General features: G+C 36.5%; 4 protein-coding genes across 9 annotated transcripts; all 4 read right to left on the bottom strand.

Moving 5' to 3' along the window:
• Positions 1–15,870: 15,870 nt before the first annotated feature.
• On the bottom strand, positions 15,871–36,267 carry LOC113049775 (ubiquitin carboxyl-terminal hydrolase 31-like). 2 transcript variants are annotated; one of them, XM_026212404.1, is made up of 17 exons: positions 34,090–36,267; positions 32,857–32,994; positions 30,998–31,092; positions 30,820–30,912; positions 28,211–28,346; positions 27,808–27,955; positions 25,333–25,507; positions 25,068–25,179; positions 24,860–24,954; positions 24,422–24,499; positions 22,992–23,121; positions 22,235–22,354; positions 21,397–21,622; positions 21,126–21,284; positions 20,420–20,572; positions 20,203–20,241; positions 15,871–20,116 (listed from the first exon to the last, which is right to left on the bottom strand). In XM_026212404.1, the coding sequence occupies exons 1-17, from the start codon at positions 34,615–34,617 to the stop codon at positions 18,639–18,641; spliced, it is 3,903 nt and encodes a 1,300-aa protein (XP_026068189.1). In that variant the 5' UTR covers positions 34,618–36,267; the 3' UTR covers positions 15,871–18,638. The 2 variants fall into 2 exon arrangements, with proteins under 2 accessions (XP_026068189.1, XP_026068198.1); XM_026212413.1 differs by lacking the exon at positions 20,203–20,241 and having other exon boundaries at positions 34,090–36,263.
• Positions 36,268–38,212: 1,945 nt separating this feature from the next.
• LOC113049767 (BTB/POZ domain-containing protein KCTD5-like) lies at positions 38,213–50,088 on the bottom strand. The gene is made up of 6 exons (XM_026212392.1): positions 49,744–50,088; positions 47,846–47,954; positions 47,564–47,655; positions 46,667–46,762; positions 42,019–42,144; positions 38,213–40,498 (listed from the first exon to the last, which is right to left on the bottom strand). Exons 1-6 carry the CDS (start codon positions 49,963–49,965, stop codon positions 40,469–40,471), a joined length of 675 nt encoding a protein of 224 aa, XP_026068177.1. The 5' UTR covers positions 49,966–50,088; the 3' UTR covers positions 38,213–40,468.
• Positions 50,089–52,820: 2,732 nt separating this feature from the next.
• LOC113049744 (3-phosphoinositide-dependent protein kinase 1-like) lies at positions 52,821–64,108 on the bottom strand. Of its 4 annotated transcripts, none has more exons than XM_026212378.1 (15): positions 63,985–64,086; positions 59,348–59,388; positions 58,012–58,236; positions 57,798–57,840; positions 57,570–57,702; positions 57,305–57,449; positions 57,116–57,213; positions 56,756–56,831; positions 56,597–56,665; positions 56,060–56,156; positions 55,799–55,972; positions 54,866–55,062; positions 54,504–54,561; positions 54,153–54,305; positions 52,821–53,291 (listed from the first exon to the last, which is right to left on the bottom strand). In XM_026212378.1, the coding sequence occupies exons 4-15, from the start codon at positions 57,801–57,803 to the stop codon at positions 53,199–53,201; spliced, it is 1,299 nt and encodes a 432-aa protein (XP_026068163.1). In that variant the 5' UTR covers positions 57,804–57,840; positions 58,012–58,236; positions 59,348–59,388; positions 63,985–64,086; the 3' UTR covers positions 52,821–53,198. The 4 variants fall into 4 exon arrangements, with proteins under 4 accessions (XP_026068163.1, XP_026068155.1, XP_026068148.1 ...); XM_026212370.1 differs by having other exon boundaries at positions 57,570–57,707; positions 63,985–64,085; XM_026212363.1 differs by lacking the exon at positions 59,348–59,388 and having other exon boundaries at positions 57,570–57,707; positions 63,985–64,108.
• Positions 64,109–66,527: 2,419 nt separating this feature from the next.
• il21r.2 (interleukin 21 receptor, tandem duplicate 2) lies at positions 66,528–71,690 on the bottom strand. Of its 2 annotated transcripts, none has more exons than XM_026212337.1 (9): positions 71,622–71,690; positions 71,154–71,304; positions 70,956–71,064; positions 70,658–70,815; positions 70,413–70,564; positions 70,063–70,229; positions 69,845–69,932; positions 69,617–69,701; positions 66,528–67,419 (listed from the first exon to the last, which is right to left on the bottom strand). In XM_026212337.1, exons 5-9 carry the CDS (start codon positions 70,526–70,528, stop codon positions 66,940–66,942), a joined length of 936 nt encoding a protein of 311 aa, XP_026068122.1. In that variant the 5' UTR covers positions 70,529–70,564; positions 70,658–70,815; positions 70,956–71,064; positions 71,154–71,304; positions 71,622–71,690; the 3' UTR covers positions 66,528–66,939. The 2 variants fall into 2 exon arrangements, with proteins under 2 accessions (XP_026068122.1, XP_026068129.1); XM_026212344.1 differs by having other exon boundaries at positions 70,956–71,046.
• Between the last annotated feature and the right edge of the window lie 399 nt (positions 71,691–72,089).

Genomic DNA, 72,089 nt, shown 5'->3' with positions numbered 1-72,089 from the left:
TGTAAGTCAAAGCATCAGTAAAGTGCACATTAATAATTAACACTGTGACTGGAACGATGTTAGGCGTGTTGTTAAAGCTTTGAGCTGGTGCTGATAGAATCACAGGTTCAGTGCCAGGTATGGATCAGTGTGAACTCCAAAGTTACTGAGGGAATTTCACCTTCATTGTGTTCGGCACTCAACCCCAGATTGCTCCAGAGGGACTGTTCCTGCAATTAGTGTACAGCAATTTACTTTGGATGAAAGCATCTGTTACATGACAAGTAATGGAATGAGATACAAATGCCCTGTTCAAACAGGAGAAATATGGCATAACAACTGAATTAAATCATGTTTCAAAACGTTCAGGTGTAGCAAAGACGCCTGTGGCATCTGTTGTTGTGGAACGTGGCATTGAAGTTTCTTTGAGACAGACAGTCTGAGTGAAGCATTTAGTTAACACTATGGCATGTAAGTGTTAGTGATCTGAATTAAAAGTTCATTTAAGCTCATTTAATGATTATTACTGAGGTATAGTCAGTTATAACTAAGATAGGAACACATAGAAACCCAAGCTCATTGTCATTGTGTGTATGTGTGTGTGTGTGTGTATGGACAACCCTGTCCTGTGTAAGGATTCAAAATAAACATCAATATATACTTTATGACAACAATTCAAAGTACAGCATGAGACTATGAAACTAACAGACTATGGAAACTATCACAGCATTCACAAAATGATTTTGTCCAAAATCTCGAGCCATTTTCCTTGAACCTGAAGGAATAATCCAGGGGATAACTTATGTTTTACACATTGTCTAATCAATGAATTCATTCATTTTGTTAAATAAAGATTGGAAATGTACAAATAAAGTATATGCAAAGCAACATTCTATTATTCGACTATTTTAGCATAAGGATGTCACTTAATAAACATGCTAAATATAATAAGGTGTAATTAAGTTTTATGTGCAATAATGACAACTCAAATAATTTATGAAACTGCTTCAGATTTCTATTTATAAAGTATCCAGTATACTGGCATGTCTATTATAAGAATTATTTAAGTAGAAATTTCTTAATTATTTAAGAAAATGTGGAAGAACATTGTTTTCTGTGCCAGCCAAAGCACGAAAGCAAATTGAATAAGCTAATGAAGTGCTAGTACTTAATGGAAAAGATACTAGTATCTTAATAATTACTACTAGTGTCATGAAAATAGATACTAGGGTTTATAGATTAAACGTTAAAACAGCCTGCCATTATCTTTCACCAACTCTAAGAAGCCAAGCCACTGTTGATTCAGGTTTTATTATGTCACTTTCACTTTTTTTTTTTTTAAACAACCAACGATTTGTCAGAAACATGCCTAAATGGCCAGAGCTACTGCTCCCTGTTTACAGATACAATGAGAAATGCACGGGCAAATGACATATATACACAATTTCTGCAAAATCTGTCCTGACAGCTCCAAAATATAAACACTGTGTATATATATATATATATATATATATATATATATATATATATATATATATATATATATATATATATATATATATATATATATATATATATATATATATATATATATAGGTAAACCGTTTGGAAGACGTACGCGCTTATTATAATTTTGTAAACAATATTTATTGATTTTTAATGTGGAATATTCCTTATACCTTTCAGCCTGCTTGGATTCATTCATTTATATTTATTTGGACTTGTTAGTGGGTTTACATAAGTTCATGTAGCGCAAAAGAACAACTTGCCAAAGTGTTAAGGTTATGTAAAATATAAATATATGGACATTAGCAAGGATAGATTTTACGACATGAAAGCATATCCATGTCATTTAAAAGCAATGCACTTGTAAGGGTGAGACATTAATAAAAATATTGAATTGCTTTTGAAGAGACAGTGCTAATATGGAATTATTTATGGTCTTTGTAAGTTCCTGTTCTGGTACTGAAGAATTTAGCAGCTGCATCCTAATAGAAGTAATGAAAAATCCCTCTTGCTGACAAATCTATTAAAGCACCAATTTACTTTCCAGAGCTGCTGTAGGTGATATTTATAATGCAAATGTGTGAGGGGGAGACAGAGCTGACGACCAAGTCATTAACAGTAAATGTATTTGCATTTGCATTTTGAGTGTCTCAGTTTAAAGATGATTTTTATACCCCTTGAGCTTTTACTTCCTTTATATTCCCCCACAGGCTCGGTGGCAAGAAGCCCTTTAATGACAACCTACCATAATGTAGGTTTGCTTCGTGAGTGACAATGAGTTTTAAAGGCAGTTTTCTCACTTAGCCAAGCTGTTGAATGGCAGCTGTATTCAAGGACATTCATTTGCATATTATCACTTCATGTGTAAAAAAAAAAGATATTTAAATAGACATTTATACAGTTTCCACATCAATTCGTCAATTAACAGCAAGTGGGTGAATGAAATACATATTACAACTATGTATTGTACAATTTCAGTACAAGGAAATTCTTTGCAATTGGTATCTTTCAACATATTTCAGAAAATGAAATTAGAGTCATGAACTCAGGCTGAGCAATAAGGAGTGAAAAATACCCAATTCAACATCACCTTAATCTCCATGACAGGGTTAATTAAGAAACAGAGAACAAAGACTCGCATTCCCCATGAGCTATTCCAGCTAAGCTTGGAGAAATATTAGAAGAGCCTGAACTTATTCGGCCATAAATAAATAATGTTGAGGGCTGCTTATGAGGGCATCTGGCTCCCCAGCCCCATATTAGCACTCAAGGGGCTATGGATCCGGATAAAGCTCTGTTCTGCCTCCATGACTGCATGAAAATGAAACTGTCCATTTAGGGAGGAATTGAGAAGATGGGGGATGGTTATGTGTAATAATGTTTGTTTCCTGTAACAGTACATTTTATTTGTAAAGTTATTATGTGACTGAACAAAAGAAAGTCAATAAAAAGGAGAAATGGCCCTAATGCAGGGTCCAAGATGAACATTTTTGCTAATCCTGCCAATGGTGAACTGAGAAATTTTTATGTACACCTTAAAAATTTATTTTAGAAAATGTTCATTAAAAAAAAAATATATATATATATATATATATATATATATATATATATATATATATATATATATATATATATATATATATATATATATATATATATATATATATATATATATATAGTTCAGATGCAAAAGCTCACAAGGGCCATTAACTTTTTCTTCTAAAATTAGCATTTTTATCAGGCTCTTATGTTTAGGTTCAGTGATTTTACTTTAATGGCAATGCATGGGTCATTTTCTGTGCCATTACAGTGAAATAAATGAACATAGGAGCTTGACAAAAATGCTTGACAAAAATGCTAACAATTTAATCTTGAAACTTGAAAGTCTGTGAACACCTTGCAGAATTTGTGAAAATGTAATTTTAACAAAATAAGAGATCATACAAAATGCACATTATTTTTTATTTAGTACTGTCCTGAGTAAGATAATTAACATAAAAGCTGCTTACATTTAGTCCACAAGACTAAAAGAGTCTTTTTTTTTTCTTAATAAATGTGGTTGCCTGGATGATCCACGACCAGAAGGAAACACGATGCATTAAGAGACGGGGTGAAAACTTTTGAACAGGATGATGATGTCGAATACTTTCTTATTTTGAGTTTTCACCCCCCTCCTTCTGGAGAAGCAGTGAATGTTTGAGCCATTTTTAATAGTCAACTGTCCTCAGTGTGAAAAGATGGATCTCAGAATCACACAGTCACTGCTGGAAAGAGTTCAAACATGCAAAGATGCTGGAAAGCTGAAGAAGTTTTTCTGAAGAACAGAGCTCAGTTTAACTTTTCAGAACAAGGGACTCCATCACAAAACAAAAAACAGTTGTGGATCATCCAGGTAACCACACACAGTATTAAGAACCAACGGTACTCTAATAAACTTTTGAATTGGGTTATTTTAATAATTTATAAATAATGTATTTTTTATTTTATTTTATTTTTTGTCTTGTGGTTTAAATGTAAACATTTTTTGCGTAAAATATCTTACTCAGGACAATACTAAAAAAAATAACATGCATTTTGTATGATCGCTCTTATTTTTTTAAATGACATTTTCACAGGCTCACAAACTTTCAAGTGCCACTGTACAGTATGTGTGTGTGTGTGTGTTTGCATGTATTGTAAATACCATGGCAACCAGTCTGATTAACATACAGTTGTTTATTTCTATACCTAATACTGTATCTATCAATAAAGGAAAATGTATCATTAATAAATGTAACTTTTGAATATTGGTGCCAGTATAATGTTTAATATTTTTGCAATAATATTTTTGTAAACAAAACAAATATGCACTTATTCAGTCTTATTCACGAATGTGTGGATATTTGAAAATAAAAATATTATATTATTTAGTTCAAACTGATTGTTTTTTTCACCTCTTTCCATTTCCTTATTCCCATAAATATATTTGAAAAAAGAATATATAAACAGTACAGACCAAAAGTTTAGAAACATTATTATTTTTAATGTATTTGAAAGAAGTTTCTTCTGCTCATCAAGCCTGCATTTATTTGATCAAAAATACAGAAAAGACAGTAATATTGTGAAATATTATTACAACATAAAATAATAGTTTTCTATTTGAATATACTTTAAAAAAAAAAATAATAATTATACCTGTGATGCAAAGCTGAATTTTCAGCATCATTCCTCCAGCCTTCATTGTCACATGTAGCATCCAGTCTATCACATGATCATTTAGAAATCATTCTAATATTCTGATTTATTATGAGTGTTGGAAACAGTTCTGCTGTCTAATATATTTGATGAATAAAAGGTTAAAAAGAACTGCATTTATTCAAAATAAAAATAAACAAAATTCTAATAATATATATTCTAATAATATATTTACTATCACTTTTTATCAATTTAACACATCCTTGCTGAATAAAAGTGTTGATTTTATTTTATTTTTTTTAAATTACTGACCCCAAATTACTGACCAGTGTATATTGTTATTACAAAATATTTATATTTTAAAAACATAGCTTCTTTTTTTTTTTTTTACTTTTTATTCATCAAAGTATCCTAAAAAAGTATCACATTTTGAAAAAATATTTAGCAGCAGAACTGTTTCCAACGTTGATAATGAATCATCATATTAGAATGATTTCTAAAGGATCATGTGATAATGATCCTAAAAATTCAGCTTTGCATCACAGAAATAAATGATAATTTAAAGTATAATAAATTTAAAAACAATTATTTTAAATTGTAATAATATATCACAATATTACATTTTTTTTCTGTATTTTTGATCAAATAAATGCAGGCTTGATGAGCAGAAGAAACTTCTTTCAAAAACATTAAAAATAGTAATGTTTCCAAACTTTTGGTCTGTACTTTATATTTAAAAAAAAAGTATTCAAAGTCACCAACGGCATCTTATATTAATAAAATAGAGAGAGAAGGAGCGAGAGAGAGAAGAAGGAGAAGAAGAAGAAGAAGAAAATTGCCCTTTTGGACATCTAAACATTTATTTGCTCATCGAAGCAAATTTTCTCTCACATTTGGCACTTGGCAAGTGTTCATTTTGGCACCCTCTTCAGCCTCTTCCTTTCCTATGATATTAAATCTTTACAGAGTTCCAGGTGCACCATTGCATGACCATGGAGATGTTACCCTGTTATGAGCAGAGCAAAGACTTATATATTAGATGCCAATAATATTAGGCTATATGACAAAACAACAGCAACAACATTTTTAGGAAATGGTGGAATGCATAAAGAGAAAAATATGTTTACCCCAGCTATCAGCCTTTGTTTGGAATTATATTAATCAAGTTGTGAAAGTACGAGAGCTGTAATATGACATAAGTGACAGGTACAGAGGCTTCATTAAATCTGAGTGAAAGCTTCAGAAGCAGCAGTCAAAACATTGGGTAACTTCTGTCGTGATGAATGAATGTGCATCGGTTCTCTGCAGGGATATATCAGTAGGACATGTGAACTGCTGTAATTATGCATGGCCGATCAAAAGCAAGTCCATCCCTTTCTCGCACAAACCAACCACAAACATACATGCTGGCATGATTGTTGCATAAGTCTCTGAAGATGAGATTTGATCCTAAGTAACCATGTTAGGCTGTTCTACATGTATTGGGCTTCCAAGCATACAAATGAAGGCCAGTGGAAACGCTGTTTGATTGTTGATCATTCCCTTATTTGTGAACAAAAGCAAAAACACTCAGAGAGTAACAGACATCAAGGCTGTGCACCATTCAGAACCCAATTGAGAATGTCTGGAAAGTCTGATTAAATTCCTGAATTCAGTTAGCAAACAGAATGCCATTTTGCATTGGAGCTCAAAGGACAGTCAAATCCTGTTGTCATTTACTTACCCTCATTTTGTTCTCAACCATATGAATTTCTCTTTTCTGTGGAACACAAAAGACAATCTGAAGACTCTGCTGGTTGGTGTTTTTCCCCCCATGCAGATACAATGAATGAGAACTGAAGCTTTCAAGTGTCAACAAGGACAAAAATGTAGCATTAAATCGTGTTACGATCAGACTGGAATTTAAGCTGCTTGTGCTGTTAACCATTGCTGAAGCCATTAGAAACCAAGTTGATCCTGGAGATCCACATCAATCTGATGCATGACCAAATAATCCAAACTCATTTTGTGAACTGGGGCAAATGATTTGTGTAAAAAAAACAATTTGGAACAATGAGACTAAATAATTTCAAGCAAAATCAAAAAATCTGGGGGTGATATTTGATTCAAACTTAACTTTTGATCCTCCTGTTCAGAACATGGTTAAAATATCATTTTTTCACCTTAGAAACATTGCAAGACTACGTCCCATGTTGTCTTTTTCAGTGGCTGAAAAACTGATCAATATGTTTGTCTTTTCTCGAATAGACTACTGAAATGCTTTGCTCGCGGGGGTCTCGAAATCAGGCAGATTGCAGTATGTTCAAAACGCAGCTGCCAGAGTCCTGACAAGTTCTGGGACAAGTGAGCACATCTCTCCAGTCTTGGAGTCCTTGCACTGGCTTCCGGTCAGGTTTCGCATTGATTTTAAAATTCTTATGCTTACCTACAAGGCCCTGCATGGTTTAGCTCCAGAATATCTGACTGAACTTTTAACTGTCTGCACCCCAATGCGTAATCTTCGTTCATCAGATTCTGGGTTTTTAAATATTCCTGTAACTCGTTTACGCTCTATGGGTGACCGGGCCTTCTCTTCTGTGGCACCTAAACTCTGGAACTCTTTTCCTACTGAAATCAGACAGGCTGAATCCCTTAGTATTTTTAAATGTTCTCTTAAAATGTATTTTTTCCGGTTAGCATATATGTGATATGTTTCTTTGTTGGTCAATCTCAATGTATGTTTATTTGTTTTTATTTGTTTTTATTTATTTTTTTATTATATTTTTTTTTTGTATGCCTTGGTAAAGCGCTTTGAGATGTAACTTTTAAAGGCGCTATAGAAAATAAAGTTTATTATTATTATTATTATGACAGAAATTACATTTTTGGGTGTTTTTTTTTTTTTTTTTTTTTTTTTTTTCTAAGAAATTCCTTTAACTGTTTGAGATGGTCACCATTCAAAATTTTGGGGTATTGCAATTTAAATGGTTTTCTATATATATAATTATATATATATAATTTTGATATGTTGATTTACTGCTCAAAAACATTTCTTATTATCAGTATTGGAAACGGTTGTGCTGCTTAATATTTCTGTGAAAACGGTCACATTCACTGAAGAAAAACAAAAGACATGTAAATGTGAAATTTCGACATTTTTCGTAAAGATTATTTTATTGAAGAAACAGCATCTTGCTGTTAAACATACTTTAATAATCTTTGTTTTATGTTCAACTTTGAAAAATAATTTTTAAAGTGTTGTTTTTAGGATTCTGTGGTGAATAGAAAGTTCAGAAGAACAGCATTTATTTGAAATAGGAATCTTTTCTCTCATTATAAAAGTCTTTACTATCACTGTCACAGCACACTAAGTTTGCAAATTAACTAATTCTTCTTGTGAATCTGGTTTAAAATCCTGTGGGTTGTAGGCAGCATTCATTCTTAAAATATTAATTTTGCCCACATGAAACAGTCTGGCAAGTACTAAGAAAGACTGAGAATAACAGCAAATCATTTTAAATGAAAAACCTCAGGATGCTAGATGAAGTGAAAAAGATTGAGCATCAATATCTTGGAGCAACTCATCCAGCATGAGATGTGATAGAATCGTGGCATCTGAGTTCTGCTTAATGGCTGAGTACATGAACCCCAAAGATCTATATTAAAATCAAGCTTGGGCTTAGATTGCTGTTATGGGGATCTTGATCAAACACTGTGCTTTTGTTTCCATGCTAGATAAACTCTATGTTTCAACAGATATCATCAGACAGGAAAGAAAAGGAAATTATAGCAAGTCAACTCAACAACAAGAACAATGGCCCCCAAAATATTTCCCTCCTGCATGCTTACATTGTGATTTCTGATCATGTCGTCTTCCCCAGAGTGTGTGTGTGTGTGGGGGGGGGTTTAGAGGATAAATGTCCTGAAACACTCCTTGATGATCAGGGTGTGAAGCAAGATCATCAAGACCACAGAGAGTCTAGTGTCCAGAAATCACTGCAGGGGTCTCGGTTTACTGCTCGTGTTGTTCTGCGGTGGTCTGGGAGGATGTCCGGCATCAATCTAAAAGCTGTCGGCCCAGCTGACCTCATCGCACCACAGGAGAGAGAGATCCCGGACCTCTTTATCTGTGGTCATGCTCTGGGTGTTTTGTTCCTGATGTATATCTTACTCTACTAAGTTAATGACAGAATCACCTGAGGAAACAGAAAGTGACACACAGGAAAGTAATAGTGGAGGAATGTGTCCAGGCATAGACTGAGATGGAGTGAAACAGTTAAACGTTTAATTCCAACAGTAAACATATCAAAATCCACACTATTTACTCTTTCCTAGCCATTGACGGGTTATCTCGTCATTTAGAAGACAACGCTTCCCCGCCATTGACAAGTTTTTACGGCTTTTCGTGTTTTCACTGTTATACACTCGGGGGGAATTGCATATTCAAATATTCATACAGCAAAATATACTGGAGTCCATCAAATTTGAGTACAAAAATCATCAAAATCGCTTGCAGTGTCTGGCAACTTTTTTCAAAAATGCTGGCAGGGAAAGAGTTAAAGGTACAATTCGTAAGATATTTGCAGTAAATTATCCAAAAACCACTAGGCTAGTGTTATACATGTTGTCCAGCTGGTTACTAAGTATATCTCTAATGTTTTCAACTACTTGTAAATCATGAGAAATGTGACAGGAAATTCCCATTCTAAACAGTGAAACGGGGCAGTGTCTAGCGTCCAGCAAACCACCAGCTTGCTTCAGTAAGTTCCTTGTTTACTTCTTCTTGCACGTTTTATGATGGATTGTGTTACTTATTTATGGAACATAGTTACTGTTTACCATCTGCCGCTGGTTCTGTGGACAAGGACAGCTCCCGTAAACGTAAGCGTATGGGCCAACCAAAGACCCAAGAAGAGTTTGCGACAAGAGGAGAAAAAGAGCAAGGATCAATATCGGTGTTGCATTTTCTAGATGGAAAGAGCTTTGCGACAAACGTCAACTTGAAAGAGATGCCGATCTCACTTGTGTTTTACTCGACAGGTGGGTTGCTTGATTCGTATCTTTACAGAAAACGTATGCTATTATAACGATCAACAAGATTAGTATTATGGGGCATACACGCCAAATGCGGGGCATCGCGTCTTTGCATTGACTTTGTATGTAACGTTAATCTACTCGCGCAAATCGTTGAAATCGCATTTGCTATGTATTTAGTTGTAAACCTTCCATTACTCGGGTCTAATTCAGTATAATAAAATTATGACATCAAACACAACATTTACAAAACTTTACCTCATCCGTCCATGATATATCTTTGCGTTTGATCACGGTTGGGTAGAAGACAACAAATCCCATGATTCCATGCTCTTTCTTAGCGTCATCAAACCACGCGATTGTTATTGTTTAGGTAGTGCGCCCTCTAGTGGCAGGTCCTACAACCTGTACCTTTAACTTCTTTAAAACACCTTCCTGGTCTTATCATGCACAAGTGATTAGTGAATGTCGATAAAAAAAATTATAAATAATAAATGTCTGCCTTTGCAATTGTTCGCCAAAATGTAACAACTTGGGCCAGCACTGAAACCATATTCCTAATGGCTGGTGTTGCCATGCAGTTCAGTACTGTTAACAAACAGTCAATTCTTCTCAGAGGTTGTCAACCTTTTTGACCTCAAGGGCCTTCATTGTCAAATATGATATGTAAAAGCCCCTTAAGATATTTCATACCTAAAATTACAGGAAAACATAACTATTTTAAGATGTTATATATATAATATTATATTCATAATACACTTTTCAGTACTACAAATTTTCATGACTTTTCAGGTCTAGAAATTACACTTTTACAATTGCCTGCTATATATCCAGGCTTATGAGCCATGGGAACCCCGGTTTATAAATACAAATGGCAATTGCTGCGGGAACTAATTACAAAAAGATGTATGCTTTCAGTTTATATCTTGAATTTTGTGTTGTTTTATATTTTTTTAATGCTTCTGTATTTTATGACATAATTTTACTCATTTTAAGCCATCTTGTGGCACTTGGAAGTGTGCTGAGGCCCCCTAGTGGATCCAGGCCCTCTAAATCAGAACCATTGCTTTAAGGGGATAGTCCACTCAAAAAATGCTTTATAACAATAATTTCAGCAATAATAACAGACACAAACTGAAACAGAAGCATTTCCATTGGTACTAAGTCCAGCTACTTTTGCAAAAAAAAAAAAAAAAAAAAAAAAAATTCCCTTTGTGCAATTGACTGCAAACTCGCTTTCATGTTTGACTTCATTTTTATGGGCAACATCCACTTTTACAATCATTAACCAATGGTTGAAATAGTCAAAAATCAAATAAAGTCGAAAATCTGTTCTAAGATTCATGTTAACTTCAATGACAGGTGAAACAATATAGTATTGGAGATGCAAAATGAGAGACGCAAATGTTTTGCACAAAGCATGCCAAGTAAACTTTTCACAGGCACACAATACAGTCTAAACCAAGATCTCAAATGTACACCTTTAAATAACCTTTAGAAAACAACCAGCCTCCTAGTTATTGGGGCTCATCTCCGCAAAGCTGTAAATACACAGTTGCTTGGGATCTTTTTGATAATCTGCAGCTGTAAACAGAATCTCGCTGGTGACCTTTAGCAGGGTTTGTTGCGAGCATGTTAAACCCCAAGGTCCTCTTCCTCTCACTCTGATGCTCCTATGCTTGGCTCTGAATAGTTGCCCTCTCTAGCCTTGGAGGAATCAATTACTATTGATTTTCTTACTAAGTTCTGTTCACTCTCTAGGGCAGAGTCAGAGAAAGGGGACAAAGGGGATGAAAACCACTGGTGAATTACTAAAGTAACCAGCTTCACTTTGGGAGAGAGAAATTATTGAGTGCCAACAAGAAGAACACAGTAGGACGGACGAGGTGAATGGACGTAAATGATGCCATCTGCACCACTTAAAACTTTGTCGTGTTGGAGTGGAGCTTAACCATAGGTTCCTCTGTGCATATGTCTACCTCTTTATTGAATCACAATGGAAAGAGATCCAGACAATGTCTGATTTCTTGTACGATTGAGAAACCAAAGGGAACAGCAGCAGTGTGTGAGCATACTAAAAAGAGCTGTAGTTCTCAACTCACAACAACACGATCTAGTTGAAGGGATAGTCCACCCCAAAAATACAAATTCGGACATTTATGGTGTTCCAAACTTGTGTGTATTTCGGTCTCTGAACACAAAACAGAAATTTAGCAGAATGTTCACACTGCTGTTTTCGGTGTAATGAAAGTTTGCCCCAATTTACAGTTTGGATAAGTCAGGGCTAGTCTGCAGATTTTAATCGAAAGATTTCATAGAAAATTGCATGGTTCATGATGGTCATAGACACCAATTTTAAGCATGATTCCATCCAGTTTGCGTGAATTGTTGTTATCGGAAGAACTTTAAAGTCTAATAGTTTGTGTCCCATAGTCGTTTATTACATGATGGACCAGTTTACTTGCATACTGGCCTCCCAACTGAGCCTGGTTTCTCCCAAGGTTTTTTTTCCTTCTCCATTCTGTCAGCAATGGAGTTTTGGTCCCTTGCCGCTGTCACCTTTGGCTTGCTTAGTTAGGGACACTTAATTTACAGCGATATCGTTGACTTGATTGTAAATGATTGCACAGACACTATTTAAACTGAACTGAGCTGCATGATGACATCACTGAATTCAGTGATGAACTCCCTTTAACTATCATTTTGCATTATTGACACACTGTTTTCCTAATTAATGTTGTTCAGTTGATTTGACACGATCTGTTTGGTTTAATGCGCTGTATAAATAAAGGTGACTTTACTTGGTCTTTTTTTAGAGGATAAAAAAAATAAATAAATAGTGATTGTAATTGTATTTATTGTTTGGTTCTTTGTTTGGAGGTAGGGTGTCTCACTTTTGGTTTTGTGCACCATTAGTAGCAACAGACTGGCTGTATCCAAATATGCATCCTTTTCTACTATAGTAGGTAAAAAACAACATGTGAACAGAATAGTGTGACCAAATTCATTGTGTTCATTAAACAGTACCTTGATGACCTTCCACTTCTGTTGAGATTCTGAAGTGCATAACTGATGGCCACTTCAATATCTCATGAGGCTATGGGAGAGGATTTATGAATGGCACAACTGACATGGGTGGGCCATGTGACAATGTTTATAAAACACCCTTTCATACTAAATAGAATATATGTTTTTTAAATGTTGCAAAGTAATCACTTTTTAAAATGTACCACCAATTCCGACAGTATGCTATTTCAAAAGCAGCCATTGTGGCCATTGTGGCTGCTTAAGATGCAATACCAACACCTACTAAGAAGAGTTAAGGGCTGTGAATTATTTAAGATATTGTATGTGTGGTATTAACATATCATCTATGTATTTTTTTAATATCTAAATTATCATCAAAACTGGTATTTTGCGACATCTCTAGTGCATCCCAGTCAGTTTCACTGGATAGAACTTGGCAACCCGTCTAGACTGTCTCATTCTAGTATTTAATGCGGAACCGGACTCTAGCCTTGTAGCCTCAGATTGACTGACATCAAAAGAATGGCTTGGAAGATATTGTATAAATTGTACAATCCACTTTTATAATACCATTACATATCTTTTGGAGCACAACAGCATACTTCTCTTTCTCAACAGAAGAAAAAAAAAACAGTAAAAAGAACTTCATACAAGTTTGGAACGAGTATATAATGACAATTTTCATGTTTTCAGTGAATGGTGCTTTATCCATGGATTTCCAGATAATTTAACAGCTATTATTGTTGGTCATATTAAAACTATTCTGAGCTTTCCCTGCCCCTCTAATGAGACCAATGCATTCTCTCTCTTAGCGCAGCTGTGGTTAGAGGTCAGCGTGCACACAAAGGGGTCTCTGTTGATCGGTTTTCAACACATTTATCATCCCTGTGCCCTTGACTAAAAAGTGCGGCATAAAATGAAAAATTTGCATCTCAAAGGTAAATAAGCATAATTTGATGGTCTGTGATGTGAAAGTGCAGATGGGAACATTTAGGAGCTTTTAAAAGGTTTGTTCCCTACAAATATATCATGATATCCCGATCATATTAAATGTGCAATTAAACCACCAGTCAGGTAAGTGCATACTCACCTCACAAAAGTAAGGGAAGGAACTAATGCACAAGGCTTACGAGGCAGATTTAAGGCGTCCTGTTTCAGGGCTTGTGGGAAGGCTGCGGACTGATGTCACAGACATTGGATCGCCGCAGGGGAGCAGAGAAAGTGACAGATGATATCACCTCAAGGGATAAGCTCTAATGGCCTGTGAATGACTCACAATCCCCACTACTAACTGTCATAATTAGCAAACACAATCAGGCTGAATTATGATGAACAGTCTTCATCTGGCCTGTAAAGACTTAAGAGAGCTGATCAGCAGAGGAGCAGTAGATTCCCTCACTTCCCAGTGAGTGTGGAGGTGAGACAGCTGTGGAGAGTTTGAGACTGTGATCATAAACAGCTGGGTGGGATACACAGCGGTGCAGTGGACAGAAATGTTGGGAGATGCCTACCTGGTACAAGGAGTGAAGGTTCAGCCAGTTAGCTTTGTTGGAAGCTGCACATAACTACATCTGGGGGCAAAAAGTAACTTTATCCATTGATAAAAATTAAAATCATTTGGTAAAGCAACTGGTAAAGTTTTTACCTTGAGGTAGGCTATCAGTTCTGAAGTTACACTGATTTCTAACAAGGTAAATGGCATCAGTTTCTTTCCCACACTCCACCCTAAACATCTGTTCTGGGAGGATGCGAGTTTGGTGAGTGGGTTCGAAATCCCACCAAAAGGGCGAACTGCTTTACAGCAATGACAAATGCACATGCAGCAGTCCACTGAAATTCTCAAACTCAAACAATTAACAGAAACGCTATTAACTTAATGGCAAAACATAAAAATGCCACAAAGAAAGAAATATTCTCAATGAGGTTCCTCCAATCATGTAAATCATCTATGGATTAAACGGTGCAAAGAGCACTTGAGGTGAGCCTCTTCCTAGACTGTGTAAATGAATATTGCAGATGATAAATATTCAGATATGCGTTTGCACTCAACACTCACGGCACTTGCCAGTTCTCAAAAATAGCTGCTAATGATAACAAACACTCAGAAGAACTGGGCTGTTCACGAACACAAATGGCTGTCAGAATCTGTAAAGAAGAGGGGAAAAAAGGAGCAGGATGCTGATGACGCTGTATTAAAAAAAAGCAAACAAAAAAAGACGGGAAAAGAGAGCAGGGCGTTTGAAATGCAGCACATGGTAATGTATTAAGTCTGCCGGTGTTTCTGAACACCTTGCCGACGCAGTTTGCTTAAAGACAGCTTTCACCTCTGCGGAGCAATGTGAAAACTCAGTGAAGTTAAGCTAAAAGCAAACAATAAATATTGTAGTTGTCCCTGGAGGCTTGGGATGCTGAGGGAGGGAGAAGTCCAAAAAATGTTTGTTCGGATTGAAGTCTAGATATATAGATATATTGAGGCCTCAGAAATGAAATAATAGCCTTGCTTTCTCTGCAGTGCAAAAATATTTTGGCCACCATTCAAGCAATCACACAGAACAGAGGCTTTTCTCAGACGGAGAGTTTACAAATGTGAAAATGCACAAACCATGTGAAAAATGTAAAACACTGGTGCTTTCGCAATAATTTAATGTGAATATCACACATTTAGTGCATTTGGATTAGCTTTTGTCTGGTCTGTTTACATTCACTTAAAGGAATAATTCACCTAAAAATGTTAATTCTGTCATTATTCACCCTCATGTCAACTTATATGACTTTCTTTTATGTTCCACAGAAGAAAGAAAATATTTTGAAGAATTTTGGTAAATTGGTTCCTATCAATAAAAATACAATGGAAGTCGACAGGAGGCAAAATTGTTTGGTTCCCATCATTTTTTTAAATATCTTCTTTTGTGTTCTACAGAAAATTCAAAAGGTTTGAAATGACATTGGGGCCAGAAAGTTGATTATATATACCTAAAGACTTCCAAAACGGTCAAGAATTGCCCGCTTTGAACTACTCTGAAATCTTCTGTATCGCTGCTTATTATTAAAAGCATGGTGGAAAGCCCCATCTTGTGGTCAGCATTGGATATTACAGTGCTTGAGGCAAAGAAACATTCAAACCCAAGCCAAGGAAATAAAATAAATCAAAACATTACTTTGAGAACAAAATTGAGGTTAGACCTCTAATTCAGGTCTATTTTTTAATCATAATTCAACCGCCAACTTACATTAGGGAGACAATGGTATGAATACAAATGACTTTTCAAAGAAATGCATTCTTTAAAATAATAATAATAATAATAAAAAACATTCAAAATAAAAGTGCATACACATAAAACACACAAATAAATTAACAAAAAGCATTTGACGCAGTCTCATGCAACCAAACATTTATATGGTTTTCGCTTTTTCTAACTAAATATTATTTTCCTCTTTTGGTTGACCTTGACCTGATGGTCATATAATAAAATGACAGCCCAGTTCTAAACCCACCAAAGCAGGTACTAGTTCGTGAACAATACATGAAAACATCTCTGGGTCGAGAGAAATCATTACAGTCCAGTGTGTAAACCATGAGCACCCATATTATACCATGAGACTGATACAGCTTCAATAACATGATAAAATCATCTGTCCTATCCAAACACTTGATAAGACCATGTCATATTAGCATTTGAGCCGCTGAAAGCATCCCATTTGCAACATTTCCATTCATGGTCCAAGAAATTCACATCCTAAAACATGGAATGACGTGAAAGCATGACAGAGTGAATGTAGTGTTTAGTATTCGGCATTGCAAGCGATACAGGAATCGTGTGCACTGATTGAATGCTGACGGTAAAGTTACATAGCTAAATTCCCTACATACTACATGTGAAAGCATAACCAGGCCACATCACGCCAGCGAAATGTGTAAAAGCAAAACAGGCTATGACTACAAAAATATAAAAACTAAATTTATCACATGGAAACAGGGAGGTCTTACCCTAAAGAACAGCTTATGAATTAAAGTAATAGTTTTAATAAAAAGATAGTGTATAAAAGGAAAATAGCATGAAAATACAATGCCAATTGCTAATTTTGGAATACATATGATTAAAGCTAATAATTTATGCTTTTATATCACAATATAAAAAAAAAAAATGTAAAGTTAGAAAAGTGTGCAAAAAAAGCAATAAATTCATGCTCTGTTTTCCTAAAAATAATAATTATAATCACCATCATCATCAGACATTAATAACCAGACTCATCTTGTTTAGCAAGTTACTTGCATAGTTAAGTGCATGCATTAATATTATCATGCAATACTGCTTTTTCTACTTTTTTTGTTTTTTCAGTGCACACACAATATTAGCCTGTTGCGTAAAGGCAGAGTGCTACACATTAGGTTCATTGCTAAAGTATCTATTTTAAGATAAAGTGAAAGAGGTTTTCTCAGGCCGAAAAGCAGCATGAAAATGAGATTGGTTCAACAGTGGCGTCAGCGGCGCTTGGATTAATGTTTTAATCACAGGGCAGCAAGATGAACAGCGTAATGACACGGTTATGCAAATATACCAATAATGACTTGCTTAACCCTACATTTCTCCTGTCGTCCATAATATTTTGTATCAGGCCAAATGAACTTGTCTAAGCTAAATCGAGAATGAATGAAAATATATTTAGGTGAACTCCATGGTGTTGACAAGCACGTAAAAGGCCTTTCTGCAGAACAAAAAAATAAAATAAAAATAAAATATAGATATATTTTTAAATGAATCCATTATTGTGGTGAGCCATTACAGTCCTGAAAATAATTTCAATTTACACTGATGAAGTGTTTTTTTTTTTTTCACCACTATTGCATATGCACAGTATTGACATTTAAAATAATTCGTTTCAGCAACACTAAGTTCAACATGTTACCCAAATACAGAAGGCCATATCCGTTCTCCTAAAGTGTTGAAAACTATTGCACTGGTTGTCCACAGATAAATATGGGAGATAAAAACGCACAAGGGTTCATCCCCAGCTCGGAGCAAGCCAAACGAAAACCGTTCATATATGTTGGCATTGGATTTGGCGGGCATGAAATGGTTCAAGTATGATTATGTGGCTATCAAACTGTCATTATAAAAACAAAAATATACAAAACAAATTTGTGCAGGGCTTACACTGCCTCCATTAATATCCAGATCATACAGCGTTTTGCTGGAATAAATTAAATAGAGTGAGTTTAAAGATTGTCCTCCACTAATTCACCATTTGAAAGATCACATTCATACAGCAACAATTCATCTATCAGCTATCGGCCTGCAGTTGGCATTGTTGCGCATATTTCTAAGGGCAGTTATGCTACTGGGACACTTGTAACTGTTCACGAGTAGAAAACAAAAAAAAGTTGGGGTAAGAGAGCAGGCTTTGAGAAGTAGCAAAGAGATTGTTCTCTGCTGAACCCCATTAAGTCTACAGTCGCAAATTCGGTCAGGTTTCATGATGTAACTCTATCTCATACTGTATCAGTGCCAGGGGAACACTGGACTGTAAATAGCACCAAGTGTAGATATGGAGTGAATTGGTACAGTACTCCAAGGAATATCGCAAAAATCTAATTTCATCCTAAGTGACTTGTCCAAATAAAAAGGAACGTTTTCCAAGTTAAAAAGTATTGTACATATCCATACCATCTAAGCATTATTCCAGGGAGAAAAAATATATACAAAGTGCTAAGTTAAAACATTCCTATTTAGAGTCGTGAACAGTAGTAGATTCATATACCATACCTTGCCAGAGGCAACGATTTGGCTCCATGGCAGGATAGAAAGGCGCTTTCTGATAATTTACATATTTTCTTTGAGAAAAGTAAAATACAGGTATATACTATATACTTTATATTTTTCTTAGGCACGTCAAAAAATAGCTGCATTACAGAAAATAATGGAAACGCTTTTTAAATTTCATTGAGGCGTCTGTGTTGGCCGTGCAGAGGATTGCATGCTGGAAGAAAGCTTTTTAGAGGATGAGATCCTTTCAAGATGTCTCTTCCCATTGATGGGAGACTGAAGGCTAGCCTCGGGATTGGAAGACTTGGACTTGCCTACTGGTAAGAGAGAGTGTTTGTTAGGGGTGGAGGTCTTCAAGGACTCTTTCTCATCGGTGGCAGTCCTGCAGGAGCGTGGCTCCGGAGAGACCTGCTGGGAAGAGTTTCCCGAGCCTTCGCCCTCGTCAGCATCGAGTCTGCACTGGCTGCTGGACTTGGCAGTCCTCTCGACAGCCTTCTTGGCGAGAATCGTGGTCTTGCCCAGATCGGCCGACCGACGAGTCTCTTTCTGCCGAAGTGCGCTCTTGAAAAACGAGAGTCCCTTGTCCTCGGATTTGCTGCTGCGGCGGAGGTCTCTTGAGGAGACGCTTGGGGAACGCAAGCTGGTGATTGAGGAACTACTGCTAGAGCTTCTCACTGGCCGCCTTGCCTCGGCAGTTTTAGGTTGGGATGTTCGCGGAGGAATGGCACTGACTTTAGACCTCTCTGCCAGGGGACTGGCGTGGGCTAAGTCCTTACTGGAGCCTCTTTCCACCAGCTTCTTCTTGCCAGACACAGAGTTCCTCTCAGCCACCGAGGAGCTCTTTTTTGTTGTGGGCGAGGGAGAGGCAGAGGACTGGGGTGTGGAAGTAAGGGATGGTTTCCCCTTTGTGCCTCCACACACTGGAGACTCCTGTGCCTGCAAAGACTCTTTCCTTTTGGAGGGCGTTCCTGAAGGTGTACCCTTGGTACTTTTGGGAGAATTGCTCTTCTCTTTTAGATTGGTCGCTTTGGTGCCCTTCGCTTGAGGACTGGAAGACACTTGGGAGGATGGAGACTTGGTTACAGAACAGGTGCTCTGGCGCTTTTTCGAGGGCTTCTCTTGGTCTCCCTTGGTCTTGGTGGAGCTCTTCTTGCTGGCGGATCCTTCAGTTTTCTTCTCTGACACGGAGCTCTTATGCTTCTGCTCTTTGGAGAGTGCTCCAAGAGCATTCTGGTCCACAGCATTAATTTGGTTGTTGTTGTCGATGGGCTCACCTTTAGAGCTCTTCCGGTCAGACTGTGTCGGAGCTCTGCAATAGGCCTCGTCTAGGATCCATTTCCCACTACCGTTACCCTCCATCATGGCCAGCGGGGCCTTACTGCTGGGCTGACGCTCATGTCTGCTGTAGCTGCCGAAGCAAGACATGGACACTTTGTCATCACAAGCTTCTCCTATCCTCTCGAGGGGAGGGGAGGAGCGTGAGTCCAAAGAGAATCGCGAGGGCGAGTTGGATCTCATTTGTAGTTTCTGTGACAGGGACCAGGAAGGTTTCATCCCATTTTCACTGAAAGCCAGAGGGCTGGTAACCGAAGATCTGGAGGACAAGCTCTGCCGCTGGATGCTCCTCACGAAGGGCCGCGTTGAAAATCCTCCTTAATACAAAGAACAGAGAGAATTAAACTAATGTGCTGATACTTGTCTGAATGAAAAGAGCATTGGCATGCAGTTTTTTCTTAACTGAGCAAGCCGGGAGATCCTGTGTTAGTAAGCGCTAAAGCTACAAGAGAGAGAAGACATAATAAAGAAAGGCAAGTGTAAAACACTGGCACAACACACAGAATAAGAGGACACAAGGAAGATGAGGGCAAAATATGGTACTACTTAGCTTCTAAAGATTTACATATTAGACACAAGAATGATGAACATCCATGTTAGAGGCATACTAAGCACCTCACCATCATCTTCACTGCGATCACCGGGAAACTCCACTGACTCTGCCAAAGAGATCAGGGATGTGCGTCTTGAGGAGGCTCCGGAGGCCAGGCTGGGCGGCCTGCTGCCCTGAAGCCGGTTAACCCAGTGTTCACATAAAGATGAGCTGGTCGAGCCTGAGACAATTACACAAAACTAAAATAAGGATCTTCATTTATAGGATGTTCTGCACTGTTGCACTGTAATTTTCTGTCCACTTAGTATTAAATGCGCTTTTTTGATACAGTATTCCTCATATTCTGATTGGTTAATTTATAGACTTGATCACCAGGGTTGTTCAATACGAAGATGTTGATATAGATGTGGACTTAGCTGGTTTGGGGGGGAGGGGTTAATTTCATTTTTGGGTTGATTATTTGTAATGTGCTCATAACTTATTAAGATGCCCTTTTTCCTAGCTTGATGTCCATAAATGACCTGGAGGCCCTTCGATGCAAGATATGTCTAGACAGTCTATCAAACTCATTTAATTCTTTTTTTTTGTACTCTCCAGAACGGAAATGGGCTCTACTAAAGTCTCGTCAAAGAGTGTCACACTAATATGAAGCAGCTTCACTGGGCTGGGTCAATTGGTTCACATGCCAGCACCTTCACAAGACTTCAAAAAGAACAAGACAAATGAGTCCACAAACTGTGTCAACCCAAAACTCAATGAGGAACAAGAGTCACCTGCAACAGAGCTGTTTGCCGACCACGAGGGAATAGTTGTCCTCCTTTGATAGAACAGAATGTATGCAGTTTGCTGACAGACATCCTCGTCAGCTACAGGCAGAACCTCACTGTCATCAAAGCAATACCACTGCCCATCAATGGAGTTCTTACAGTACGCTGTTAGGAGTTAAAACACAGGGACTGAAAGGACTGAAATATCAAATCCACCAATCAAGAAGGTAATAACATTTTGAACTAAATCCAAGCTCTTAGTGCTCTAAGGTGTTACCCGTGTAATGCCCTCTGTGCATGTTGCCATGATGGTTACACACAGCATAGAGGTCATAAAGGTAGTCGTCTGGGTTACGACCAAGTCCGTAAGGTCGTCTCCATGGTGACCAGTGGGAGGGTAAGCTCCAGCTGCTCTGGCTTCTCTTCACCACATGAGGAGCCATATCCATGCCAATCAAAGGAAATCGCACCATGTTTTGCATCTTAACCCGCCTGTCTCCTTCCTTGAAGACACAAGGTGCACACATTTACACACATTAAACACTTTTATCCAAAAAAAACATTTACACACATTAAACACTTTTATCCAAAAAAAACATTTACACACATTAAACACTTTTATCCAAAAAAACAGTGAATACACAGTGTGGCGAGTGGGGCGGGGCCAAGAGGCGTGGGAACGAGGAGTGAGGCCAGGTGTAGTGATTGAAGATGAGCTGCACCTGCGCCCCACCGCCGGTATCGAGTCCCACGTAGGAGATGGAAGGATATAAAACTGGAGCGACTATAGTGAAGGACGAGAGAGGACCAGGCCTGGGACATTATTTTATGTGTTTGCTTTTTATATATGCGCACCAGTCGTCCGCGAGGGGCTGGTGCGCTGTTTTGTATTTATTTTGAATATTAAAATGTTTTGATTGTGCGCCGGTTCCCGCCTCCTTCATCCCGGTGTTCAATATCGTTACACACAGCTCTCCAGGTAGACCTTCAAAACAGTTAAAGGATCCACCCTGGAGTGGGCGCCAACCATTCACCACAGGCCAATCTAACGCATATTTGCACTACTTGCTAAGAGCACCATTTGCGCAGTTGATGTGATTTGATTAGAACAGCACCTGTCTAAACCTCTTGAGGTGCAGTATGAGAACATCCGGCAGGGTCCACAGGCTGAGTTTGATCCGCCCCTGTTGCAGTTGCCTGCAATGTGGGCAGCGCCAGGCATCATCTGGGGCCAACTGGAAGGCATACAGGAAGCAGACATAAACAACATCAGTCAGAGAGGTTTTGCATTTACAAATCTGTCTGTTTCGTAGTTTTCCTTAAAGTACAGCCAGTTCCAAACCCTTCCTTTGCTGGCCGAGGTCGGCTCTGGCTAACCACAGTGTATATTTATACGATGTGTGGACCTATTCCAGAGTTAAAGATGTGTTCGCAGAAAAACTGGCAATTTTAAAACAGCACTGACAGCAGAAATAACCTTGGCATATGTGCCCACAAAGGCAGCTCTGGAAAAGTGGAAATTAAATAAATTAAAGGAGTGTGAGGGTTCTTTTAAAGGGATAGCTCACCCAACCAATCAAAGTTCTGTCATCATTTACTCACTCATGTCATTCAAAACCTGTATGAATTTCTTTTTTCCATGAACACAGGAGGATGAATGTCTGAGCCGTTAATTTCCATACAATGAAAGTGGATGGGGGCTGTCAAGCTCCAAAGATGGCAGAAAAACATAAACATATTTGATGGGGTTCAATAAAAGTCAGTCCGTCAGTCATACAGTTTTGGAAAGACATGAAAGTGAGTACATGACAGTTTTCTCTTTTGGGTAAATGGATCCTTTACATGGATAAAACTATTCTGCCAGACTTTTACCTGCTCCTCTTTGGTGTAGAGCTGGAAGCACTGAGCGAGGGTGCAGGCCTGCGGCTGATGGTGCTGCTCTCTGTGCAGATACACACTCTCAGCATCAGGGATGTACTCTTCCTCAGTGTGTCCAAACAAGCTGTGGAAATCAGAACATACACTGGAAACAACTCTCTAACCAGACCAATCAAGCATGTCTGCTAACCCCCAATTTTTTTATTTAATTTTTTTTATCTGCAAGATATTCTCTCTAACAGTCTGCCAGAGAATATTTAATACATGCACACATGTGGTCAAGACACTCCTTTGATGCTTGTGTCGTACTTTAATATAAAATAATTTAAGTTACCCTTCTTTTCTAGCTTCACTGAAATTTATGTATTGAATTTTATTGAAATTTATACATTCACCTACAGACTTATTTTATAATATTATTATATTATATATACAAAGCTTATTTCATTAAACAAACAAACAAGTAAACCAGGTAGCAATATAAAAGCCTTATTTATTTATTTTTTTTTAATGCAGGGGTAAAAGCCTTTTTTATTTTTAATGCAGGGGTTCCCAAACCTTTCTCTCAGCTAAACCCATTTGACCTAAAATCAAAATACCCCCTGAGGTTTTAGTATAATATTTCCATAATTTAACAATACACTTGCATGTTCACAGTTAATGGGCAAATGTCAAGAAAAAAAAACTTTCTAAATAAGCATTAAAAAAAAAAAAAAAACGTTTTATTTTATAATTTTAATTATTTAAAAAATGATCATTTTAATTTTTTATTTAATCATTTAATTGAATTATCTTGTTATTAGCGTTTCAACTACTCATTTACTCCCTGCAGTTCCCTCGCAAACCCCCAGGGGTTTTCAATTCAAATATATCCAAGATGCGTCTGTGCATAAAGTGTGTTTTTTTGTTTATCGTTTTTGTCCATGCACACAAAAATAACTTTCCACGCACACTCCAGTGAGATAGCTCAGCCTATTTCACCATAGACCCTATTTTTTATTTTATTACCAAACATCTACCTTCATATATTGACATCTGTTGCACTATTTGTACAAATTCTTAACTGTTTGATCTGATGACCTGCACATTGTATTCTTGTCTTATTTTTTATTGTGTACATCTATGTCTTGTAATTACATGTGTAATTTTATATTCTCTGTTCTTTTATCTTGGCCAGGTCACCGTTGCAAATGATAAACTGTTCTCAACGTGCTCACCTGGTTAAATAAAGGTTAAATAAAAATAAATAAATAAATAAAATTCCCAATTTGGAAGACTCTGATCTAATGCAATGATGTTCAGCGATTTTTAAGTGTGTTTTAATTGTCTAAATGTTATTTTGGGGCCACTACCAAAACCAAAACAAATCAAAATCAAAACAAAAATTATAGACAAGTTATTAATTGTGGCTTAGTTTTACTTACTATTCCTTTGTTTCTTTGTCCCACTCCACTACGATCTTAACATGAGGAGGTCCTCCTGGCCCACATGATTTATATGCTCTAAAAAGGAAAAATTAAGGAAAGACAAGTTTGCCAAGAAAATAACTTTTACTATTGGCTGAGCTTAACAGATAAAAATTAAGAAGCAAGCGTGTTGTATTTTGTTTGATTACATTTGTTAAATTCAATCATCAAAATCAGATAAACTTTTCATCTACACTCATTAATACATATAGCATAATATAAAAGACTTTGGAGGTCTGTGTAGTTAATAATCGTGCTGAATATTTGCTTGCCTGTGGAAGAACGGTCTATGTGCACTAACAGTAAAACAATATACATGTCTAAATCAGCCAGTAGGACACCTGAAATGTTAGTTCACACAATATGCTCTGAACACAGTGGTCATGCATTACAAACCTTTCCACAGTGGGGTGACATAGTGGCTGCTCCTCCTGTGGCAACAGATATGTGATTCCAACCACTCCAACCACACGCAAGCTAAAGGGTCCAACCTAAAATAACCAATCCTCTTTATTACAAGTGCAAGAAAAGAAGTCATAATCGTACTGACATAAAAAAAAAAAGAAAAAAAAAAAGATGCATTTCAAATAGAGGTTTCACTGACCTGAATGTAAACTCCTGGCCTTAGTAGGTGACGCATTTTCTCCAGAATTTCTTTCTGTAACACATCCCATGTCACAGTGCGCTCCAGATATAGTACAAATGGAAGACCGAACCTGCAAAAAAACAAAAAGTACTGGATTGATTTTCCACTTTCTGCTACATTACTGTCTTCCATATTGTGTACAACGAGATAACATTTTCTCCATGCAAGACATTGAGTCAAATATAATTCTTGTGTTAGCATGTCGGAAAGACAATCATTTTACCTCCGTCCCTGATGGCCAGTGCAGGCTCTGTTACAAATCAGCAGAATCATTTTCTCACATCCAGTGTTTTTGTTAGGAGATACTGGATTCATTGCTCCTTGCATGAAAGACGGCGTCCGGTTTGTCTCCACTCCGTATTTCACATTGTTCTGATTCAGATTAGCAAGGAGGCTTCCTGGAAATGGTTTAAAATGTTACTTGCATCACTAAAAACAACAAAAATTAACAAATAGTATCAAGATTCATTTCAAACTCTCCAATTCTCTCTACTTTTATTATGATCCTAATCTAAGATAGGTTTAATTTCTATAGGTGCATCTCAAATTAGAATGTCGTAGAAAAAAAGTTCATTTCAGTAATTCAACACAAATGGTGAAACTCATGTATTAAATCAATTCAATGCACACAGACGGAAGTAGTTTAAGTCTTCGGTTCTTTTAATTGTGATGATTTTGGCTCACATTTAACTAAAACCCACCAATTCACAATCGTAATCTCAAATCATAATCTCAACAAATTAGAATATGGTGACATGCCAATCAGCTGAGCCTTCAAAATGGTCTCTCAGTTTGGTTCACTAGGCTACAGAATCATGTGGAAGACTGCTGATCTGACAGTTGTCCGGAAGACAATCATTGACACCCTTCATAAGGAGGGTAAGCCACAAACTTTCCATTGCCAAAGAAGCTTGCTGTTCACAGAGTGCTGTATCCAAGCATGTTAACAGAAAGTTGAGTGGAAGGAAAAAGTGTGGGGAAAAAAGATGCTCAACCAACCCGAGAGAACCGCAGCCTTGTGTGAATTGTCAAACAAAAACAATTCAAGAATTTGAGTGAACTTCACAAGGAATGGACTGAGGCTGGGATCAAGGCATCAAGAGCCACCACACACAGAATTGTCATGGATTTTGCTGAACCACAAACAATATCAGAGGCGTCTTACCTGGGCTACGGAGAAAAAGAACTGGACTGTTCCCTAGTGGTCCAAAGTCCTCTTTTTAGACGAGAGCAAGTTCTGCATTTCATTTGGAAACCAATGTTCTAGAGTTTGAAGGAAGGGTGGAGAAGCTCATAGCCCAAGTTGCTCTAAGTCCAGTGTTAAGTTTCCACAGTCTGTGATGATTTGGGGTGCAATGTCATCTGCTGGTGTTGGACCATTGTGTTTTTGTGAAAACCAAAAGTCACTGCAAACATTTACCAATAAATTTCGGAGCATTTCATGCTTCCTTCTGCCGACCATCTTTTGAAATTGCTGCTTTCATTTTCAGAAGATGCAGATTTTCATTCTGCCCACACTGCCAAAAGCACCGAAAGTTGGTTAAATGACCACGGTGTTGGTGTGCTTGACTGGCAAGCAAACGCACCAGACCTGAACCCCACAGAGAATCTATGTGGTATTGTCAAGAGGAAAATGAGAAACAAGAGACCAAAAAATGCAGATGAGCTGAAGGCTACAGTCAAAGAAACCTGGGCTTCCATACCACCTCAGCAGTGCCACAAACTGATCACCTCCATGCCACACCGAATTGAGGCAGTGATTAAAGCGCAAAAGGAACCCCTACCAAGTATTGAGTACATGTACAGTAAATGAACATACTTTCCAGAAGGACAACAATCCATAATTTTTTTTTTTGGTTTTATGAAGTATTCTAATTTGCTCAGATTGAATTGGTGGGTTTTTGTTAAATGTGAGCCAAAATTAACTATTAATTAACTAATAATTAAATCATCACAATTAAAAGAACCAAAGACTTAAACTACTTCAGTCTGTGTGCATTGAATTTATTTAAATACACAAGTTTCACAATTTTAGTTGAATAACTGAAATAAATCTTGATGCACCTGTATGTTTTCAAAGACAAATGACTATCTTTAGCTATTTTTCGATAAATGATTGCTTTAAATTAATATTACTTGATAAACATTCAGTTTTTCTCAAGCCCAAAGTATACTTCGGTTTTTACATGTACGCCAGGGTTTTGCATACAGTTGCATAAATACTATCGTCAGCACAGCCTGATTTTTCTAACTGCACATACTGCACATATTTTTCTAACTGCACATACAGGCGACTTGAGGTTTTTTTTTAATTAGTTGCTCCGAAAGGGGGCAACACTGGCCCGGCCCATGGTTTAACAGTCGAAAAAGAAACTGAACTGAAACAAAAACAAACTACTGGAGATGTAACAACAACAGACGCCTACATTGATGAGCAAGTAAAGAGATACCTGTAACAAGTTTGAACAAGTACAAATATATTTTTATTGGTCAAATTTCAGAGTGAAATGGCACAGACCAAACACTCAACAAAAATCGAACTTTCTAGTGCAGACGTGTCAATTCGACCATCTGTGTTTGCATGTAATCAAATGGAGAATACTATGAAAGCAGAAGTATTTGGCTGTGCGCTAAGCATTCACATCAAAACTGATGTATACTTTGAGCTATAACAAAAGTGCAATGCATGAAAGAGTACCTCTTTTAGAGCGAATGTTTTCTAATCTAAAAGTCTCAGGAGTTTCAAAAGCAAAGACTGAGTCACTTTCTTGAATGATATCAAGATCGTCGTCATCGTCACAAAAGGAGCGGTGGAAACCGTCGTAATACATTTCAGTCAGGACAAACTGCACAGACATAAGAGAGACGGATGGTCAGAAGTGGTAAAACAAGGCAAACAAACATGAAACGGCTTTGGTTGATGACATCATGCGGGAAGACGAACATACAAACAGCAATCAACCCTTAGTGTCCACACTTCAGTATTAACAGAGAATCAATGATGTATTCAGGAAAACAGAGAAAGATCTTTATACAAAGATTGGAAATTGATGAAAACAACATCTCAGTACTGTGCAAGAAAAACCCTGTGGAATCTGCACCTGGTCTGGTGGGATCTTGGTCTCACGTGATACAGCCTCTCTCAGTCTGGACACAGTGCTGTTGAGTGGTACGGCCACACCGATCCTCATGCAGTGAGAGTACTTGCCTTGATAAACCACGGTCACATACAGAGGCCTGTGGGATGGCAAGTGATACAACTATTTAATCCAAAGCAACTTCAGAGAGAGTCGCCCTGGAGCAAACAAGTGCTAATAATGAAAGTTAATGCATCACCACATGCAAACCTATAGACTTGTAATTGCTAACCTAGATTATCTGAAAGTTAACTTTAAGAGTCCCCCAAAATGAAAATTCTGTCATCATTTGCACATCCTCATGTTGTTCCAAACCCATTGGAGTTTTGTTCATCGTCAAAACAAATGAAGACCATTTTTGTCCCTCTACTACTGAAAGTTAATTCCATCATAACATGACATAGCAAAAGTAATCCATATGAATTAGATGGTTCAATCACATTCAATTGTGCTAGCTTGACACACTATAACTTTTGAGCTCTTGTTTACCACATATGATGTGCTCTTAAGTATATACATTGATCAATGTTTATATGTCAATAAAAGCCTAAATGAAATCAGTTTATTGTATAAAGTGGTTGTGTCTTTTCAGAAATGCATTTATTTATTCATTTATTGTTTTGTCTTTATGGTCTCATTAAGGCTTGAACATTTTGGTAGAACAGATATTCAATGAAGGTTGCAATAAAAATATCTTCATTTGTGTTCCACAGATGAAAGTCATATGCGTTTGGAATGACATGAGGGTGAGTACACGATGCCGATTTTAATTTTTGGTTGAACTATCCCTTTAAAAACTAACGCTTATAGAACTACATTCATGCGCAAAAACATCTTCTATAATAAATAAAATGTAAATAAAATGGTGTAAATAAAATAAATCAACTACAAAAAAAATTGAAATTCGAGCTGATACAAATGTAACACATTACTTAAAGTCCTTGTATTACATTCAGAAGCCTATAAGCAATAAAAGCATTTTGAATTGCTTTAATGATGCTTGATCACATCTCTAAAGGCATTAGGAAGCAAACTCATCTCTAAAGAGGAAAAGCTGTGTGCATTGGCCCCAGAAGGCGAAGCCAACTAAATCAACTCCTCCTCATCAATATCTGCCCATGTGAAGTGGCATATCAGGGAAGTGTAGGGAATAAATGGCCTATGAAATAATACACAGAGATAACAGCACTTGCTAAGCATGGATAAACAAAATTAAGGAGGGGGCAAATGAAATCTACTCCCACAGACTGTGATGACCAGGGCAACTATCGCTTAAGTCGCACATCGCTGAACCTCCAGACGAAATTTCCTCTTCCTCGGATCGGTCATTCTTCATGCTGGCAGAGCATGAGCTCCAAATCTAGTCTTTCTCTCTGAACTTATGTTTTTTCAGAGCTTAGAGATGCCGACAGTGCAGAAACCCAAAATGGGTGGACGGGTTAAAACATCCCCGATTCCTCTCTGTGATGTAGAACTTTGTGGATTAGGGATGATATGAAGGCACCGGCAGGGTTTTACTCAATAATGATGTGGAAGTGAAACCTGCCCAGCTATTCTTCTCTCCCAGGGACTACTATTCAGTAGTTCATCATCTCTGCTGTACTATGAGTGGCAGGTGTGCTGCAAATCACTGTCTGTCTTCTAATAGCACGGCTTCTTTAAACATTAACGTTTACTAATAGATTCAGCATCTTAAAACTGCCTCTGGATTAAACCAAGTGTCCTTCTTGATCAACCACTACACTGGCCTCTTAAAAAAAGCATCAGAGCACCTCAGGGGGGAAGCAGAACAGAACAGTATTACTGTACATTACCTTTTGTTGGTTTGTTTGTCTACCTTTGTTCAGATTATTTTCTACCTATTATTTTCTTTGATAATCAACATGATATTATGCTCTCAATATTCTCAATTGTATCAAGATCTCGTATTTAGTCCATAATTTCTTTAAACAAGAACAAAATCTCAAAAACATCATACTCAAAGAATGAGTACATGACTGTTCAAAGGTATTTCTTTTTTGAAGGAAGTAATTATTTTATTCCGCCAGGATGCCTTAAATTGGTTGCATTAAAATACCTTTATAATGCAAGTAATGCAATGCAAAAGACTTCCATTTTAAATAAATGCTATAATCTTGAATTTTCTATAACATTACAAGAAAAAAACACAACAAATTGCATCACTGTTTCCACAAAAATATTAAGCAGAACAAATGTGTTCAACATTAATAATAAGAAATGTTTCTTGAGCAGCAAACGGTTACCTAAATACATGCTAATCAATGTCTTCTGGACTACTAGAAAGCTACAGGAACATAAGGTGAAAGTCCATAGCAGACTAAATTAACAACATTACTCCAACAGTCATGAAATCGAAACGAAGCTGGAAATCGAACACTTCATCTAAACTCAGCAGAGGTGACCGAGCATATTTCTTCATATTCATCCAACCCCTGATAATCAGTCACATTATTAATACAGACATGACAGTTGATCAATCTGTCTTTATGTCTACACCAACAGATCAAAACACACAGAAATGAAATGGGGGTCTCTCTGCCATCAGTGCTTACCGTGTGTGAGGTAATGGAATTGGGAGGGAGATGCAAAGAAAAGGATCAAAAGTGTTGCTCTGTTTCTGACAGTGCGGACAGGTAAGTGACGATCTGGAATCAACAGAGGACAAAGTGAGCAATTTCAACTCAGACAAATATTTAATACAGCTGACAGACAGACATCAGTGATCATTACCTGTACTGAGCTTGAAACAGCTCTTGGACAAACGAGCCAGCGGAAAGAGGTGGTGAAGGTCCCTCTAACGCTCCATCGTCTTCCTCGATAGGAGGCTTCGGTGACAAACAAGAGAATGTTAGGTGCTATTTAACAACACTGTTGTCAGTAACTCAAGACAACCCAGCTGAAGGTCAACTATTAAATATGCATGACAGATTTGCATATCACATAACAAACACTTACCACACTAATGTGTCATGTACAGGCAGATAAGGTTCAAGTACGTACATGATCTTCACAAGGGGTATGTCAAAACTCTCCAAATATTACAGGTCATTTATATTTTACAATTTATATTTTTGCTGAACAGTTACAAAATACAAACTGCACACTACCATTCAAAAGTTTGGGGTCAGAATTATTTTTATTTTACTAAGAAATAAATTCTTACTCAGCGAGGATGCATTAAATTGCTCAAAATTGACAGTAAAGATATTTTTTTAATTTTTTTTATTGGAATATACTGAACACAATGAAAGAGCACTAATAATACATATACTGTATACATTCCATTTTTCTAATAACAACTACTAAGGGTGGACACAAACACGAACAGTCACAACCCTCAGTAAACCCAAACCCCACCCACCCCAAAGGAGGAGAATAAAACTTAAGTACATTTTCAAAAAGATATTTTTAATGGAGATGAAAGGTCTCCGTTTTCAAATAAATGTAATTCTTTTTAAAATGTATATTAATTCTGAAAAAAAAAAGTGTATAACGGTTTCCACAAAAACATTCATCAGCAGAACTGTTTTCAAATATGATAATAATAAGAAATTTTTTTGAGCAGCAAATCAGCCTATATGAATGATTTCTGAAAGATCATGTGACACTGAAGACTGGAGTAATGATGCTGAAAAATTCAGCTTAACATCACCAAAATAAATTACATTTTAAATTATATTCAAATAGAAAAAAAGAAGATATTTTAAATTATAATAATATTTCGCAATATTAATGCTTTTACTGTATTTGATCAAATTAATTCAGCCTAAGCGAGGAAAAAACTCTAAAAACAATAGTACTTGTGTGATTTAAACACTATATACACAATCCAAGTGCACAGAAGAACTGCTGTCAGAAGGCAGAGTAAAGGTTTATATGATTATGCTGCACCGCAAGGGTAGAGCTTGAGTCAATAAATAAAAGCCCTATATTATGCCAAGACACTGTAAGTGATTAATAATTTGAGAGACTGGCGTTCTTCTATAAGTTTAAGAATCCATCTAAGCATCTGGCTCTTCAGAGCAGTGCTGTCAGTCAGCATGGTGCTTCTTGGCACACACTCCAGGAAGCCACAACGTACATCTAAATCAATCGGACAAGCTGAATGACCTCATGAGTGCATGCAAGGGGCTGACCCTGATCTAGACACCACAGCCTGTAAAAAGAAACCCAACGAGCCCTCTTCCGAACAGGCCATAGGATGCGATTTAACATCCCATGCATTTGATATAGGGGAGAATTTAAGTTCCCTAAACATGTGTCCTGATCTTTGTCAGACTGATGTCTGATGTGAGACTCCTAGATGCCATTCCAGGCCTGAATGGCTCTATAAATCAAGCCACGTTTGGCTCTTCTCCTGTTCTGCTATTTAAATGATTGAAATCCCAAGCTTTTATGGAGCTGCTGTTAAAATAAGAAAATAAAACTATGTAAACGTTGTAAACTGCTAGAGTGGTTCAGTCTTCTAGTTCATCTGACATGAAGAGATGAATGTACTGTATGGCACCCTAAGACCAAACAGCCATGCATCAGCAAAACATTCGGTCATTAAACCCAACTTAGTCAGTTCACTAAGAAATCAACCATACCTTTATAGAGGCTCTGATGTTGGGGTGTACAAGATGATTGAGGTCTTCATGAACACGGTCGAGCAGCCAGAGAAGGAACTCCTGGGCATCGTGTTGGGCATTTCCCCGGTACTGCAGGGCACTCTTGGCCACAGCATTCTACCACAATACACACAGAGTATTAGTCAATTATTTGAACATGAATGATTCTAATCTACATCTCACTGATTTACAAGATTGATAAATCTTACTTTTTGGCCATGTGAATATCAACATGTGCAAAATTAGTTTGAGGCTCAAAATTATTATTATTTTTCTTAAATATGAGCTTCATATTATAAATACTATATGTGCCACAAGCCTGATGTATTAAATATATAAAACGAAAGAAAAAAAATATTTCTTCACATTGTGGCTTACATTTCAATAAAAAAATAAAAAATAAAATAAAAAATAATAATATTATATTATATATATGTATATATATATATATATATATGTATATATATATATATATATATATATATATATATATATATATATATTTTTCCCAACTATTCTAGTCTCTGTTAATATACCACTGAATAAAACTCATCCTGCCCTACCAGCACTTTTACAGTATTTACAATTATATCTTAAAGCTGACAAGTAACCAACAAAAAGTCATTGTTTGTGTGCTTGAGAGCTTCCACAAAGTACTTATTTCGAAAAATATGATTCCAATGTGTTCAAAACTCAAAACCAGTAATTTCCCGTTAATTAATCTTGGCGAGTTGATAAAGTCACATAACCGATTCACAGTTAGTTGAATCAGCTCGAACTGATTCATTCCAACTCGTGAACGACATTCATGAATCAGTTAAAATGATTCACTGAAAAGATCCGACTCCGAAGAGTCGACATGCCTAGCTGTCACAGAGACGGGTGCAATTTCTTGAATTAATTTATACAGGAATTAGAATAGTCCCTGAGTAGAAATAAAGACATAAGCCTTGATTGGAAGTGTAATCAATTTGTAGTAAAAAGGATAAAACAGAATTCACAAGAGTCCATAGGTTAACAACAACTGGTCATTCCCAAAACATGTGGAGAAAAGAACCTGATGATACAGTGTTAAAGATATGGCAATTATATGTCGATTGTGGTTTTATTTTTTACATCTTGGGTGGAATTTCTCAGGTAGGGACATTAAAGACACGTAAAATATTCCCAGGCGTGCCTGAGACGTCACGAGACCCCTCCGCGTGAACTTACTTTGAAGTCACGGCTGTGCTGCGGCGTGTACTCGAAGGTCCACAGGGCTCGGACCAGCCCCGACAGCTGCTCGGTCACCTCTCCTCCGTCCTGACCGCCCTTCCTCTGCACGACCCCGTTCGTCTTGGGTTTCTCGTCATCCGTCTGGTCACCTCGGTACTGCTCCAGCGCCAGATACTCGGCGAACAGCTCCGTGTTGCTCAGGCACTGCAGAATAGCGTTCATGAAACACGTATTGCCGTGGTTTTTCAAACCGGCCACTCCGGGGATCTTGTCCCCGGGAAGAAACCCCCCGCAGTCACTGTCGTCCGACGCGACGGACCCCTTGCCTTCGTTCTTTAAGGCTGTGAATCCCCCATCGTCCTTGTCGCCCTCGGGCGCGTGCAGCTCCGAGCCGAAATGAGAGAGCGTGGAGAGGGTCTTCAGAACTCTGTTCATGAAGCTCCCCACGGAGCGCACCGAGCCCCGGCGGAACAGCTTCTTGCTGAAGCCGGACTTCTTCTCTTTACCCGAAGCTTTGCTGGACATGTTTGGAGTGTTTAGGTCATCCCCTCTTCCCAGCGAGAATCTAGCTACAATTGCCAGTCGAGGCTAAACGAGTGCAAACGCTGGCTGCTTATTTAGAGCATAAAATCGACTCAAGATCTTGCATGTTCCCTTCGCAAAAGTCACGGAGAGCTAGCTAGCCGGGGGCAGTGCCTCTATTATCCAAGCGTTTGCTTCAGTGACACAACCTGAACTTGCCTCGAGAAAATGCATTGTGAAATGCGCACGCCTGCCACTTTTTCAGATATTAAAACCTGTTATGTCAAGTTGGCAGTAGCCTTACAGTCGGTTATTAACTAACTAGCTGCTGTTTGTCCGCCATCTACTCGCTCCGTATCTATAACACACTGTATTATACAATCACTGGCCCCTCTCGCTAAAAACAAACCGTTAGGGTTTGCATGCTCGTCTAATCCGGTGAAGTGATTTCTTCCAGCTAACACAGTGGCTAGCTAGGCCTGCCCGGGCTAACCGTTTGCCATGTCAATGAAATGACGGGCAAAAGTGGATTTCTACCGGAGATCGTGTCCAGCACCAGCATCAAAGTCAAATGCGCTCGACTGCCGCGCGTGATCAAACGCTGTTGGCATACAGATCACTGTCATAACAAGGGACAGTGCTTAGCTCGCGATGCTAGTGCGCTAGCCGATTCTTCACGCATAATTGAGCGATGCACTGCAACTCCACCCAGGCAATGACGCTCCGCTCCGACCGCTAAATATTATGCAGACGCGCAGGCGAGATGTTTCAGTTTGTCTATTCGGATCTCACATCCAACAGTCGGCAGGCACCATAGACAGTAAAGGCACAGACCGCTATATCCCGCGCGAGCCCGATGCTACAGCGGCAGATGCGCGCGACCGAGCGAGAGTTCGGCGAGCATCAAGAATCCCATACGTTTTCGCGTGTTCTCGTTGACTCGGCGGTTTGGTCTTCGGCCGGCAAGTAGGAAGGTGTCTGGTGGATTCCGATGGTGGTCCTGTTGTGTCTGTGGGCCGTCTCGTTCTCGAGCGCTTTTCTAAAATCACTGACACTGCAGGGCGGGCGTTGCCAGGTTTTCACAATAAAACCTGTCCTATTGCTACTCCGGGAGCAAAATACACATTTCTGGCGGGTTCCCTTGGTAAAATTCGCCTTCCGTGGATTAAATATCACGTTATTGGCTTCGTTTATACAGTCTATGGTTTCATCTCCGGCAACAGTGTTAAAGTAACCCAATCCATGCGGGGAAACCGCGGACCTGGCAACAGCGAGGGCGGCGGTGCGCCGTGACGTCATAGCCCAGCAGTAGTCCGTTCAGGTAGTTTCTAGCAGCTACTGTAGTGTGAAGTTGTGTTCGTGAATTAGGGGTGTCCTCCTGAACCTTTAGCGAGTCATAGTACTTTGATTTCGAGCTGTGAAGTACTGCACGACAATAACATAAAGGTGTTTTAAAACCGTTAACTAAACGGTTTTGTTGTACCTTCACAGCCCCAAGTAGCACTTCATCGAACTTGAAACGTGGCCCTTTGACTAATTTTTTATTGGACAGCTATTTAGCACTATCTTTCATGTAAAAAATAATGAATATTGTGGGCGAAAAACTGCAACTGGCTAGCAATCGTGACATAACTAAAGGCTTTCGGCTGTTTTAAAAATCATCCATTCTGAGTAGGGCCATTATAAATAAACTTTGAAAGATTTAACATTAAATACAATTTCTCTCAAAGACTATTTGAAAAAAAAAAAAAAAAGAGTGGAGAAAACTGTGTAAAGACTGAGGACATTAGATGTCCAGCAGTGCACGGTATCCAGGATGTGAGAGGAAAGTGTTTCTGAGGCGGTCACGGCACAGAAACCTGTTTTAGATTAATTAGAAAATCTTGTCAAACAGGATTTTAACCCAACTGACTTTTATGCTTTGGGAAGTGGCCTACTTAGTGGTTTTGCATAGCCAGTATTTGTGGAGAATTATTGTATTTTTTTATTTATTAATAAAAGGGTACTGGATGTTATTCATACTACTTCATTATGTTTTTTTTTTTCTTCAATAAGACCATATTTATGTTATTTATATATACAATGGATATAGAAAAGTATCACCCCCTGTATATTTTTAGCTATCTAAGGGGTGTCTGTATATTTATTTATGGAATTTTTAGTACAAGTACATGTAGAAGAGTACTGAATGTGACCCATCAGGCATTGGTTTGGCCTGCCACCACAGTTGTTACACATTCAAGGTCGTTTGACTATGGTCTGGTGTAACATGAGAGCAGCATCTCTGTCTGGCAGAAAGCTCTCTGCTCTTCCCCTGTAGCCCATCCATCTGCATAACACTCCATCTACACACAGAACTGTTCTCTTCTGCATGGAATAAAGAATAGCTGGGGTGCTCAATATAGGACACATATTAAAAATGCATGACCTTTAATGACTTCATTTATATCTTCATAGCTTTTTTCCCCTGTGGATTGTGATAATTCTGTGGATTCTCAAAGCACTGCGTGATGTACGTCATCTGAGGTCAGAAGCAGAAAATGACTCCTTTATTTCAAAGGCAAGTCATTTAACACCTTTTCTACACCTTTTCATGAAAAGACATATATATATGTTACGTCAGCACATTCAGAATGCCATCTCACGAGGGAAAACAATCTCTTTGAAAGCTTTCTCTGCCTACAAAAGCACTGTTTTTCTTACATAAATTGCTTTGAAACAGGCTGAGATGCAACAGGGCTGTCCTGTTTGGGCAAATTCTCTTTAATAATGCTTAGCTGTTGTGCTGCTCCCTAATAAATCTATCTCTTCTGACGTTTTGGCCAATAGAAATCTGAGCTTGGTGCAGGTTGTATGGAGGGATTGGCTGGCTTGTTGCTAAGAGTCAAAGTGCAGTTACTCATCGGAGGGACAGGGCATTGCCACTGCTGAACAGAGCATGCACCCCGTTAGGCAAAGACACATAAACAAGGCAGAAAAGCGTGTCGCAGCATGTTGAAATGTCATGGGAAATTGCGCAAGCGCACCTGCACAAAGCTCCCTGTATGTGCATGAGCAGAATGTTTTGTGCAGTCAAAAACACACGTTTGTTCAAGAGAAACTAGAATCAGTTCGGGACAAAGTAATGTTAAAAGTTTGCAATGTTAAAGTTTGTTACACATTTTTAAGTGAGATTTAACTTTGCACATTGTGGGTAGTGTTTTTTATTACTATTTTTAAAAGTTTCTGGGGGGGGGGTCATAAAAAACACTTCATAAAAAGTTTAAAATCACAGAAAGTTTATTTTCCTGGATAAATTAAGGACAAATAGAAAATCCTAAATTGAAATATTTCAATTATTAATTATTCAAATAGAAAATAACTATATAATTTTTTTTTAAATAAAATATTTTTAAATAAATAAATATATATAAATATATATATATATATAAAACAACACCGTTCCAACTTTAAAGTACCTTAAAATGCCCTCTGCTGTTGTAGTTGTGTCATTACAGTTAAGACGCTTTTAAGTTATACATTTATGCATTCAAGCTTAGGTAAAAAAAAAAACCATGCATATCAGTATACTTCAAATACAAAAGAAAGAAAAACACTGTTTCAGAGTTCAAAAGTGTTTATTTAGTTTGACCAGGTTCTAGCATTACCATCATATACATTTTCCCCAGTCGTAACTTGCAATTACATATATAATATACTATGTGAATACACAAATTGTAAGCATAAAAAAAATACAAATACATAAACATGTTATAGAATAATAAGTATAGGAACAGCAGTGACCAAGTGGAGCAAAAGACATCTCAGTCTGCATTTGCCCGGTTTCAAAATACATTTTGCAGATTGCACGCTTGAAACACAGAAATAAAAAAATCTGAGGTGGAACACCTGCCCCCCCAAAAAACAACACTCACCAGGGCCCATCAGAAATGAGTTTATGCAAGCGGGCAACTGAAATGTAGACTGTGGCTGCTGACATAAGTCCAGCAGACATAAAGGAGATGTGAGATCGGTGCATCAGTGTGCACATCCTACTTTCTCCACCAAGATCTGGGAAGCAGGATATTAAAAAAAAAGTTTTAGGGCTGCAGCACCTTACAGTGATGACCATCACTCTCCAGTGTCGCAGCCTGGATGTCAGCGGTGAGCGAGGGGCGTGCGTGTTCAGTGCACTGTCTGGAGGCCGTACCAGAGGCACGTTTCACCACGAGACACTGACTCGGTGAGCAAGCAACTTAACACTCCACCGATAAGAATCCAAACCTCCTCTCTAGCTGCTAAGACACAAGGTTGACGTTAAACCAGGTAACTGAGAGGATATGTAAACATACAGGTCTTGAAACCAAACTAGGATGTGTTGTCACATAGTCAAGGTAAGTAAACTTGTAGTATTATTGTTTATAAAACACTAGCCATGTAAACTTCGCCTTGATCAGGCAATATTAAGAGATCAGATGAATCTCTGCAAAACAATTATAGCTTGTATTCCACTAGTAAAAGCCCTTTGTGTGTGTGTGTGTGTGTGTGTGTGAGAGAGAGATAGAGAGGATTAGGAAAAATAACATGCACTGAATATGATGCTCTTTAGTCTATATACATGATTTCAAATAGATATGCTTGTAGCCTAGCAAAGTTATGTGTTATTTCCCTGACCACAATTCCAAATGAAATTCAGAACTTGTGTAGGTTTATTAAAGGCAACATTGTCAAAATGTTTTTAAATAAACGACTGGATTATGTATATTTGGAATCAACTTTTGAAAAAAGTCGAGCCGAAACTAATGAAAAACTGCAGTGTTAAGCTGTGGATGTTAATTTGTCACTCTTTTAGAGTCTCTATCTCTAACCAAAGTGTGAACATAAGGCCTACAACGCCACTAATTAACAGTCGCTGTCATGTAAATAAAGCATTGTTCGAAACGGTATTGCCTAAACAAATCATTTATGCCTTCGTGGCTTTGCCTTAATTCTTCAATTAAACCAAATCTAGCTCTGTCTCAAAGTCAATGCGTTTCATTTGACAACAAATGAAAAAGTTACAAATAGTTCCAGTTTATCCAAAATCCCAGTGGAATAAATGTGGGGATGGAAGACAACATTTTTCTCTTTTGTTTTAAACCAACTCAAGGAGCAACAGTAAAACCTCACAAAACGTGAGGACACTTTGAGGCAAACTGTTACAGATGTTCTTTCACCCTCCTGGTATAAAAAACTAACACTATGCAAGTCAAAAAAATAATCATAATAATAAAATAAATAAAATCAATCAAATATGTTCTTACAAACACACTAAATCAAAAATCCTTGCTATAAAAATCCACCGTCCCTTACAAGTCAATGTTATATATAAGCCACCTTAATAATGTAATATTAATCAAAAAATACTTTTATTTTAATTTTTTTACACTCCACGCTCTTAATTAAAATTTTTAATGAGGTTTATCTTTCTGGCATAATATACAGGTTTCAGTTTATTTTGTTTTGGACAAAACTTGCTCACTGGACCACAGATGACATGATAAACATATTTTGAGAAAGTTGATAAGAGACCCTGAGTAAACATGATTGGACCAGGCGTGATTGAGGCCCTTTTTGCTCAGATTACTAATGACATGCATATTCCTACCTTTCAAACAAAAGGATTCCGATAGATCCGCCGATGTCAGAACGACAAGAAACAACAGTCCAGTATAACTGTGCAGGCACTAACAAGTGTCAGTTAATCTAAAACAAAATAGAATACCATTCCAAATAGGTTGTCATTCCGCTTGACAGTTGTCTGTCTCTCAGTGTGATATGGTGCATCTGGTTTTGCCCCTAATTACAGGACGGGAGGATATAGATCTCAGTTGTTTCACATTCGAGAGCCTTGTTCTTGAAGAATCTGCAAGAGAGGAATAACTGATAATGAATGTGTTGGATGATGAAAGTGAGCATGTCTAAATAAAACAGATAAAAACATAAAATATTCCATATATGATTAAAAATGTATACATAGAAAAAACACAGTATTTTACATATTTCTGAAAATACTTTAAAATGTGTAAATATATGGCTGTATATAAAAATGCATTGTTTGAAAAAAAAATATATATATAATAAATCTAAAAGAGCATTCATTTAAATTTTAAATGTAAATAAAAGTGAATAAAATATAAAATGTATACAAAACATCTATTTAATGTTGAGATATTAGAAGTTGATTCATATTTTAAATAATTTTTTTTTTTTATTTTGTTTCATTTTAAAATAAGTTCAGCTTTATGCTTAGTTATTTTAGTAGATTAAGTTAAACATATATATTTTTTTCCAGTTTTAGTTAACTATAATAACCCAAAATCAAATGTATTCAATACTAATATATATATATATATATATATATATATATATATATATATATATATATATATATATATATATATATATATATATATATATTCATTATGAATGACTACACACACATAAATAACATTTAATAACTAATAAAATGTTTTTTTATATATACATTTCTTAATATATAATGATTTAAATTAAATCTCTATGTTGTAAGAAACTGTGTGGAAAAGGAGCCTTTGCTACTGTGTTTGACTTCTAGCTGTAAACAAGCAAGAAAGCAAATAAAATAATTCATATCAAGAAGAATATTAAACATCTTTTAGAATCAGAATTTTAGTTTTTCCTATAATCACCCAGCCCTGAAGTGAGGCCTTGCTTATTTGTACAAGTGATTGTGTGGACCTCACAGGAAGTGTACAACAATGCCCTGGTGATGTCATCCCAACATGTTTATTACTTTACATGACCCCTGTTGATGCTTTCAAAAAACTACTGAAACAGAACCAAATGAAGCCACAGAAGAAGATCTACAGAAGGAAACTTCTGGCTGCAGTATCTGATGGGGAAGCATTAAATATTGAGCAGGTTTTCCATCATTATCTGGGATCCAAAAGCAGACTAGATTAGCTGAGGATAGGATTCTAGAGCTTTCTAACAGGCATGAGTACAGGCAGACAACATGCATCAAACTGAGTATTAGTAACAGAGATTCAGAAAGAGAGAGCGAAAGAGAGAGAGAGAGAGAGAGAGAGCGCGAGAGAGGGAGCGCGTGCCACTGCCTGCAGCATTCAGCAGAGACCTAATTATCTGCTTAAGTGATATGTAAATGATTCCTCACCAAAAAACACTGGCGAAAAAAAATAAACTATTTCCACCTCCTTAGTGTGCACGACATGCAGGGAAACAAAACACTCAGGCATGAACACATTCGATCTGGTTAATCAACTCTTTGAGTATTGTGATGCCATGTGACCATCTGAAGAGCAGAGCTCTGGGATATTTTCTTACGATGTGTGCGCAAGTGACTATTTCTGTCTGTGCACGAGGGAAGGGTTCTGTCAGCCTCACCTTGGCCTTTTCACTGGGCTCACTGTTTGTGCCGTATGACTGATTGTGCAGCTCCTTGGAGACCACGCACAGGAACTCTGCTTGATCCTCATTTCCGTAGTTGTATGAAGAGCCGATACTAACCAACTGGCAGGAGAGAGGGAAGGAAAACATGACGACAGTATTTCCAAAGTGAACTGATTTGACTGCATAAGATATAATTGCATTGCTTTGGTTGGTAATAGTGTGTAAAATAGTACACATAAAAAACAAATACCAATAATGGGATGCTTTACATCAAAAAAGACCACAAAGAACCATTTGAAAAAAATAAATCCATTTGTCCAGGTCACATTTTAACCACAAATTCCAAAAATAAAATGTAATAATAATAATAAGTTTAGCTTAAATTGAAGTATATTTTTAAAACCCTTTGCGTAGCATAAAACAACTTTAATTTTGTGGTATTGTGGAAATTAACTGGCATGTATCTGTATGTATTAGTAATATTTAATTTATTGAATTTTATTGATAACTATAATAAAAAAATATATGAATTAAATTGCATTGCAAGTATTTTTACATCATGGTAATATTTGTTTTATTGAACTATTTATATACGATTGTTTATGCTGATTTAATAAAGATAAATTACAACTTTTTAATATAATTAAATCACAAAGCAAAAAAAATTGCATTTTTAATTTAAATTTAAATGTAAAGTCATTCTCTAATCATGACAACATGAGGGTTGAAGTTGGGGGGGGGGGTGAATTGTCAATGTGTTGCACTTAGCAATATTACGGAAAAAGTCAAGTGGGCAAGCGAGATGAAGAAAATCAGCAAAACTCATCAGCAACATTTCAGGAAGGCTATCATTGACTCTACTTGAGTACCGATTCCTCGGTCTCTTCACTTTTCAGGGACTGATTAGACTGAACCAACAGACGCTCCTTTAGATGCTTCACTCAGCACAGGTTGTTGAACTCTAGACACTACCCATCGCACCAATTACAGCTTGTCCCTCAAACACCCAAAGCGTTAAAGCTTCAATTTGTTTCTGAGCCTTACCCTTCCACCCAAAGAGCATGAATATGTAAAATAAATGTAAAACATGTAAAATATTTTACTTTTGTAAAATAATGTAAAATAAAAGCAAACACCATTTAGAAAACTAGTCAAATAAAAGATTAATACACCCTGCTCATAGATGCTAGATATTGATCTCAGTGCTAAACATGAGGCTCCACCCTCAAAGCAAACATCATGTATCACTATACTAATATCATAGAGCTCAACATTACTGCTTGTCCCTTGCCACTTGTGCCAGACTAGTGGATTTTGTGAAGGGACAAGGGAAAGAGAATTTTACTTGCTCAAATGGACAAGTTAAATAATTAATACATTCATAACAGACAATAACTAGTGCAGCACTGTGACTGATAACGGATAATGTATTGACAGCATCATGGTCAAGACTTGCTGAGAAATCTATTTTAATAAGAACATCACCACACACAAAGAAAAAAACATGAAGATACACTCTACGGTAGAACAAAAAAGATAAATGTTCTATATAATATCTGATACAGGTAAGCAACAATACACAACCAATCTATTAGCACGATTGCATATGTGACAATGACTTTATGCAACAGTAGTTCAATAAGTAGTTAATATACTGACTTACATGTTAGAGAAGTTATTGATTGTTTTTCCTCCATATCGCTAATGAAAATAGCCTAAGCAGAGCTACAGCAGTCGCGCACCTCAGAGCAACACACAACAGTGTTTTGTTACAGAATGATTCAGCATATCTGAACGAACCATGTTAGCTAATGATTCACTGAGCTATTCATAAAGACATTTATTTAACGAATCAGCCGTTTGAATAAATGGGTTAAATCAATGACACACTTATTAAGACCGTGACCCTCCATCACCTACTGGTGGTTTGGTTTCATATTTTAAAGTACTGCATTTTTCCAACATTTCAGATTTGTATGTTTAAAAAAGTAGAACATTAATCTTATAACAATCATGTGCAATTTTACTGTGTAAATGCATTTATGGAACCTCTTATCTTCATTAAACAGTCTGAGTAAATACAACTAAATGGCACTTTTGATGTAGCTTCTGTGTTTCCTCTGCAGTGAAAAGATGGAGTTTGTTGATACTGACTTCATCTGAATGGTAACAACCATACAGCATATTAATATTCTAATTAATGCATTGATAAAAATGTACGAATTTGACTTAAATGTCAACACGTAGATTTAATATGGTTAATAAAATATTGCCCTTTATAAAGTTAAAAAGTGTCATAGAAATCAATAAGGCAAATATAAAGTAACACCTGATAAAGCATTGACGAGACCATTGCTTCAGAATAAATTACATTTATGCCAAAAAACTAGTAACGGTTTAGGACAGGACAAGCACGTCAAGGCTTAATGTCGAACCCTCCATAACATACACTTGTTCCATCATTTTGGCTAAATTGTGGCCATGAATTAAGAATTTGTTCACTTCTTTTATGAAAACATTGCCAGATTGTACTAATTTGTTTCCTTGTTTTGACTGAATTAAAATGAATATGCAAATTAATTACAATGTGGCCAAGATTTACTAAAAAGAGGGAAGAAATTCATTGCCATAATGTATATATATAAACTTCTAACTATTTAAAAAAAATCAAATTATGTTGGATGGTGACACCTAATGATGGAAACCACAACACAATTTTGTATCTATAGCAATGTCTATGCACAGCGTTTTCAAGTTTATCTGTCATACTGTCACCTTACTGCTGCCAAGGCAACACATCAATACAAGCCAGAAGCAGATCAGGAGGGCACACACACCTAAATCAGTGTGCAGGGGAAAACCCTTCTAAACCACACACACATTACAGTGATTGGCCAACACCATCTCGACACCACATAAAGACAGCAGACATCCCCATTCACTACTTTTTTGCTTTGACTTTTCAATAGATGGATGCCAATGTGTACAAACCCGAGCTGGTTTGGTTCATATGGTTTAAAGAGAAAGAAAAAGCCCACTGATTCAGACATCAGGTCAACACAAAATGTTTTGCAAACTGTCATAAGGGCAGTAAAATGAGCATCCCCAAATTTGAATCCGTAAGTAACTTCTAACCACTGAAAGCAGCAGAAGCACCTATTTCAACCACTGGCTTTAGATCACAGATGTCCAAACCACCAGATTTAAAAGAACAGCATATTAAAGTTGTTAGACCCGGTGTACAATGAACACAACTGATGACCACAGCAGCTAACGTCCGTCCACACTGGAAGCCACATGCTATTGTACAATGTTCATTAACAGACCAATCAGCTGGAAGTTCAATTAATAAGTTAATGACTACTAGATTCACTATGAGAAATGATTTCACAAATAGCGTGAATGAATCACCATGCACTCTCTTCCTTCCTCAAAATGCAAATGGCTTCAAATCAGTCTGCTCTATAAGTGAGCTGCATGTTGCACAGTCGAGGCAGTGTCACATCGTCACTCAAGTTAATGAATTGAATTTTTCTTTTTAATTCTTGCCAGTGTTTTAACCATTCGACGCTCAAGACCGTGCGCTCATGCACACTTGCAGCACACATAATAATGCCAGGTTCACATTACTCCGTTTGCAGTGCGTATGTGGGGCATATTTTTTCTGCGCTCGTGTTAATGGACTAAAGCGTTCACACTGCACACACGGTTGCGGTCTGTCATTGCGTTTAGGAGCGGTGTGTGTCTGCATAAGTGCAGAGATCATTTCCACAGAGTCTATTTTTGCTGTGCTGCATGCGCTGAATTAAAAGTAACAGCGCATTGCAGTAAATATGAACATGACTTAAAATAAAATTTTGTAATTACCATAAATGCATATAATTAAAGTCTACCGTGTTTCACAACTAACTCATAGGCTATGGTTTTTTTGGCGAGGTTTAAAGGAAAAAAGAGCACTTTTAGATAAACGAGGCAATAATTGTAATGTTCTTAATTAAAGTTCTTTATGAACCGCAGTATTGCTTGTAATGAAGATTGAAATGCAAAAGAAAAGGCAGTGGAGCTGACCGTTTCTGTCAATGGTAAGTTTTAATTTTAGAATGTTTGTGTTTGAGAAAAGTGGTTTAAATGTTTTGCTTTACCAACTTTATATAAATCTAAGTAAATGCAAAAGTAAAAAGCATTGAATGATTGATGAAAGATTGTATGACTGTACTGTGTAAAAAAATAAAATGCTTTTTCAACAATATGATTCTCAAGTAACAAAAAAAAAACAAAAAACAGTGAAAGCACAGTCCGTGCTGCTTCTGTAGCAGACACGGACTACATACACACTACAAACAGAGTATGTGTGAACCTCACATACAGCTCACTAAATCAGGCTTGCGCTGTGTAAGCTATAGTGCAATAATTAAACAATTGTTGAAACAAAAATACAGTGCATGATCAAACTTTTAGTTGCAATAAATATATATTTTTGAAAAAATGCCCCCCCTCTAGCCCCCCAAAAAATACAATAAAAAAAAATATAGTCAGTAACCAATAAGGTACTGGTATATTGTGCATCCCCAAATGCAATTCTACAGTTTGCTAAAAAGCTGAAACGAGAGTAATCCCAATGCTCTCTAGTTTTTCTAATCACCTGTTCAAACTTCCAACCATCTGACATCGTGGAGACCATCTGTGTCAGTTCCTCCTCCTGACACTGTAGGACTCTGTAGACGTGCTTCACAGGGAGCTGAAAGAAGAGGAAAAACGTATGAGAAGACAAAAGAATACTATATAAAGAGGCAAGGCACAAGCTCTGATTTAACAACAAAACGACTTGGTCATTCCTGGGGACCCATAAAAGTCATCAGATTACGCTGAGAAGGCAGATTTCAAAGGACACATTTGTCATGGGATACTGCAAGAGCTTTTTCCACATCAAACCCATGTAGAAAACAAGTTTGGATCTTTCCGACTTGGTAATATGTTTGAAATCAATGCCCTAATTCATGAAACAATAATAAATAATCTGTGAAGGAAAGAAAGCAAACTTTCGGAATAAATTTTATTCCAACAATTAGATTGAATTATACTGAACAATTTATGCAAGAATGGCTTAATGAATGAATAAATGTACTCTATTTTTTATTAATTTATTTATTTATTTTAATGGATGATAGAATGTAGATTTACACGTGATATAATTGAATTTAAAAAAAATCACATGAGATTTATGAAAACAGTGTATTGCTAAAGTATTTGAAAATGAAAAGCTTTATAAAAAAAAAAATTTAAAAAAAATGTTTCCAATTATTTGAGTGCTTTGGCATTTCTTCATTTTTTCATCTTTCAAATAAGCCCAAGTGGATATACACTTTTATAACTCTTTTTCTATATTTTTAGGATTTACATATTAATTTTGTTCTTATAGTACATAATACACTTAATTCACCTCAAACTTATGTTGATTTTTAGAAGTGAAGTAACACAACAATCTTAAACAAAATCTAGTAAATTACAGCCATTATAACTTAAACCCAAATGGACTTACCTGAGCCATCTTACAATCCCTCTCCCTGATTTTGTCTTTGACCAGTTTAATCAATGAAGTGATATTATAGAATTCAGCCTCTTCCAGCACACCTGATGAATGAAACGGATCAATCATTTCATCAAAAACCACATATCACAGACAAAAAAAAGCTTTATGTCAAGAACGCGTAGAGCTTACAAACAAGTTACAACTGAATTTAGCTGCCAGTGGAAAAAACGAAAGAAATCTAACAGCATGTTCAGACATATCTTGAAGTTCTTGATCGCATTCCCATCATACCTTCCTCTGCTAGGCCTCGGTTCAGCACCAGCTTCCCATGTCTCAGATAGTTGAGCACTGGACCAAAATAAGTGGGATCGCGGTCTATCAAATAAGCACCTGTTTCATCCTGGACGGGGAAAGAGTGTTATCAGTTCAAAGGATTTCAGCATAATAAACACCATTTTATTCAAATGTGGATTTTTCAATCAGGCTTAAATGACCTCATCAGATAGATTTGTTTTTATTAAATAAAGTTTATGAAGAAATAAACAGTCTGATCAGTACTGAAGAGTGTCTGTTAAGACAAGGTGTGGCTGACATTTAACATGCAAGCTGCAGAGCCCATAGGGACGCGGATCCATCTCCAGCACAACATCATTACCATGGATCAATACTGAGGTCAGAAAAGTGAGCTTAATTCCACACACATACATTCAAACAAAATCAAATGGCAAATTAAACTGTAAAGTTAAATCACACAGTTTCTGATTGTAACGTACACTTCTTTATTTATAAGAAATATTTTTGTCGGACAGCAGAATTTCTTTGTTTTTAGTGGCTTTCAACCGCCGGTGCCCTAATAAATGATGCATACCGACCTTTAAAAGTTTAAAAGCATCCAGGCAACCTCTATTTCTTCTTCTATCACAAAGAAGAAGCTACTTATTAATTTATAAAAAAAGACCAATATACTTGTTTGACATGATAAATAATCAAACTCGGTGCATAACATATTATAGCACCAATGAAACCAGTTTAATGGATTCTGGTTCTGGATCAGTTCCTTCCAATTATGGTGTGTTTTGAGTACTAAAAGAGTTATTCATTTTGCTGACAGGAATGACTCCCTTAAAAACGTAAATGACAAAACACAATATTACATTTTATTATTTCCCTACTTTGTAATACTCTTTTAGAAGTAAACTCGTTTATAAACAAAGTGACCAGCAACCCAATGGTTTTCATTGTTTACTCCAGAAAAACACTAGCAAAATTATTTTCAATTGTTTAATAGAATGAGTAACATTAATATAGTTCATATCTTTACGGTTTAGTCTGATAAACAAATAAAATAGTTTAACTGGGTTGGTATAGCACAGTTTAACAATTTTAACACACTAGTTAATCTTTGGTTTATTAAGATAAACACTAGTAAGAACACTTTATATTTCGGTAAAACTTCACATAAGACAAAAATGCGATAGATATTATAAACTAACATACCAACAAGTCAATTTTTCCGCATTTAATAAGCTTGGTTAATTGGTCATAAATAGATAATCATGAATTGTTAGCTATTGTACAACCACTAGTGTGAAAATAAACCATTGTACCAGACATAAACAATATTAATAAATGCTGTAAGAGTACGGTTTATTATTATCATTATGATTTTAAACAGTTTTGTGAAGTGTTACCAAAATGTCAATGGTTTAATCAGATAGCTCATAACTATTAACTTAGTTTCTAAGTTTCCATTCAAACAACCGCTTTAATGAGAACAACACTAGTAAGTTATAAGTTCTTCAGTTAGCACTTGACATGTAACGTTAGCATTTAAGTTTGTACTAATAAATGTGTTGTCGCATTTCAACGTTGAAGGTTTAAACGAGCTGAAGATATTCAAAATATATTGCAAACCACCTCTTTAACTAACGTTAGATCTGACTTTATTTGGCGAACAATCCTAATGTTACATCAAGTGTTATCAGTTAGGCTAAGCTAGTCAGCGGAGCTCAATTCATAGTAACTTTACCAGCTAGCCGTCTAGCTACAATTTATCATTATAGCGAAACGAAACACTGAAGACCCGTCATGAGATTTTCCGGGTTTGACTGGACTGTTTTAAGTCCAGATACGCGAAGTGACGGTTATTGTTCATTGTGTGCTAGCGAAGAGCTCGCGGCGTTACATACCTTGTCAGAGTCGAGGTCGGGGTCGGCCTGGCACAGGCGGTACAGGAAAGATTTCGGGTCTCTGCACAGCGTTTGTCTCGTCGTGAGAAAGTACGTGCCGCCGACGTTCAAACGAACCCATTTGGACAAGTCGCTTCCAGACGGCAGCAATCTCTCTCCGAGAGAAAGAGCGGGACACCTGCGGGCGTTCGAGCCGCTCGGGTCAGGGCTCTTCTCCGCCATCCCTCCACTGTTCTCCCGCTACTGATAGAACTGAGCGAGAGCAGGAAGTGCGCGGAGTTTGAGAGTCGATGTGCCCTCCCATTTCAGCCAGATACACACAGGCTGTGTCTCCAAACACACTGCTGACTATCCAGACCGCGCACTGTCAGCAACCAAAAACTGTGCCCACGCCTTGATGCCCAGAACGATGATGACCTATCTAGGCAGCTCGATTTTTTTTTATTCAAACTGTTAAGACTGTTTTATACCCTACAGGAATTTTCACTTCTTTTTTTTTGCCCTTGTTATTCATGTTTTCTACTTCTAAGAAATGATGTAATTATTAAAATAACAAAAAAGCAGAAGTGGACTGACAAGGACGTCATTGTTGTTAGGGTATTTAAAACAGCCACATGATGTACTTGGGGCCTCTATGGAAAAAAAACTACACAAATCTGAAAGAGTATTTCAATCAGTATTTCAGTCAGATTAACACTTGTCAAATTGTTAATATTACAAAGGTTTACATAAGTAAACTATGTGAAGTGTGAGGCACTTTGGGCAACAGTAGTTGCATTAAATGTGCTGTATAAATAAAAATAAAGATATAAGCGAGGGGAATCATGCTTTGGTCAATCATAATAATAACAACGTGATAAAAAAAGCTAACATAAAAAGTCTAAATTATTACATACAGAGTCAATAATAATGATAAACAGTTGAAATTATAAAATATCTCAATGATAAATAGCAATCATGACATAGAAAGTCAAAATGCATTGTGTTTAGGGTTAAAGAAAATGTCTGTAAATTTAACAGATTAATCAGATTAATGTCCTTTTAGAAAACTACCAGTATTTTTTTCCATTTATTACAGCACATGATTATGAAAATGTGTTAGATAAATTCAATATTATGATAAAAAAGTCAATCATGAGATAAAAAAGTCATAATTATAAATTACTATAAGATAAAAGGTCAAATATGACAATAAATAAATAATGAGCCACTAAGTCATAATTATTCGATTAAAATTTGAAGTTGTTATAAGCCAATTAAAAAATACAAAGTCGTAATTCATAAAAGATTAAAAAAAAGGACATAAACGTGAAAGTTTAATTTATTACATAGATTTATGACTCATATTTATGAGTTTTCAAGAAACATGACTTGATAATCATTTTTACTTTTTTTGTCATTATTATGATTTGCAAAAGCTTTTGTACCGGGCTTCCATAACGATACAGGTAGTAATTCTTTGATTTAATTAGATAAACACTACTAACATTTAATATATCAATGGATTAGTTTGATAATCAAGTACACAGAACAGTGCACATTTCAATGGCTAAGCTAAGTACAGTTATGTAGGTCACATTATGCATCAGTGCTATGAGAGTGTGCATGATTGTGTTCTCATGTGCAATAATTATCGAATGAAGACTATGTGAGTGAGCCATGTGAAGACTGATCATACAAATGACAGTACAGTGAATAGCAGGCATTTATCATCACATGATAGTCCTGCTACTGTCGGTATAAAGTGAGCTGTGTTTCTCATAGCTGTTGTTTTTCTGTGTAGGCAAGCCTGCGGTCATTCTTTTACTGTATATGTTTACCTAAGATCTGGAAAGCTGAATGGTGAGTTCAATCAGTATGACCTCATTTCAGCGCTGCAAGATGTTTAGAAATCTAAACAGCCAGCATGCATGAGAGAACCAAATGTAAAAATAAAAAAAATAAAAAAAGTCTATAGGGAGCTGTTGTCTTAGCATTGCTGTCTTGCACATGCTACCAACACTCTGTCAGAAACAGAAGCAGAAAGATGTTACTCTTCATATACACATTTATTATGAGACTTAACATTATTTTCTTCTGGACATTCTTCAGTATCATTAAAGGAGCTCAGAAACCCAAGGGCATAAACAATTGAATCTGCTATAATTTAAGTGACCTGATTAGGACACATAAAAAAAAAATTCTTGCAAAATATTACAGCGATCATTCACATTCGAAGGCTTTACATTTCAATATTTACAACACGTGGCCCCTGAACATGAGTCAATTAAAATCTCTGAATATTATAATTTAAATAATATTAGGTACTACAGGCTGAGCCAACTGCCAGCGAATAATCTTATATAAGAATAAAATTATACAAGGTGCAAATCCAGTAACACTGTGTTACTTTCTGAATAATACATCATCTGTACATCACAGTTACATTCGTTGACAAACCTAGTCGAATTATAAATACACGATTGAACAATTCCTCAAAGAAAATGCAGCGAGAATACACAACAGGAGAGGAAAAACACACTTCTGTGTTTGATTCTCACTTAGTTACAGCATTTCCATTTGTCTGTGCTGGACCAACATCTTTTTTTAATGTACAATAAAGTGGTCAAAAACTGTATCTGCAAACACGGCCCTTATTTACAGTTGCGATTCTCTTCACAGCTCAAATCCCGTAGGTATAACACCATATTCACACTGCAAGAGAGTGACCCGGCATGACAAAACATGACTGTTGACAGCCATCCGCTTTTGTTGCAACACCGAATGCTGCCCGCTTGCAGTGTATACTGTGTAACGTACCTTATCAAGTACTTGTATTCAAACTAAACCATGTTCATAAATAAAATGTAATATATATAAACATATATAAACAGCAGATTTAAGGAACCAGTGCAAGTTTCACATGTGAAACCACAAGAAGAAAAAAATTATTATAATAATCCATTGCTGGGTAAATCTCTTACTAAATACTACTCACACTAAACAGCTCTAAGGTGATTGTTTTCTGATGATAATAATTCCATGTAATATGATATTATACAGGTGAACAACATGATTTAGAGAAATAAATATATTATCATGATATTTACCTGACCTGTAGGATCATCTGAGTGTCCTCTATAGCTATCCTTATTATTTTAAAAGGCAACAGATTGAGTGTTTGTTCCCCAAGCTTTTGGGGATACTTCCTATACATATCTATATACCCATACATAGTGTACAAATTGTGGATTTGCTTAGTTTTGCAGAACCTTGCTTTTATATTACACCTGCTATCTATGACAAAAACATAGCAAACAAAACATATTTTCTCTTCAAGAAGGAATATTGATGCATTAGTCCCATAAACGCAGTTGACTTCCTGATTGGTAGTTGAATGGTGAAGGGCTCAGACCCCCAAGACTTGCCTTGACTGCAGTGGTCTTCTGATGCCCCGGCATGTCAGTAGTCTCTTACTAGTGATATACTGTTCCCCACACCTCTTGAATCTTCTTACACCATTTGTCTGCATTACCACTGGGATCCATTAGATAATATGTCCTGTTTGGCTGCACACGAGAAAACAATGAAAATATTTAGCAGAATTTAGCAAAGTCCCAATCACTAGCATGATATTGCCATGTTTTCTTTGGATATATAACTTTGGAGCACCATGTGTATAATACTACGTCATATAAATTATATTTAATAATCATCCAGTATGATGTATTTATTAAAGGAAAACTTCACACAAAAATGATAATTTGATGAAAATGTTTTCACCCTCAGGCCATCCTAGATCCTTTTTTTTTATTTTTTATCTGAACAGATTTAGAGAAATTTAGCGGTACATCACTTGCTCAGCAAATGGATCCTATGCAGTGAATGGGTGCCGTCAGATTGGGAGTCCAAACAGATGATAAAAATATCATAATAATCCACAAATGAGCCACATGACTCCAGCCTATCAATTAATGTCTTGTGAAGTGAAAAGATATGTGTTTGTAAGAAACAAATCCTGCTTCAGAAAAGATTAATTTTTCACTGGAAAAAAAAACAATATTATGGATGGATCACTCATATTTTAGCTAGAAACGACAGTTTGAATCTTTGACAGTTTTGATCTTAATGATGGATTTGTTTCCTACAAATATGTATCTTTCCACAAAAGGCGTTAACTAATGGACTGGAGTCGTGTGGATTACTTGTGGATTATTGTGTCTGGCTGCACTCTCAATACTGACGGCACCCATTCACTGCAGAGGATCCATTCATGAGCAAGTAATGTAATGCTAAATTTCCCCAAATCTGATGAAGAAATTAACTCATCTACATCTCGGATGGCCTGAGGGTGAATACATTTTCAGTAAATAAACATTTTTGGGTAACCTTTTCCATTTATAACCTACAAAAGTATATATAATTTTTACCGTATGGACAAAAAACGTCTTGAAATTCTTGGCCTCAGGACGCAACTCTGGAGACCATGGAATTTCCCCCTTTAGTACTTTATTCACAGGATCCACATAATATAGATGTGGCCCTTCTGTCAGTAGAAGCTGACGGCGTCGAGCAAACAGTCCCTGTGAAAAAATGACAAACAAGAAAGGGTCAAAAACATTTACTGTCACTACCAACTGCAGCCAAAAGAGGGTGCTATTTGTTTTTGTACTCAGCTTATAAAAAAACAAAAGAAAAGAAGAAAAAAAGAGAAAAACATGCACCTGTTTTTAACTCTAGATACCATATAAGATAAGAACCGGGGAGAAATGTTTTTTTACCTTTCGTTTGTCAACAGGTCCCATTTTATATATCAAGTTATTCTCAACAAACTGGTGCCTGTAAGATAGCAGATAAAATAGCAGATGTTAATGAATAACAAGCTGGCAGTTAGTGCTATTTGTGTTGTTGAAAACATAACTATAATGATCAAGAGTTCATTTTACGACATGCTATAAAAACCTAAAAGGAAATGCAAGAGATAAAAAAGATAATTATTAGCACATACACACGCAATCCTTTATTATCTCCATTACTATGTGTAGCAACAAAGTGAATGTGTTTAAACTGCACTGTCACTACAGGATGACAAATTCATATTTAACCAGAATCAACAAATTTCTGAATGAAGCTTATGCCATACCAAGGGTTGCCACTTGTTTGCTTCTGCAGAAGAAGCTGTTTCTCCTCACTGGAGAACTGTAGGTCCAGCTCAAAAGAGTTGCTGTCCAGGTCATGGATGTACTGCTCAATATTGCTGCAGGATCTCAGTGGGACGATCTGAGATGAGCTGGATGCGACCACCTGTAGGCTCTTGAACTGACTGAGGAGATCTTCATACTGTGGGATTCAAATAAAACAGCAAATCAGTACACAAGACCCAGCGAGCCTGCACTTTTTAGCTCACAGTCTCTACCTTTAACTGACCTTACACACTTAAATATTTCAGTTTAAGCTCAAGTCATGGCCAAATTTACTTTGTATCTCAAGAGTGAAAAAAAATATTAAATGAGAGAAAATAGACGGGGGCCTTGATTTTAGCACCATCTCTAGCTCACAGCAGAGAGACGGTCAGAAGAGAGGGTATAAGCTGCTGACGTCATTTAACTAGATTACGGAAAAAAAACTAAGTATTTTTCTGTCGATTAATTTGCTCGGATTATTTGTTCGCTACAAGAATAGTAACCTGTGCTAACAAAGTAAATAGGATAAATTTTGATCTCATCCAGACTTCAAAGAAACACGAATCAAGGTTTCTGTAATGTACAACCCAGTTTTTATAGGTTTAATAAGTGGTCAGTTTTGATTTCTTCAAAGGTAGTGTATGAGGCTATTTAAAAAACGAATCAAAACAAAAACAATACAACCAAACAAAACAAACGAAAACATCAAACTAAAAAAACATAGAAAGCAAAACAACCAAACAAAACAACCCCGCCCCCCCCCAAAAAAAGAGCAACAAAATAAAAAATAAAAATACAAACCGTAAAACAACAACAAAACAAATCAAAACACTGTTTATAAGTCTATAATTTTCAGAGTATTGTGCATTGAAGGTATGACGAATCTAACTAACGTTGCCATAGTAGTCTTCATCATCTTCAGCCATGGCTGGTAGGTAAGGGGTCAGCTTGGGTGGAGTCTGAACCGGCAAGTTCTCCCATGAGATCGTCTCAAAGAACATGTGGCCTTTCAGTGGATTGAATCCACCCATTTCCTCACATCCTAGCCGCTTTCTAGGGTCCAAAGACTGAAATCAGAAGGAAAACAATGAGCGTGCTTCAACACAGTCGTGCAACTGAAAGTGATGATATGTAAAAGAAACAAAGACTCTTACCAACAGTCGCTGCACCAGATCTTTAGCTTTAGGGAAGAACTTCTCAGGAAATCCATATTCCAGCTTTATTATCTTCTGGAAAATCAAGTACTCATTCCTATTAAACGGCAAAAGTAAATGACCAACTGAACTAAATCAATATCAACTGAATGGTTTGTAGTCTCACTAGCAGAGAGCTCTGAATCAGCTGAGAGAAAGAAAGGGTTAAGAAACAGTCACATGGTTGAGCATTTTGTTTTCAACTGCCATCCAAGCCAATGCATTGGTTGTAATGTAACCAAAACGGCAAGCGGGTCATGTGACCCAGTGGTTGGGGTTTCCTCAGAAGCCCTCTGTACTATCTACACAAACAAGTCATAAACACCAAAGCCAACACTTCCTGTTATTTCACACCATGTTTTTTAAAACTGCGATTACAACAGTGATCAACCACCAGTACTTCTCCTGAAGCGCAAAGCACCATCACCACATTGTTTTGAATGTTTAATTGAACTAAAGCTAAACTAACTAAGCGAACTAAACTGATCAGAAACTTACCCAGCTCTAAACGGAGGTAATCCGGCCACCAGCTGGTAGATTATGCAACCCAGTGCCCAGAGGTCAGAACTAAAAGAGAAAAATCACCGAAAATAAAAACGATTTCAAAGCAACTTATAAACATCTTAATCTGGCAATATTGCACATTAAATGCTAAACCTTTTGGAGGCTGATTTTTCCGTCAGCAGCTCCGGAGAAACGTACTGTGCAGTGCCAACAAAAGAATTGGCTCTTGCTGGAAAGACAAATCTTGACGTTAACCAACACACACAGCAGATTCAGGAAGGCACAAGCAGAATTAAATATCTTTAGTGACCGTAACCTCGCTGACACCTCATATATGTGCACGAAGTCAAATAATAGATGTCCTATATTTATGTTATTTGAAAGCTGTTGTGAGTGTATCTATAGATAACAGACGCTTCACGCCTGACCTAAAAGGGGGTTGAAGGAAGTTAACGACTTTAGGAACAATCAACAACCAGAGCAAAGCAATTCTATGAAATAACTGTTCATTACTTTGAGCGCTGTCCATCGACAACTGTTTCGCCGTCCCGAAATCCGTAATTTGAATGTGCATCTCTTCGCTCAATAAAATGTTCTCTGGCTTAAGGTCCCTAAATAAAAAAGTGAAATAAATAAATATATAAACGCATCACAAATGTATTTCAGTTCAAGTCCTATTAACTAGTAAAAAGTGTAAATTACCTGTGAATAATTCCCATTGCGTGCAAATACTCCAGTGCACAAACTATCTCAGCAGTGTAGAATCTTGTGCAAGTCTCATCAAATGAGCCTATTTTGCGAATGTATCTAAGCAGTTCTCCATTCTTTGCATAACTGAGGGCAAAATCTGATGGATTAGACGTTAAGAACGTTTTTGACAAAGTAATAAAGAGTTTAACAAACACAGACTTGATTTCATTTCACAGTTTCACAGCTCGACACCACAGTTCAGCTCTGAAAAGGATACACAGTTTATGTGAATCTTGAAACGTGAAGTAGAGCTTTACGAAAAAGGGATGATCGATGCTTGACAATATATCCTTCTCTCTGATCACATAGTGTGCTTTATTCTCTTTCCTGATGTGATTCTTCTCTAGAATCTTCACTGGAAAACATATTGACATTAGTTTTTTTTTTAGTTTTTTTTATTTACAATATTTAATACAATGCAATACTATATATTAATGCCCATTACTTGCATATTCCTTTCCTGAGGCCAGTTCCTTTGCCAGTACAACCTGCAATTCAAATGCATTGAGCTATTGCAACAAATCGATCTACTGAAACTCACTTGCAAATTGAATTAACTAATTGAATTAAATACTGTTAATTGTGTAATAGTTATTAAACATTTTACTGCTAAATCCTCTGACGACTAGGCTACTAAAAAAAACAAAAATTGCACCCACTGTTGAGAAGGAACCCTCCCCTAAAATCTTGCCAAAGCTGAAGTCCTCCTTCTTGCGTGACTGTGGAGGCTTGATAATAGACGTCTTTGGCTGCACGCTTGCCTCACCCCCGCGGACCTCCATACTGAGACAGTGAGGAAGGCTGGAGTTCAGCTGAGTCCTTACCATTGATGAAGAAGCACAGGAGCACAACACCACGCTAGGCTGGATGGAAGCAGCATCGTACTGAACGAGCAAAACACACAGAGAGAGCAAACATGACACAGACTCAGACATGCGGGTACAAGTGCAATGAGGAACAAAACCACCTTGGAGGCAGTAACCAGCAGCTGATAAAGTACAGTAGAGCTTCCGCAGAGGGGAGGGCTGTGTTTGTTTTCACCCAGGATTACGAGTACTCAAATTCATTCACTCAGACCTGCCTTTGTTTACATTGCAGAGAACGCAAAATATTTACCCTGTTGAAGTTACGAAAACATCATTTTTGCACCGCCGTTTCAGTTAAGTGGCACTGTTAAGTGTAACCACACTTTAAATGCTAACCACAACAAAACTCATGAGGTGATCGTAGTTTTTTTTTTTTTTTTACTTATTTATAATTTTACACATAAATAATTTCAATTCACTCCAGTCTCCAACTTAAATTAAAACCATCATTAAAGCATTTTAACTTTAAACCACTGCTTCTGGCTAAAATACGAGCCAGAATATATCCATAATAATGCTTCCTCTAGTAAAAAAGGCTGTCCCATGTTGTCCGCTCACATCAAAATAAATCCATCCATCACATTTTGTTTGGAACTGCTTTTGAAAAGGCTTTGCTTGTATACAGTGCACGATCTGTGCATTTTTCTCTCCCGATTCATGAAAAAAGCATTGAACATATTTGTTCCTTAAAAACACAGCATTTCACTTCATGTGGATTATTTATGAATTATTGTGATATTTTTAACATCTGTTCGGACTCCCATTCTGACGGCACCCATTCACCGCAGAGGAACTATTACTGAGCAAGCTAGTACAGTAGGATTCTTTCTTGTAGGCAAATGTCTCTCTTTATTCATTTACTTGCAAATGCCATTTTATGTTTATATGGGGCAATATGACATTTAGATAGACTATCAGTGTGTTAATAATTATGACTTCACAAAGAGGAATCTGAGAGACTAGACTAACTAGAATTCAACCATCCAATTAAGAGCTTGTTGTTTAGTGGCCTGCGAGGCTTAAGTCTTAAAGACAAATAAATCTCTTATATACATAAAAGGTTATGTCTGTATCAACATGAGGCAGTTTTTAGCTTTAACACACAAAGCCATGCAAATAAAAGAAAGACCTGTTTCCCCACAGCAGGTTGATCACCTCCTCATTTGTTTACTATGAGAAATGCGGAGAGAGAAAAAAAACATATTGTAAAAGGTTCTGTTATTAGTGTAAAGCCCTGGTACTTTCCAGACACCTGCTACATAAGGCACTTCTCCAATAGCACTTTGCCAAACACACTCAACCACAGAAACTAAAAAGGACTGTCCCCCCACCTGTAACTGACAACATGGATGCTACATGAGCTTTTTTTTTTTTTTTTTTTGAAAAAGTAGAAATCGTGTCATATACACAAAGCTTAATGACATATTAAAAAGTAGAAGGAATTTAAACTGGTCGCAAACAGCACCAGTGAAAAGTGCAGCACCAGTTTTCACACACCTTCTTTTTTATTACTATTTATATTTATTTAAACATTTCTGAATAATAGTTTTTCAAAAAATATTCTAGAAATCATCCATAGTACGAAAACTGCATTATGCAGTGACAAAAAGAGCCTCCTGTGATGATTTTCAGCCATTTTTGGTTCACAAGCCAGTCCAAATAATCTTAATTCTTATAATTATACATTTATGTATTTAAATGATCAAAATGTTTATTGTCAGTTAATATCTCAAATATATGAAAGCCACTTCCTCCACATGATCTCAAAATAATTAATTATAATTATTATTTTTAAAAAGTCACAATTATGAGATAAAAAGTATAGCTTTTAAGGTCATAATTACTTTGTAGGTCATAATTTTGACTGTCATTAATGATTATTGAACTGTTTGTGTCATAATTCCACTTTATTTCATAATCTGATTGGACATGTTATCTCATAATGAGTTACTTTCTCATAATTTCTCATTTTTTTAATGTTTTACCAAAGGTTTTTATTTAAAAGTATTGGGTCGACGTTATATTTGTCAGAATATAAACTCAATATGAAACTTGACTGGTCGTTTTTGTTTGGATCACTTATCTGAACAGACACCTCAACTATAAACAGGTTACATCACTTATTTTTACAGGGCTCTGCATTTACTTTTCTTTTTAGGAGCACAGTCAAAAAAATTCAGCAACCCCTTCTGATCAATAACAAAATTAAAAGGTGTTTGTTAGTTGTATTTGTAGTAAAACTGTGGTTAGACAAATGGCAATCAATACACCATGGTTGCTACACTTTTACTACAATAAAACAGTAATTTTCATGAGGGATGGGAGTCACTTAATATTAACTTCTTGTTTATTGAACTGTTGTATTAAATCAATATCACATTTGTAAACTCCCTTAATAATCATTAAAAGCTGTCACTCACCTTTAGGGGTTGAACGACTTCTGATTTATTAATCAGTTGAGTCGAAGTCGACTAGTGATTACGTTTTTAATGAACAAATCAGTCCGGAGCTGTCACACATGACTATTGCTCCTATAACAGCTCATATTTATCATTTACTTTGCCTTTGAGTCATTATTTTTCTCACAGATTTCTGCTTGTTCTAAATCAGATATAAAAAGTAGCACAGTAAGACTAAATATATGAATGCATTAGTGAGAGCGATTGCATGTGTGAATTAATTCTATCTGGCAGCGTATCTCTACTCGTAGTTAAGCTGTGGAATTTAGTTATTAAGAAATATATGCTTGAACTTTTCAGTTTCTATTTTATTGTGAAATCACAGAACAGTGTTGACAATACATTTCCGTGCTGAATGATTCTGTGCACACGATCTGCAGAGATGTTCAAGCTACTGTCGGTAGCCTACATGTGTGCGTTACAGTGCAGCAGCGCATTAGACTAGAACGGCGATTAACTTACCTGTTCAATAAGCTGTTTAAAACGCGCATTCTCCCGTTCAATTTTGTGCATCCAGTAATATATGGAGCGATTTCAGAGTATGCATTTCTTTGTCATTTTAACTGTGGAAACGGAGCGTAAATGTGGAAGTCCTTCAAAGATTTCTCATCCTGTTGCGCCCTCTATAGGACCAGCAACTATGGCAGAGCATTGAAGTCGACTTGTTGATTAGTCGGTGCAAGTCACCTTACACTAGTTCATCGCGACCTCATAAAGTTCCATTATAATCAACGCTCTCTACACTGCATAATAAATCGCTAATTTACACCGTGTCTCCTCTTCGAGGATTCGTGAGCTTGAGGAACTCAGCAGCACTCAACAAAACACTAGTGGTGAGTGGATTCTGATAAACAATGTGTTCAAGGAATCAACAGATATGTCTGTGATGCATTACTCAACCCTGCAAAAACACGTTGCGAGTAGAAACCTTTGAAGCTCCCCTGAGCACAAACGCAAATATGCTGATCGGGTCAGTCGCACTGGTGCTTCTAATTATTTTTCATAGCGGCACACAGTAGTTTTCAGTCGCAAATGCAACTGAAATGGTTGCACTGTATAGCTCTGCTTTATTACACATTAATTACATAAATAAGAGAGGTATAAACACAATGGCTAAAACAAGATTGATTACAAGCTGCAGAATAAGTCCTCCGCTTCCCTCAGGATCAATGCATTCAAAATAGAGTACCATGTTGTAATCTGATCGCACAATGGACATCTTTCTTGGACGTCGCATTTAAAACTAGATTAGGAAGTCAGGTTTTGATCAACAAATACAATACCCTGACATGACATTTTAACAGGCAGCACAGGGTGACTTAAAAAGCAAATAGCGGCACTGTATGCATGAGAGAACATTATAGTAAAGGTTGACAGGCTGCCAAACTAAGCATGAACGCAAACGAGTCGTAAGGCCTGGTCATAAAGTGCCTTCACGTACATAAAGGTCTAAACAAAGTGCTTTTATGTTTTAAAAAAACAACTCTTAATCATAACCAAACACAGCAAAAGACACATGACAGCTTATAATACACGCAGACAATGTCTAGCCTGTCTGCATATTGCAGTTAAACATTTGTGAGGCACTAAATGACAATGTCTCTGTAGATTCCTAATGTGTTGACACATACTGTTACAAGCTGCAAATGTCTGATAATATCTTTAAGACTGTAAACACTTGTTTAGCACACACACACAGCCACAATGACTGTTTCATTCAGTGCATTTGTAGGTAAGAGATGCAGCTCGAATTTCCTGCATGTGCCGTGGCTCATTATCAAATACGTGGTCACATAAACAACATTCTTAAGCAGATTAGAAACACTCTTTTCCTACTATAGCTGCATTGGTCTAATTAACTTTAGTATTTATTAGCAGGATATTCATCTTGAGGAAATATTTACAAGGTCTTTTCTATTGGCCCATAAATTTGAGTGAGTTCATTTGTGACACGTAATAAGTAGTTTAAAAATTATTGTGTAGATTTCTATTGCTTACATAGTTAAATCTTAGAATTAATATATTTAGCATTTTTATAACAACATTCAACATATAAAGATAGAATTATGAGATATGAAACCACAATCATGAGAAGATAAAAAGTCTAAATTATGAGATAAAAGAACTTTGTCACAATTACTTAATATAGTATATTTAGATTTGCAATAATTTCAATTTGTTGTGTATATCATGACTTAGTATCTCATATTTCAGTTGAGAAAGAAGTAAAGATGATCTAGCAATGGATTTAAGTGCTGTGGCAGAAATGGGCTTCCATACTATTTATTTATTTTTTTTTTTACTTCTAAAAAAACGAAATATTGAAATTTACAGGATACTATTTAAGATGTTATTCATTTACATGACTCTTTCAGGTTTCTGTAAAAATATATATATTTTTTTAATTTGTGCAACAAATCTCCTAAACATTTTGGTGAAAAAACAAACCAAACAAAAAATCATGCTAATTTATTTGACATTGTGTTTTTAATCAAAGTAACAGCCAAGAGAGTAAAAAAAATAAAAATAAAAAACACTCAAATTGTCTTTCGTTTTGTAGCCTGTTTTGCTGTTTTATTCTAGTATGACTCCTCATTTTTAGAATCTGTATAAGGGCTTAATAATTGTGTCGATCTAATGATAAACATTATTTGTTTACATTTCTCTTCTGCTGTAAAGCAGTGGAGACTGTCAGAGTTGCCTTTTTAGTTGCATTATCTTGTGTAGGGATGGTAAAATTTGATGGTGTTGTTTGTCAGGTGAACAGGTCTCTAGTGAGAGCCGTTTCATGAGGTGACTGTACTAAGGACACCTTAAACAAATTAAACAAATCCATCATTAACCGACTCTGCGCTGCTGCGTCACTTCCTCTGGCATGTTCACGAGCACTGCTGTTTGTTTTTAGCCTGTCAGCTGACAAAGTACATATCAAAACAACCACAGAAATTAAAATAAAATGACACTCTATATAAATTAATGACATTACCACATGCAGTAACGATCAACTATGTTAAATCACGGATTTTTTTTTATTAAGAAAAAAAAAAACATTTTATTTATATATAACATAACATAAATAATTGGGAATGCTGAAACAAAAAAAAGCCCGTGCCCTTCGTCTTCTAAAACGAAACAATCACTTAAATTAATTAAGTTATATTTACAGAATAAAACTTACTAAAGTAAAACCCCTCCCAAAACACTAAGCTGCTTAGCTAGAAGAAGATAGCAACTGGCTAATTTAAAGAGTGCAAATAAAGATGCGGTTCCTCGAAATATAATGTTGTATTTTTCATCCTATACTCACAGCTTGGCTCTTGGTCTTGGCCATGGACGGCTTGAGGCAGTAATGTTGTCATTACAGAGCTGTTAGTAGTGGATGTGGCCGCTTGCTGCCTCTCTCCTTCCAGCTCCGACGTCACACCACAACAACTCTCTCTCTCTCTCTCTCTCTCTCTCTCTCTCTCTCTCTCTCTCTCTCTCTCTCTCTCTCTCTCTCTCTCTCGTCAGCAGAGGGCAGCACAGCACAGAGAATCAGGGAGACACCTCAAAGTTGACGTTTCTCTCTAAATTGTCTTCCTCTCTTATATACCTCTATAGAAGTTTATTCTGTTATTTATTTATGTTTGTCTGTCTATTTATTTACACTCTACCATTTATTTATATAGAAATTTACCCTCTTAAAGGTTATTTATAGTTAGTTTCACTATCTATCTATCTATCTATCTATCTATCTATCTATCTATCTATCTATCTATCTATCTATCTATCTATCTATCTATCTATCTATCTATCTATCTATCTATCTATCTATCGTCTACACTCTCTTATATAACTCTTTAGTAGTTTAGTTTACCTGTTCAAAGGTATTTCTAGTTACTTCCGTATGTATCTATTTGTTATACACTCTCCCATTTACCTGTGTAGAACTTTACTTTCTTAAAGTTTATTTACAGTGAATTTATTTTGTTTATTTACTGTCTATCTATCTGTCTATCTGTCTGTCTATCTATCTATATATCTATCTATCTATTGTATGTTCTCCTACATGTATGTAGAAGTTTACCCTGGTAATGTTCACTTGCAGTTACTTTTTTATTTAAAAGTGTTTAGTATATTAAATATAAGTGTATTATTAAATGTACACTATATGGACAAAAGTCTTGGGACACCTGATCATTACCCCAGTAGTGACTTTAATGACATCGGATTCTTTATGCAAAGACCTTTAAATAGAGTTTGTCCTGCAGCTATAACAGTTTCCACAAGATTTTGGAGTGTTTCTGTGTGAATTTTTGCACTCTCATCCAGCAGAGACTTTGTGAGGTTAGGCACTGATGTTGGATGAGAAGGCCTAGCTCACGATCTCCATTCCAGTTCATCCCAAAAGTGTTCGGACTCATCCAATCATTATGGACCTTGCCTTTTGCACTGGGGCACAGATGCAGAAAAGGGCCTTCCCTTTTTGTTCCCCCAAAGTTTTTCATTTTAATCCTAATTGCCCAAGCATTAAGAGAATTTGCACAAAGAGGAAACCTAAGCAGTTTCAGAATATGGATACATTTATTAAGGATTCTGTGTCCTTAAAGCGGACAGTATATTGAACTGTTACAGAGGAGTGTAGGTGGCCAAAGTATACAGTCACCGGTTTCCGTGAACTGGTGGAGCTAGGTTTCATAGTTCCCTCCTTGGAAGCACAAGGTGGGCGGGGGGAAAAACTTGTGGGTTTTCTTTTTGTTGTGTTTAAGTTCTGAAGAAGGCCCAATTGTTCCTGTTTTGGTTATAGTACGGTTTCATAATTGTTTTATTTTTTCTTCTTGTTCTTCTTTGTAATTACATAATTCGACTGATACTTATAATAAAGATCACAGTGATAGACTGTTCAATATTAGGCTCATCAGCTGGAATGTCATGGGTATTAATAGTCCTGTTAAGCATGGAAAGATTATTTTACATCTCAAAACTTTAGGTTTTATTCAAGAAACACATTTGAAGCAGGGAAGCGGGAATAGATTTAAGTCTAATTGGATTATACAAGTGTATCAATCTACATTCTCTATCAAAGCTATTTTGATACACAAGACTGTACCATTGGTTCATCATAAGACTACCTTTGATATAAATGGTAGATATATTATTGTGTTGGGCTCTATAAATTCAAAGGAAATTACTTTAGTTAATTGATATGCAGCAAATTATGATGACCCCCTCTTTTTTCAAAAACAATTTAAATTAATCCCCAGTATTTCTGAATCAAATGTAATTATTGGAGGTGATTTCAGCTGTATGCTGGACAATGTGCTTGATAAACAACCAAGTCAGACTGCCAATATCCGGCATCTAAATCTGATTCAATGTTAAGACACTATATGCAATCTCTAAATATTGTAGATATATGGATAATTATTAATTCCTCAGAGAGAGATTTTTTTATTATTATTCTCATGTGCATAAGTCAAATTCGCACATCAATTTTTTTCTGCTCAGTTCAAATTAAGTACCATATGCATGCAAGTCACAATATCACAACATTATAATATCAGATAATGCTTTGGTTTCGGCCAAGTGTTAAGAGAATGGATCAAAACAATATATTGGCCATTGGCTCCATACATTCAGCAACAGGCAGATATCCAACCAATCACGAAGGTGGCCTCCCACAACATATTTCACTCTCTGCAGACAATAATTTTGTTTATAAAAAATCCTAGTAAGTCTGTTCCACATCTCCTCACTGCAATTACAAGATTCAGGAATGTATCAGGTTACTGTTAACATGGGAAAAAAGTGACCTGATGACTATTGTGCCCAATACTTGTAAGCAGTATATAAGATCCACCCTATTCAAGATAGCAGAAAACTCCTTTATTTATCTTGGTGTAAATACAGTACTTGTGAACAGCAAAATGTCTATCTTGAAATTGCAGTCAGTTTAAATCTTCTCACTACAAATATCACAAATGGAAATATATTCAACACTAATATCATTTAATGAATGAAAGAAAAAATGCAAACGTTTAATCACTGCACACAAAAACTCAAACCTCGCTTGGAATGTAAGCCATAGTATAGAAGGTATATCAGAGCTACTTTACCACCGGACAACTTGTTTTTACTGAGGAATAAGAATGGCTAGATTATTATTATTATTATTTTTTTTTTTTAATGATCAGTCTTAGATATCAATTGAGGATGTCCACATATCTGTAGATTTTCTTTGTGTAATGCTTTCCTGCGTTTAATCATTGGAACTGTTTTCATCCTACTCTAAATATCTGTTGAAGGTGGGAACAGGTCCTTTGGGAGTGTTGGTGAGTGTGCAATAGTCTTGTTTGAAACACACAGGCACTGGGTTAATGACAACCGGTGCTTCGGAAGCCTCGCAGTCCTCGAGACACTCGAGACTAAGAGCCGAGTTCTTCAGAGACAGAACATCCCCACTCAGACAAGTCACGTTCAGAGACTGGATGAGGTTGCCCACTTTCTCAGGCAACTCTTCGCAGAACAAAGAAAAATCCTCACACGAGATGCTTGTCTCACTGTGCGTATCAGTCATTTGGCACGGGGCCCAGACCTCAGTTGTGGGGCCCACATAAGGTGTGGGGCACTGTGCTGTGGGATACATGCCCATTTTCTCAACCTGATCCTGTAGTGTGGTTATGACCTCGGAAATCTTGTCGATTTTTGAAAAGTCTTCCATAACTTGAAAATCTTGTAAAGGACTTTTTGCCAAAACCCAACACTAATAAAAAAAAGGAGGACAAATATGAATATATAATGAATATATGGACATATACAGTCATGGCCAAAAATATTGGCACCCTTGGTAAATATGATCAAAGAAGGCTGTGAAAATTAATCTGCATTGTTAATCCTTTTGATCTTTTATTAAAAAATTCCCAAAAATGTTTCCTTTCATTGGATATTAAGAATTTAAAATGGGGGGAAATATCATTATGCAATAAATGTTTTTCTCAAATAATCGTTGGACACAATTATTGGCACCCCTAGAAATTCTTATGAGTAATATATCTCTGAAGAATATTCCCATTCGTATTCATAATTTTGAACACTCCAGCGTGATTATAAACATGAAATTATCCAGCCATGGCTTCCTGTTTCACAGAAATATAAAGAGGAGGGAAAACAAAGCCCAATTTACCTTAAACATCCATCGAAATGAGAAAAAACAAAGAATATATTTCTGATGCGCAGCAAAAGATAATTGAACTTCACAAATTAGTGAAGTGGCTTTAGGAAAAGAACTAGAACAGTGAACATTTCCATTTCCACCATCAGGACAATAATTAAGAATTTCCAATCAACATAAAATGTTACAAATCTGCCTGGAAGAGGTCGTGTGTCTATATCGTCCTAATGCACAGTTAGAAGTAGAGTTTGAGTGGCTAAAGACTCTCCAAGGAGCACAGCTGAATCTCGTGGTTCAGAAAACCTTTAGAAAAATTGTCAAACAGAACCTACATCACCACATGTTGTTTGGGAGGGTTACCAGAAAAAATCTCCTAGCTCATCCAGAAACAAACTAAAGCATATTCAGTTATCAGCTATGATTGGAACTTCAAATGGGAATGGCTTCTATGGTGAGATGAAACTAGAGAAAAATGAGCTTTTTAGCAGCAAACATTCAAGATGGGTTTGGTGCACACAGGGATAAAAAGTACCCTATGTGTAAAATTAAATATGTTGTGTGATGTTGTGGTCATATATTTCTGCTGGAGGTCCTGGACATCTTGTTTAGATACATGGCATCATGGATTCTATCAAATACCAACAGATAAAAAATCAGTAAGTGACTCTTATAAAATCTTATAATGGGCTATGTTTGGATCTTCCAACCGTACAGTAATCCAAACACAATCCTCAAAAACACAGAAATGGGTCACTGAGCACAAAACCAAGCTTCTGCTATGGCCATTCCAGTCCTCTGACCTGAAGCCTGTAGAAAATGAGAGGAGTGAACTGAAGAGGAGAAGCTGGTAATCTAAAGGGCCTGGAGTGATCCTGGATGAAGGAATGGTCTCTGATCTCTTGTCAGGTGTTCTTTAACCTCATCAGGCATTATAGGAGAAAATTTAGACCTGTTAAACTGGTAAATTGAGGTTATTGAATAAAAGGGTGCCATTAATTGTGGCCAATGTGTATTAGAGAAAAATATTTATTTCATAATGATATTTCCCCACATTTTAAATTCTAATTATCCAATGAAAGGATACATTTTTGTGAATTTTTTAAATAAAAGATCAAAAGATTGAAGATTAACAATGCAGATGAATTTCCATAGCCTTCTTTGATCATATTTGCAAATATTTTTGGCAATGACTGTATTACAATTTAAATACTAATTTTCTATAAGAATATAATGTAATTTATTTCTGTGATGCAAAGTTGAATGTTCAGCATCAATACTCCAATCTTCAGTTACACATGATCCTTCATAAACCATTCTAATATTCTGATTTGCTTCTCAATAAATATTTATTGTTATTATTAATGTTGCAAAGCAGTAAACTTTTTACATTTTTTTTTCAAAACAAATTAATATTTGCATTCGTTAATGATGAATTAAAAAGATTACAAGTTATAGTAAAGACATTTATAATTTGTATAAATGCTGTTTATTTGATATATAATCAATACCCCATCATCATACATCATTTATTTTAAATACATATTATAAAGGTCTTTATTATAACTTCATTTCAAAATCGTTTTAATTCTAATAGTATTGATAATAATAACTCCAATAATAACTTAGCAACAAATCAGCGTATTAGAATGATATCTGAAGGATCATGTGACCCCAAAACATTATAAAGTACCCACTGTCTCACAAGCCATTTCTACTCAGTTAATCAAACCCCAGAATGTTCAAACTCTCCATTATAAAACCCTAGTCTATTTGAAGTGTGAAATGTTACCTGAAAATTGCCATGGTGATTTTGATAAAGTGGCTGGAAGTACGTTGCTGGTGTCGGCACCCATGAAATTTCTTTCATCTTAAATCTGTAATGCAGAAATGTCACATATTATTTCCAGTTATCTATCCTGTGGCACCTGAGTTGCTCACTAGCTCTGTATATTTGTCCCATGTCCTGCATACCTACGCAGTAAATTTACTACTATAGCAGTGTATGATAAACAATTACCTTGTAGCAGGAATCGCCATAAGCAGAATTAAAAGTCCAACCACTGATAACATTCCAATGGCAATCTTGCTGACTTGACTGGGCTCATCTTGTACAAAATAATAAATAATCAACTCAAAAAAAGAAAAACATGAATGGATTGACTTTTACATTAACAGATCGAATCAAAATTTGCATGAGTGTGTAAATGTGAAGCAGTAGCTACCACCAGTATTCACCTTTGTGTGCTGTTTTCCATTTCACTGCACTGCTCCAGTCACTCCACATTCCCCTGTAGACACTTCCATTCTCTATCATAGTTCTCACCATCACAATGTATGTAGTGCCCGGATCAAAGTTCATTTCATCAATCTGAATATCATTGTCCTGCTTGAACACTGACCGCCTTGAGAAAGTAACATTAATGTTAAGCCATTCATAGAAGTCATTCATTTTCAAAACAGGAATACACAGATAGATGGTGTTATATAAGTTTCTTTGATGTGGGTGAAACAGAGGATGTTCTCAGAGAACATGCCCAATGAATGGCGGACATTCATAATTCAATCATCGTTATAATCAATCTTACACTTGTAAGATTCCCATCTTTGTAGTACATGAATTGGTGTTTGATGGGTAGAGCCATTCGGTAAACATGATTTTCATATCCGCTCTTCCAGGAGAAATTATACATTCCATTTGCATATTGTAACGTCAGATTAAACGGAGCCTTTGGTTTAACTGAGAAAAGAAAGAAGTTTCATGTATGCGATATATAAACTGTGTAAATATATATTTTTTTTTCATTGATTACAAATCTAAAAATCTACTCACTATTTTTTACTGGTTTAAAAGATGCATCCAACAGAGTTGAATTCTCAGTTCCATTTTCCAAATAATAAAGTTTATATTCATCAAAACTCCTGAATTCTGATACTGTTAAACTGCAGATGTGATCTTCACGTACTCTCTGCAGTTGGCAGTCGTACTTCCTGTGTGTGAAAATCCATGTTTGGGAAAATCTTACACTGTACTGTAAATGCATACTTCATACCATTCGCATATGAAAACTGAAACACAGTCCATGAATTACTAAACAGACAATGGCAATGAATAACTGGAGCATACTTACTTTTCTTTTAAGTGAGCTTCCAGTCGGTATGATATGTTTCTAGTGGATGTGACTGGTAGTTTTAAAGAGCAGCTGATGGTAGAGTAGTAATCTGACACACAGATGTGCCCTTTATTCAGAGATGAAATAACCAAATGATCATATATTTTTGCAAAATCCATTGTGACTGAAAGTTCAGATTTAAGAGACATGTTTTACCTTGTAAAGTCGCTTTAAGTTGCACTGAAAAAGCCAAGAAAATGAAGAAAATCCCCGTGCGGTTCATCATTCCTGTGCAGGACTGAATGAACAAGCTCCTCTGGATTTCAGATTTCCAGATTTCAGAACTCACACAAGTCAGCACATGCACCTGACAAGAAGTGACTCATATAAAATGTTCACCACAAAGGCAACAACTGAATCATTTAGCAGACGTTAAAGGCGACTAACGAATGAGGAATACAAGCGATTCATCTTAAACTGCTAAAGAAATACCTTCAATATAAAGCCACTCAGGTGCCATTCATTTAAATCCTAAGTGATTAAAAATCGGGTGCTTATTCTGAACATTTATTTGTAATAAAAATAAAAAGTCAGTCAAAACACCCAAGATGCTTAAAAATCAAGTATCTATCATACATTTCTGTATTTATGCTCTAATTTTAAAGAAGACACATAGCAACTCACCAAACTGATTCTGAAGCATTAGAGAAATATTACATAGTAGCAAGAAAGCTGAAGTCTGTGGCAGAAAAGGGCATCAAGATTGCTTTATATACAGAGAAGTGTTCCTGTTTACGTAGGAGGTCTAAACCTCAACATTATCTAAAAAATCTCTCATTAGTGAAGATGGCATCTCGAGGTTCTCACTTACTTATCATACGTGAGTCTTTTACGTTAATTAAAGGTAACACTTTATAATATCCTTCATTTATAAATCATTAACACACATTATATAATGCTTAACGGATCATTAGATAATATATATGCACATAGCTAGAAATATGAGATAATGTTCCTGCTAACGTTTACTAATGAACTTACTAAACATTATCTAACGATCAACAGATATTTATTTACTCTAACTGGAAATGCGTGAAAATGTCAGTAAACGTTCGGGTTCATGTTATCTTCATTTGTTGGTCTTCGTTTGTT

Source organism: Carassius auratus, chromosome 3 (assembly GCF_003368295.1).
Source record: "Carassius auratus strain Wakin chromosome 3, ASM336829v1, whole genome shotgun sequence".
NCBI lineage: Eukaryota > Metazoa > Chordata > Actinopteri > Cypriniformes > Cyprinidae > Carassius > Carassius auratus.
The sequence above is the reverse complement of the archived record's forward strand: the minus strand, read 5'-3'. Positions and strand labels throughout refer to the sequence as shown.

Bases quoted from the DNA above. Each gene is read 5' to 3' on its own strand.
- LOC113049767 (XM_026212392.1), bottom strand. From the start codon at position 49,965: ATGGCGGAGAAGAGCCCTGACCCGAGCGGCTCGAACGCCCGCAGGTGT. The intron at 47,955-49,743 runs GTATGTAACGCC...TTCCCCGTCCAG, and splicing joins CCGACCTCGACTCTGACAAG to GATGAAACAGGTGCTTATTT. The intron at 47,656-47,845 runs GTATGATGGGAA...TTCATTCATCAG, and splicing joins CCGAGGCCTAGCAGAGGAAG to GTGTGCTGGAAGAGGCTGAA.
- LOC113049744 (XM_026212355.1), bottom strand. From the start codon at position 58,287: ATGTCTGAGTCTGTGTCATGTTTGCTCTCTCTGTGTGTTTTGCTCGTT. The intron at 56,832-57,115 runs GTAATGAACAGT...TTGTCTTTCCAG, and splicing joins GTCGATGGACAGCGCTCAAA to CAAGAGCCAATTCTTTTGTT. The intron at 56,666-56,755 runs GTTTAGCATTTA...TTTCTCTTTTAG, and splicing joins GAAAAATCAGCCTCCAAAAG to TTCTGACCTCTGGGCACTGG.
- il21r.2 (XM_026212337.1), bottom strand. From the start codon at position 70,528: ATGCAAATGGAATGTATAATTTCTCCTGGAAGAGCGGATATGAAAATC. The intron at 70,230-70,412 runs GTAAGATTGATT...TACTTTCTCAAG, and splicing joins AAGATGGGAATCTTACAAGT to GCGGTCAGTGTTCAAGCAGG. The intron at 69,933-70,062 runs GTGAATACTGGT...ATTTTGTACAAG, and splicing joins ATGGAAAACAGCACACAAAG to ATGAGCCCAGTCAAGTCAGC.
- LOC113049775 (XM_026212404.1), bottom strand. From the start codon at position 34,617: ATGTCCAGCAAAGCTTCGGGTAAAGAGAAGAAGTCCGGCTTCAGCAAG. The intron at 30,913-30,997 runs GTAATGATCACT...TGTTGATTCCAG, and splicing joins CTGTTTCAAGCTCAGTACAG to ATCGTCACTTACCTGTCCGC. The intron at 20,573-21,125 runs GTGACTCTTGTT...TAATTGTCTCAG, and splicing joins GGCAAACAGCTCTGTTGCAG to GCTCGACCAGCTCATCTTTA.